The sequence below is a fragment of the Cydia splendana genome, chromosome 11, assembly GCF_910591565.1.
Source record: "Cydia splendana chromosome 11, ilCydSple1.2, whole genome shotgun sequence".
In the NCBI taxonomy this organism is placed as follows: domain Eukaryota; kingdom Metazoa; phylum Arthropoda; class Insecta; order Lepidoptera; family Tortricidae; genus Cydia; species Cydia splendana.
The window spans coordinates 9,315,818-9,387,906 of NC_085970.1; the positions used below are offsets into that span (position 1 = coordinate 9,315,818).

The 72,089-nt window shown below is 37.9% G+C and overlaps 4 protein-coding genes and 2 long non-coding RNA genes across 9 annotated transcripts; 4 read left to right on the top strand and 2 right to left on the bottom strand.

Moving 5' to 3' along the window:
• The first annotated feature begins 4,966 nt into the window (after positions 1–4,966).
• LOC134795035 (uncharacterized) lies at positions 4,967–7,937 on the top strand. The gene is made up of 2 exons (XR_010144766.1): positions 4,967–5,037; positions 7,671–7,937. It is a non-coding gene; the product is annotated as an uncharacterized LOC134795035 (long non-coding RNA).
• A 5,956-nt stretch (positions 7,938–13,893) lies between these two features.
• LOC134794969 (putative nuclease HARBI1) lies at positions 13,894–17,931 on the bottom strand. Its single transcript, XM_063766842.1, has 3 exons — positions 17,481–17,931; positions 16,472–16,925; positions 13,894–14,355 (listed from the first exon to the last, which is right to left on the bottom strand). The coding sequence occupies exons 1-3, from the start codon at positions 17,699–17,701 to the stop codon at positions 13,918–13,920; spliced, it is 1,113 nt and encodes a 370-aa protein (XP_063622912.1). The 5' UTR covers positions 17,702–17,931; the 3' UTR covers positions 13,894–13,917.
• A 931-nt stretch (positions 17,932–18,862) lies between these two features.
• On the bottom strand, positions 18,863–24,075 carry LOC134794780 (uncharacterized). Its single transcript, XM_063766566.1, has 2 exons — positions 23,634–24,075; positions 18,863–23,545 (listed from the first exon to the last, which is right to left on the bottom strand). Exons 1-2 carry the CDS (start codon positions 23,723–23,725, stop codon positions 22,126–22,128), a joined length of 1,512 nt encoding a protein of 503 aa, XP_063622636.1. The 5' UTR covers positions 23,726–24,075; the 3' UTR covers positions 18,863–22,125.
• A 53-nt stretch (positions 24,076–24,128) lies between these two features.
• LOC134794782 (uncharacterized) lies at positions 24,129–48,841 on the top strand. Of its 2 annotated transcripts, XM_063766567.1 has the most exons (6): positions 24,134–24,220; positions 25,041–25,159; positions 25,976–26,116; positions 26,586–27,299; positions 27,784–27,949; positions 47,972–48,841. In XM_063766567.1, the coding sequence occupies exons 1-5, from the start codon at positions 24,157–24,159 to the stop codon at positions 27,904–27,906; spliced, it is 1,161 nt and encodes a 386-aa protein (XP_063622637.1). In that variant the 5' UTR covers positions 24,134–24,156; the 3' UTR covers positions 27,907–27,949; positions 47,972–48,841. The 2 variants fall into 2 exon arrangements, with proteins under 2 accessions (XP_063622638.1, XP_063622637.1); XM_063766568.1 differs by lacking the exon at positions 25,041–25,159 and having other exon boundaries at positions 24,129–24,220.
• Positions 28,856–30,951, top strand: LOC134795036 (uncharacterized). Of its 3 annotated transcripts, XR_010144767.1 has the most exons (4): positions 29,814–30,335; positions 30,417–30,596; positions 30,674–30,751; positions 30,868–30,951. It is a non-coding gene; the product is annotated as an uncharacterized LOC134795036 (long non-coding RNA). The 3 variants fall into 3 exon arrangements; XR_010144768.1 differs by adding an exon at positions 28,856–29,086 and having other exon boundaries at positions 30,123–30,335; positions 30,417–30,943; XR_010144769.1 differs by having other exon boundaries at positions 29,814–30,188; positions 30,261–30,335; positions 30,417–30,943.
• LOC134794779 (piggyBac transposable element-derived protein 4-like) lies at positions 33,375–35,728 on the top strand. Its single transcript, XM_063766565.1, has 2 exons — positions 33,375–34,569; positions 34,601–35,728. Exon 1 carries the CDS (start codon positions 33,403–33,405, stop codon positions 34,525–34,527), a length of 1,125 nt encoding a protein of 374 aa, XP_063622635.1. The 5' UTR covers positions 33,375–33,402; the 3' UTR covers positions 34,528–34,569; positions 34,601–35,728.
• Positions 48,842–72,089: the final 23,248 nt, after the last annotated feature.

Genomic DNA, 72,089 nt, shown 5'->3' on the forward strand with positions numbered 1-72,089 from the left:
TGCATTTATCTGGTATTAACACAAGTTTGTCTCCTGAGTCACCGGTCCCCTAGCTGACTTTTTCGGTGACCCAAGAGACAATCTTGGTAAGCCATGAGACATTTACTTGTTTTGCAAGGTTTGAGTGAATAAAGGTACAATAAGCTATTTAATTGTTACTATTTATAGTACGTAAATGGATCGGCATATGTGCAATATGAAAAAAAACTTAATTTTTGTTTTTCTATTGTGTTTATTACGATACAACTATCATTTAATTTTTCACTGCCTATTTTGAATATATTTTTATGTTAACGTGCTTATTCGTCATAATTAGTTATCTTATCTCTCATGGCTAGGAGGGAATGGACTCTAATTAACACGCTGGCTGGAAATAACGCTTGGTTGGAAACTTATTTTCACGATATTTCTCTTCACCAAAATGTTATCGGTGATTGTTGAATCATTCCGAGAACATGTTTGTACTGAAAAACTAAATGGCACGTTTCACAATCCTCTATTTAAAAGTTGTATGCTCAAATCACCCTGTTACTAATCGCTTTTTATTGCTTGTTTGCTCATACTAATCATCCATTGCAGCGAAAATGCCATTGTCAGCCGCCGAAAAACAGAGACGCTATCAAGAAAAGTTAAAGAAGGACCCGGAGAAATATGAGGAATATAAAAAGAAAAAAAGAGAATGTTATCACACAAAGAAGAAGTTAGTGAAGGACCTGACTCCGAAAGAACACTATAATGCTAAAATAATATGGAAACTAAGAAAAAAGAATTTAAGGCAAAACAAGAAAAATCTAAGTCGTGTTCTCGAAGTCACACCTCCAAGTTCACCAGTAACTGCACAGGATATTTTGGAAAACAACCCTCAAGAAATGGGTCATATGGAAGAAACTAATAGAGAAGAATTGAGGGAAAGTGAAGAGCTTCATAATAAAACCGTAGACAAAAAGAGGGAAAGAGGCCGAAAGAAAATCCGAAGAGATCGCACAAAATTATACTAAGAAAATTTAAAATTAAAGCAAGAAAACCAAAAACTAAAAATGGCGTCTGAAAAGTATAAACAACGTTATTTTAGACAAAAACGCAAATATCGTAAAATAACATCACATGAAAGTGATGAGGCGAAATACAATATCTTAACAAACGCCATAAAAGATAGATATCAGAAAATTAAGAAAGCCAAAGAAAAGAGACTATTGAGAAGTATTTTTGAAAATGTCGCAAAGCCCAAAAGAAAAGAAATAATGAAGGAAACTCTTGGGTTGACTGGTGGTTTAAGGGAAAACGAAAACATCAAAAGCTTAATACGTGGAGAGAAGCTGTTGAAAAATATTGTTCAAGATTTTTTCCTTCGAGATGACGTATCACGAGCGACTGCGGGGAAAAAAGAAACAATAACAAAGGCAACGATAAAAGCCCAAAAGAGGTTTCTATTAGATAATATGAAAAGATTATTCAATGTCTTTAAAAAAGAGAACCCAAACACAAAATGTTCATATTACACTTTTACGAAATACAGGCCATTCTTCACCGTGAAACCCTCTGCAGATGGACGAGAAATGTGCTTATGTAAAGTACACGTCAACCCCGTTTACAAGGCAAGAGTTCTTAAACGGAAACGAATAATACCCTCAGATGATTTAAACGTCCTCATTACGTCTACAGTTTGTAACACGGAGAGTCAAGCTTGCATGTATGGAACATGCGACACGTGTTGTCTTAAAGATATCCCGCATGATCTACAAAATGAGACAGAAAATGTAAAGTGGCAAGAATGGGTTCGACAGGAAATAGCGTATGAAAAAAATGGGAAACAAATGAAAGCTATGAAGAATATTAAAATACAGAAAGAAGATCAAGCTAAAGAATTGCTGAGAAACTTTAATGACGAATTGAAAACACTAAAAAAGCATGTGTACAATATTAAAGTACAATATCGCAGTTTTCGACAGGCTGTTGATAAATTGGAGGAATCAGAGATGGTCTTGGTCGCAGATTTTAGCGAAAATTATAATTGTAAGTGTTTTGAAGAAATACAGGCACATCATTTTGGTGGCTCAAGAGAGCAAGTGTCACTACACACGGTTGTAGTTTACACTACCAATAAATTAGATCCCAAACCTAATGTGAATTCCTACTGTACCGTATCGTCAAACTTGTGTCATCAGCCTGCAGCAATTTGGGCTCACCTCCGACCCATTCTTTTAGAAATTCGCCAAAATTATCCGGGAATAAAAACCGTGCATTTTTTTTTAAGACGGGCCCTTCAGTCAATACAGGCAAAAGCAAAATTTTTATTTGAGTTCGACAAAATTTTTTGACTATGGGTTCCAGTCAATGACGTGGTCCTTTTTTGAAGCTGGCCACGGCAAAGGTCCAGCCGATGGTATAGGGGGCTATCTAAAAAGAACCGCAGATAATATGGTAGCTACAGGTATGGACATTGTCAATGCAGAAGATTTTTACAATGCTCTGAAAGAACAAAGCAAAATCAAGCTATTTCTCATTACCGGACAAGAAATAAACAGTTTCCAGATACAACTGCCACAAAATATAAAGCCCTTGAAAGGAACCATCAGTATGCATCAACTATTCGCAACTGAAGCAGGTCGACTGCAATATCGTGACTTACGTTGTTTTTGTGAAAGAGGATTTTGCCAGTGTCGAAATCCGAAACATTATCAGCCAATTAATGTTGAAGACAACCCTGCACTCAATAACGATGATCCTGACTATGCTGAGGTAGTTAAGACAAGTGGTATTAATGAAGAGCTCAGTTCTGATGATGACGATGACATTCCTCTATATCAACTTAAGGATGCGAACGAGAGGGTTTTAAAAGAAATAACTGTGTCTGATTTGTGTAAACCTCGCGAAGGAACTTTGTATGATGCAGTGTACACCAATCCGGAACCATGTACTTCGGGGATTCCAGACAAAGAAAACCGATCAGTAAAGTGTGGGGATTTTTTATTAGTAAATGTTAGCGGATCCAAAGGTAAACTTTTCAGATACGTCTGCAAAGTTAACGGTTTAGACGATGATGGCGAAATGCTCGTCATGTTTTTGCGTAAAGTCAAAGGAAAACAAATATTTCGACTGGATCCAAACGATTTTTCATACATTGACCCTAGAGACGTAATAAAAATACTTCAAAAACCGGTAATAACAATTAAAAGACAGCAGGAATATTTTGACTTCAAAAATATTATTGATGTTTTAGAAAAATAAAATAAAATTGTTAATTGTCTTTCTATTGTAATAGATCTGAAAAATCTCGTGGTATTGGGTGTTAAGTTGTGGAGATCACATTCTTATGTTAATTAAAAGTCTGATTAAAGGATATTATTGTTCCGTTTATTATAATTAAGGATCCAAAGATTTGAGGTGATTGACCCTTAAGCATTACGGTTAGAGTCGCACCAAGAAAAGTCTGCAGCAGATTTGATAGCCCACGCAGTGTAAGTGTTATAGCTGGTCAAGCAAATCTTGTCAGTAAAAAAAGGCGCGAAATTCAAATTTTCTATGGGCCAATATCCCGTCGCGCCTACATTTTTCAAATTTGCCGCCTTTTTCTACTGACAAGATCTGCTTGACCAAGTATATTTATACGTCATAATTTCATAGAAGTTTGACGTTTAAAATGACACTTGCACTGCATGGGCCATCAAAATCGCTGCAGACTTTTCACGGTCTGACTCTATCACCATCTTTCTAGCGTTTTCGGGGGTTTTGCCACGAGAATCTTATTCAAAGATAAGGCGCAGGCACTAATTCTTATTTTGCAATAAGATTAACACATTACAATATGAATATTTCGTTTATTATCTCCAGATTTCCACGACATGCAGCCACGCGTAATAAATGGATATCAGCTACCGCAAGGAGAAAGTGGAGAAACTAGGTTTCTTTTTTGCACCGAAACGGGAACTGAAACTTCCGTCGGGTACTACTTTTTAGTGTAGTGAAGTGTAGTGTGTGTTTTTAAGTATCCTTTGTTGATTGTGATTTATTGATATTAAAACTCAGAACACATTTTATTCTACGTTTTTTTATTACTAAAAATGGTTAGTTTTGTACCACCTGCGCGAATTATAGATATTTCATTGTTCATACGCCTGAAAAGAACGGCCCATTGACATTTTATTCAACAATTTTAATACCGTCAAACTAGAAAACTGCAGACTTTTCACGGTCTGACTCTAGGGAATGCAATAACCGGGCGTTTTTCATTACCGGTAATTTACCGACGCGAGGTCCCACTAACCGGTTAACCGGTAAATTACCGGTTTTACGTTTATGAAATAAAAAACATTGATTTTGCATTATTATTTATTGTGATTTGTGTCCTTATTTTCGTTAGTAACCTTTAAAAGTAATCAACAGTACGTTATAGAAACATCGACAAAACAAAATAATGAAAATCAACTATAAACATTAAACAAGATATATTTTTTAATCATATTAAAAACTTTTTTAATTCTTTAAAAATCACAGTAATCAATAACAAAAATTATAACTAAAGAGTGACACAAAATAATGAAAATCAACTATAAACATTAAACAAGATATATTTACTAATCATATTAAATAAAAAATCAAACATGTATCATTTTAAAGCGAAATTAACTTGTACAATATTAAATAAGCAACATAAAAAATCTCAGTAATCAAAGGGTAACATCTATCAATATAATATTGTTATTATAGTAATTAAAACCGTAATCAACATTCATTAAAATCTAGTAAATATAAAAAAAATAACATAAAGATCATTTTCATATTATTTTAACACTAGTAACTAGAAAAAATTGCACTTTAAGATAGGAGTTGTAATCAGAAACATGTCATCATATATAATAATCATCATAGAATAATTGCGTTTGTTAAATATAGGCGATTAATTAGAACGTTGCTTAGATATTAAGTAATGTCTTAAAACAACTAAAGAGTTTAATGTTTCGTCCTTCATTCGTGAACGATATCTTGAACACAAGTAACCAGCGGTAGAAAATGTTCTTTCGCATTCCACACTTGTCGGTTTAATGGAAACAAGCATTTTGTGTGCCATTTCGAGGAACCGACCTCTGGTACCGCCGCCGTCGTAAAGTGCCATTTCAAAGCGAATGGCGTTTGGGCAAAGAGCTTCCTGAAGAGATGCCGGGCTACTTTGTTGATTCACAGTGCTCATAATCTTCTTTTTCATTTCGTCTCTCATTGTCTTTTTAATTTGTTGCGACGTCGACTGAATGGGAATCGTATCTGATGCTTCAACTAGATCAACTCCGATTGCTGCGGAACTTTGCGTAGGCTCGTCATCAGCTGTTAGTGGTGCTGGTGCATCTAAGGCCTCGGCCGAGTCGGCCGTTACATCTTGACTATTAGCACTCTCATTTCGTTTCAATAATGCCATTATAATCGAAACTATGTCGTCTGGGGACGGTTTGAGAAATATCACGTCTAATTCTGATTCAGTGTAAAAATCGTTCGGATTATCTAGGTATCTTAAAACTCCTTGTATAGGTTGATACCTCTCTTCTATCCTTTTCTTCAGAGCCATTTGAAATGATTTGCTAAGTGTTCCAGGAATTTCTTTTAATTTTGATAAACAATACTTGAGCACGAAATCGGCTGTAAGCAGATTTGCATCATTTTCACAGATTAACTCCAGTGCTCCTTTAAAAATCTCAAGCATCTTGTGCACGTTTGTGAGCAAATCAATTTCAACGGTGTCAAATTTAATTTCGGATTTTATGTCAATCAATGCCTTTTGGATGCAAGAATGTAATAAAATAAATCTCTCCAACATTGACGCTAGAGAGCTCCAGCGAGTCTTACAGTCTAATATGAGGTGAAGTTCTTTATCGAAGGTCTCTTTCACGTATTTTTGCAACGCTTGGTCGTTTTTCGTTGGCGAATTGCGGAAGATCTTGCATACTCTCCTCACTTTCTCAACCAGGACCTTGATGTCTGCATTTGATATCGGCACCCTCCTTCGTGGTTCTTCTAAATTAAAACTTTCGTCATCTTCGCCATCGGTATCTAAATCCGAAATTTCTGATTCTGAATTGTGTTCGTCTTCCGAGTCGTTTTCAGGAACGTTTGGCTGGTTTTTATACATAACGTCAAGTATAGCCAGCTGAAGACCATGTGCGTAGCAGAGTTGATGGTAGAGGGGCAAGTTACGTCCCATTTTTACCATCACGCTTGCCCCGTCCGTGGAAAGTCCAACAATGTCATCCAAGTTCAATTTGTATTCTTGTAATCGATCATTTAAAAGTTGCGAACATGTGGACGCTGTTGCCGATCCCCTTATTCTTATTAGACCAATGTTATAGAAGTGTTTGGTTGTGCTAATGGCTTCACTGTGTATATTCACATTAATATAGCGTCTTTTAGCCGTGGATGTCCATTCATCCATGGTAATTGAACATTTCAGCCCAGATTTTTTCAGTTTAGTGAAGTCTTCAGTGATTTCTCGCTTTGCTGCGTCATATCTTTGGATAACTAATTTCCTGATGGTATTTGGCGACGATGGTAACTGGTGACCTGCCTGCTTGAATAGACGACGAAGGTCCACGGAGTTCACAAAAACTCGAAATGGGATTCCGTCTAAACACACCATCCTCGCAACTTTCCAGTCCATTGATTGGTCGTTTTGAAAGTAATCGTCAATTTTGAGCTTTTTCTTTGTTCCTTGATCCTGACGGCCTGTATTTTCATTAGACTGGCTCGATGACGGCCTTAGTTCCGTTATTTCGCCAGTAATACCGTGCAACTTGAGGTGGTTTTTCAATCCTGAGGTACTACCTCCTTCTGCTTTTAATATTCTATTACATTTTTTACATTTTGCAGTCTTATGGTCAACGGACCGCAAAAAATGCAGCCATACTACTGACTGTTCTTGCCCCCGCTTTCGAAATTCTGTATATTCCATGACGATTATTCTAAAACAAAGATAATAAAAAGTGAGTATAAGGAAGTTAGGAAATTATAATAAAAGCGACAGTGAGCGAGTGATAATTACGTATTATCTTATGTTATTTTTTATTCTAAAAGAAAAATGCTAGGTTACTAACTAATGCTTGCTTTGTTACAAAACGTTTGTTACTTGCTTTGTCGCAAAAATCACAAAATGTATAATGTAAAATATTGTATTAGATAAGTGCAAATATATTGTACATTGATTTATTTACGGGTAGCGACAAGTTACTGGATTGCTCCGAAAGTTAATACATAGTTACATTACATTATTCTTAAGCATAACGTATTGTTTATTATTCACAGCGGTTATTTATTAAAACATAAATGTTGTCAGATGTTAACCTTACAGGTATTGGTATTGCTAATGTACTTTAAAAAAACTGATACATAGAAAGAAGGTAAAACATGATAAGTAAAGTTTGTTTGGCATAGGGACATCTTGCAAATTTTTGATCTATAATAATCGCATGCATTATTAAGATAGATATAATTGCGAAAAATTACAAGAAGTATTTATGAAAAATAAAGCTACTTACTTTAAGTAAATACACCATCCAGTTCATTTAGCGCAGCATACACAGTGCACAATTGTCACGTGTTATTTAAAATCTTTTTATTTGTTTCACTTACTCGCAAAAGTCGCACGCGCACGGCTTAACTCAATAGATAAGAAGTGTATTTTGGGAGAGCAGGTAATAGACTAAAATAAAGGACACTGCACATAGTAAGGCGGGTCGGGGCCTCGGGGGTAGGGGTGGCGAGAAGGGAAAGGGCGATAAAGGGATTAGCGACCACTCATTTGTCACAAAACATTGCTTCCTAGCTCCTACTCTGACGAGCAGATGAGACCATAAGATGCAGAAAAGTAAGTATTTTAAGTGTCTCTACGTAATCTTAAACCGTAGTAATTGTTTTTTTTGTAAGTACGAAGATATAGATGTGCTAATTCAACAGGTTGTTACATTTTTATTTGCCTATACAACGTTCGGTAAATTCCCGGTTACGGCTGGAAATTACCGGTATTTTACCGACTGTAATATTGGTCAAATTACCGGGTAACCGGTTAACCGGTTAGCATTCCCTATCTGACTCTAATTGCCTCCAGGGTAATCGCACCAGCGTGATATCAAATATTGGGGTAATTTTTACCAATATGGTATCCCCGCGTTTATGACGTCATCTATGTCTATCCCTAGGCCCCATTCGCACGGCAGCTTTTTCAAATTTGAAAAATGTAAGCGCGAAGGGATATCGTCTCATAGAAAATTTGAATTTCGTGCCTTTTTCTACTGACAAAATCTGCTTGACCATCTATAATTGTTTTTATTGGTACTTGTACCTACTTACTAATGCCTTTACCCTAAAAACGGAATTCTAAGGCCCGAGTTCACCAACTACAATATAAACATTGATTACGTAATCGCTCCTTTAAAATTTAACAGTTGGTTAAACAATACACGTTCTTTTTATGTTCACCACCCATTTTTAACAAACGGTTAACCAACCAAACGTTTTTGAATGAATGAGTCTTAAATGAATGAATGGTATAGTATTACTATGTAAAGATGTCAGTGTATCTCCATACATTTGCTTTTCCCCAGTAACATTGCGAAATGGTAGGGTAACATTATTGTTTGACGAAATATTATTACCTGTTTTGTCAATGCCATGTCCATAGCGGGAACGCCTTTGTTATTTAGCATCCTTTTCAAATGTCTTGTCAATGCCAATGTCACTTTTTCGCTGTTTTTCGTCAAGTGTTGTGGCGGTTTGAATTGAATTTTGAATACAAAATTACCATTATAGTGCTAGATAATAGATAATGGAAGATAAACGCAAGCGTACGTTAAATTTTACAAGTGACGAGAAATCGTTGTTAACCGAACTCGTTTCAAAATATAAAGCTGTAGTAGAAAATAAAAAATCAGATGCGACAGCAAACGCCGATAAAGCAAGGGGTTGGAAGCATATATCCCAAGAATTTAATGCTCTTAGCACATACTGCTCCCGCCCTCCCGAAAGTTTAAAGACTTGCTGGGAGAACATTAAACGCCAGACAAAAAAACTATCAGCAAATCCGAAACGGGAAGTATTTAAAACTGGTAAGCAGACCTGATTGTGCAATTTTCTCTGGTTTAAGATGTTTTAGATTGAAATTCGAAATATTTATAATATATTCTATTTAGGTGGTGGCAGACCCCCTCCACCATCTCCTGGTACTGGAGCAGGCCGTATTGTGGAAGAAATATTGGGGCCTGCTTTGGAAGGTATTGAAAATCAATATGATAGTGATGCTTTGCTATATGATGATGTAAGTACAGAGAAACTTATACCTATACTCTAATTTACTTGTACATACATTCTGTTATCTTATCATTGCATGTAAAATAACTAATATCGTCTTTCAATGTATTTTCAGTGTAACAAAGATACGGCAAAAATGTGCTCTGACGCTGAGGAGATAGGTACGGATGAAGTTATTAATGCAGTTGTGGAGACCGAGGATGAACCTTCATGTTCACTTACTTTTCCCATCGCTGAGGTAAATTCTGACAATAAGGTATTGCATATATCATATAAAATATAAATGTATAAATATTATAGGACCATCTTACACAAATCAACCTAGTCCCACGGTAAGCACATAGAGGCTTGTGCTGTGGTTACTAGACGACGATAAATATAATAGATATCATATAGATAAATACTTATATACATAGAAACATCCATAACTCGGGAACAAATATTTGTGATGCCCAAACCGGGATTCGAACTCAGGTCTTCCAGCTTAGTAGACAGAGTCACTACCAACTAAGCTAAAGAGGTTGTCGATATATCATATGTTAAATCTATTTATTAATTTATATAATAACCATACAGCTAACCTTGAAATATAATAACCTTTTTAGGGTTCCGTAGTCAACTAGGAACCCTTATAGTTTCGCCATGTCTGTCCGTCCGTCCGTCCGTCCGTCCGTCCGTCCGTCCGTCCGTCCGTCCGTCCGTCCGTCCGTCCGTCCGTCCGTCCGTCCGTCCGTCCGTCCGCGGATAATCTCAGTGACCATTAGCACTAGAAAGCTGAAATTTGGTACTAATATGTATCTCAATCACGCCGACAAAGTGCTAAAATAAAAAGTGGAAAAAAATGTTTTATTAGGGTACCTCCCCTATACGTAAAGTGGGGGGTGTTTTTTTTTTTCGTTTCAACTCTAACGTGTGATATATTGTTGATAGGTATTTAAAAATGAATAGGGGTTTACTACAATCATTTTTTGATAATGTAAATATTTTCGGAAATAATCGCTCCAGAAGTAAAAAAAAAATGTGTCGTAGATATGAGCGCCGATAGGCATTTAGCCGGCGGCGGCGCGCCGGTCAAAATCGGTCGGCGGCGGCGGCGAATCGGCGGCGTGGCCTTGAAACACCTTTGATTAATGAAAAACTAATTCAAACTAAAATTTTACCGAAAAAACATGGTTTTGCTGTAAGAAAGCTATAAAATAAGTGAATTTTTCAATTACAAGCAAAATTGATTGAATAAAGGTACGAAAAAAGTTTTATATAGCATAAACGGTATCGCGCCGATCGCGCGGCAACAGTGGCGGTCTTAATCTTGGCAAGGCCCTGGCCGGAAGATCTTTGCGAAGCCCTTATCTTTTGTGCTAAGTAAAAAGTAGCGGATTGACTGTATCAGGGGAACGTCTGGTCGACATTCCAAAGAGCCGAAGTGAGGAAAATTCAAGCTCCGTCATTAGCCAATATCGACCCGACAAACCGATTTATGTCAAAAAGTGAGGCCCAAGTCCGAGCTCCAACTAAAACCGTAGACCTGATTCCGACGCCTTCCCATGCGAGGCCAGAGGCTGAGCTTAGAATCGAACGCCAAATATGAGCTTGGCTGACGGCCGAATGCCCGGAGCGCCTTTTACGGCGCGCTTCTATGTGAGGCCGAAGGCCAAGCTGCAAGAGAGCAGAGCTTGGAATTGAACTATTGGTCCAGTGTAAGCAATTCCGAAGGCCGATAAAGACCGAGGCCATAGTGTTAAAGACCTGGAGCTTTTCTGCAGGTGCATTCGTGTGAGACCAAAGGCCGTGCTGCAGTAAAGCTAAGATCGGAGAAGAACCAATGACCAGGCATTTTAAAAGCGAGCCCGAAAGTTAAGCTCCAAACAGGGCCGAAAACTTACGAGGTTCCGATAGCGTCTTCTATGCGAGCGATGCGAGGCCAAAGATTGGGCTGTAAGAGAGCAAATTTTGAAATTTGAACAATGGCCAAGTTTAAATGAGTAATTTCCGATGCCCTTCCGTGCGAAGCCAATGGCCGAACCTTTGGGCGTGAAAAGGCTTAATATCTGAAATTAACCCTTTTACACCTTTTAAAGACATTCAAACCATGCTTGCAATGATTAAATTCGCGGTGAATGACGGATGAGCTAGCCAGCTGGCAAAATTAGTAATTTCGTTGCCCTAACACTAGCAGCGCGGTTACCAAACAGAAAAGTTTGAATTTACCATCAATATTTTTGAATTATATGGACCTAAAATACCTTTTGAATGTCTATAAGCTATTCAGAGTAGCGCCGTTAAACATCTAAACTAGATAAAATATATATTATCTGATTCTGAAAGTAGTAGTATCTAACAAGGTCACGCCGATGCCACGCCGATAGGGCAGCGTCGGCGGCGGCGGCGCGAAAATTTTGTCGGCGGCGGCGGCGCGCCGGCGCGGCGCTCATATCTACCCCCCCCCCCTCTAACTTTTGAACCATAACTTTTAAAAATATGAAAAAAATCTCAAGTGTAGAACTTTATAAAAACTTTCTAGGAAAATTATTTTGAACTTGATAGGTTGAATAGTTTTTGAAAAAAATGACAAAACTACGGAACCCTACACTGGGCGTGGCCCGACATGCTCTTGGCCGGTTTTTTATTTAGGTTATACATATAATCATAGCTCGGACAACTCATGGCAAAAACACCAGCATTTTTGCAATGAACAGTCCGAGCTATGCATATGTATAATAATGAAATGTAAAACTAACTCTTGTCTGTGGAACATATGTGGCTACAATGATGAAAAATACATATCCAATTGATTATGTTGCTTTTTGTTATTTGTTTATAGGACAATAATCCGAAATGGGAGGGCTGGACACCAAACTCTTTAAAAAGACCTATTTCCGATGTTTTAAAATCTTCTAAGGACTCCAAAGTCAACAATAGTTGGTTGAAAAGAAGGAGACCCAACCAGCAAAATTTAGGTGACCAGCTTGTACAAGAAAAAATTGATTTGGTAAAAACATTAAAAGAAAATGCACGGGAGGAGTCCAGAAGAAGAATTTTAATTTTAGATGAACAGCTAAAGCAGGAGAAAATTAAAACACAAAAAATATTACAAACAAATGTATAACCATTTTTATATTTGAATTTTTTTTGTTAGCCGGATAAATATTACTTTAATTTAATGTTTCAAAGTTTTTGTCATTTTGTTAATTCTTTAACTCAATAAGTAAAAAATAAATGTGTTTATTTTTGTAACTAGGTATGACTGTAACTAGAAGTTAAATTTAATACTTAACTAGGTAGGTATGTATGTAGGTACCAAAAGTTATGTAAAGTATTCATGTTTTTGTGATATAGTTTGATGGAACTTGTATTTTAAGTGTAATCCTAAGGTTACCTACGAAATATATTGATTTGATTTGATTTATTCCTAAATAAGATAAATAAATAAAATAAGACAGGAGCTAAAATACTTAACTGCTTTTATTTTGTAATAGTAATAGTAATATTAATATCTCCACAACCGCGAGGTGTACAATCTCAGGAATTATTTCCTTAACAACGAGTGTGGGATGCATCGTGATGTGGTGGCAGTAGACAGGAACCTCACGCCGCTCTCCTTGGCAAACGAGAACTGGCGCAAACCTGTGGTACTAAGTACTGCGGATCGCAAGGCGGCATGGGAGAGTAAGGTGCTACACGGGCGGTTCTACAAGGCCCTCACGGGACCCGATGTGGACCTGCTCGCGTCGGTGAACTGGTTACGATTCGGGGACCTCTTCGGAGAAACCGAGGGTTTTGCCTGTGCAATTGCGGACGAAGTGATGATGACGAACAACTATCGGAAATATATCCTGAAGGACGGTACGGTCGACATTTGTCGGGCATGCCGCCGTCCCGGAGAGTCACTCAGGCATATCATTTCCGGTTGTTCTCATCTTGCTAACGGCGAGTACTTGCACAGACATAATCTCGTAGCCAGAATTATTCACCAGCAACTTGCTCTTCTATATGGCCTTGTGGACCGCGAAGTACCGTACTACAAGTACTTACCTGCGCCTGTTCTCGAGAATGGTCATGCCACGCTCTATTGGGATCGATCTATCATCACAGACAGGACTATTGTAGCCAATAAGCCTGACATTGTGATAATAGATCGATCGCAACGTCGGGCCGTGCTCGTTGACATCACCATCCCCCATGATGAGAATCTCGTGAAGGCCGAGAAAGACAAGTCCAGTAAGTACCTAGACTTGGCTCACGAGATAACCGCCATGTGGGATGTTGATTCGACGATCATTGTCCCGATAGTCGTTTCAGTGAACGGTCTAATAGCGAAGAGTCTCGACCAACATCTTGAGAGACTCTCGCTAGGTGGTTGGATCAAGGGTCAGATGCAGAAGGCGGTGATCTTGGACACGGCGCGGATAGTCCGCCGGTTCCTCTCTCTGCAGCCCTGACCACCGGTAGCTTGGGCCTTGCCCCGCTGCTGGCGGTACCCTAGGTTAGGTTTTTTATAATGTGTTTATATGTTTTTTTTTTATCGTTTTGTAAGTGTTTTTATATTTTACTTTTATATGCATATTATAAAAACCCTAACTTAAGACGAAAAATAAATAAAGAGATAATAATATAACGTTACTATACAGGCTTCTACAAATAGTGTAAAGTTTTAAAATAATTATTAATTAACCTTCTCCTCACTGGGTTAATGTCTCTTGCATTACCAAGAGACCGCTGCTCTCTTATCCTGCCTTGTTCTATAATAGCATCCCATGGAGTAGGTAGTTCCAACTCAGGGTCGTCTGGAGGGCATTCTTCTCCTTTGGATTGTAGGATATTGTGAAGAACAGCGGTGGCAACAATTATAGGTAGGCAGTTTTTTAAATGCACATGCATTCCTAGTGCAAGTACTGGAAAACGTCTCTTCCATATCCCAAACAACCTTTCTATTGGATTCCTAGTCCTTATCTGCGATTCATTGTATGATGCCTCTTCATTTGTCTGAGTTCTATCAAGAGGCATCATCAAATAGCTGCGATTCATGTAACCGCTATCTGCCACAAGAAGAGAGTCGTTATATGTACCCGGGTGGATTTCATCACCAAAAATTTCACCATACAAAAAAATATTTTTTTTAAATGTTTAATTTAACACGATTCTAGCTGGGTAAAGTAATAGGGGGCTGTATATTGAGGATATTTATGGTATTTATACAATCATTTGTGGCTTATATTTGAAGTTATCGCTTTCGGAAAATAAAAACGCAAGATGGTGATGACAATCATGGTATGGTAATGACTCTTTTATAAACGGTGATGACACTGTATGTACGGTAATGACGATTTGGGAACTAATTTATATATGTATTAAAAACGTATTAAAAAAACAAAAACTTTTTTTAATTGTAAGGCTTTAGAACTTTAATAAACATTACAAATAACATGTTTTTGAACATAAGACTAGCTACATAAAATATTTTTAGAAAATTATAAAAAATATATTTTATTCATATAAATAAATATATAACAAGTATTTTTATTGTATAATTTTAAATAATTTATATTCCGAAATAGGCAATTTATGTATTCATTAATTTTTTTGGGTTTTTTCAATGTTAAATCATATTAACAATATTGTACTCTTATTATCAGTTTAAACCCGCATCATCTTTTATCTACTGCATAATTTGGTATTTATATCATATTATAAAATTGCTGGCTTACCAGTGAGCTTAATTTTTATGATATATTACTTTTTTTTTGATAATTTGATTCATTGCATAAGTTTGTATTTTTGTTGTTTTATAAATTAACTTTAAAAATTGCTATAATGATTTAAATCCATATATATATTGTTTAATAGCTAAACATTAATATATAATCAGTGTTTTATAAGTTGCAAGACCCCTACTTGTAATGCATGTCATAAGTTACAAAATGTTAGGTATTGGGTCCGGTGACTACCCAATGGTATAATTATTAATTGCTGTAATTATATACATCAATTAATATAATATTATCAAAAAACATAAGGCCATTACGATAGTGAGCCAGTACCGTAGCCTATGGTCGCTTAAAACTTAATATATGTTGCTTGTTTAAATACTTTGTTTTAACACGACTAACATGCAATTAATTACAGACTCTAAGTTGCACGATTTACATTATTAGATAATAAAAAATAAACATTTGTATGTTCTAAGTTCTAAGTGACCTAAATTTTGCCTACTTCAGTCAAAATGTTATTTAAAACTAACCATCCTCTTGTGTGAAAAAAATAGTCATATCTTCTTCTACATTTATAAGGTAGACATTATATAGTGTTAGAAGACATAGAGAACGTTTTTCAAACATACAGCTTAATTTCATAATGAATTATAGCAAAATAACAAGAAAAGTTTCTGAGAACCGTCATCACCATACACATGAAATCATCACCGGTCGTCATTTTTTCCCGGTGATGATGGGTATGGTGTTGACGATTTGAGAGTTTCTTGTTTTTATTTCTAGAATACGAATAATAGTAGTTAATGTCTATGCTACACAATAAACTTCATGTAGTTTGCCATTCATTTCAATAATTATTTCTAATATATCATTTGTAACTTTTTTAAACCAAAGCATAACGGTGATGATGCTCTGTTGTGACAAACTACGTTTTACAAATTTGTTCGTAATATTTCTCACGATTCAATGATGCGACTTTATAGTGAAATCATTTTTGGCATTCTATATTAAAGTGAAAAATAGGGCAAGGACCTTTAGCGGTATTTCGTTGTTCATACACGGAGATAAGCTCACATTGACATTACCATGACGGTGTTGACGAATATTCGTGACAAAATTTTAAATATTTTTAAATGTACTTTCTCGGTGAAGGAATTATTGCATATTTTCCCATGTGTTAAACAACAACATGGAAAAGATATAAGTAAAAGAAAAATCGCAATCGTACGATAGGTATGCTATAATTTTCACTGCAAACAATAAGGTTCAGATTTTTCCGGTAGACGGTGATGATTTTAGACACATAAAACATTTTATATAAAAAAAACTATTAAGTTATTGGAGATGGTAATTGAAGGAACATGAAGATAATAGTTCTTAAAAACATATAAAAAAGTTGCAACTCGCACAACCTACTAGTTTTTTTTATAAAGACCGAACCATAAGTTTTCGCAGGATTTTGAAATCCACCCACCCATCTCGAATATTGCGTTTCTACGGGATGCACTGAAAATGCGCTCATCGTGAGCACTACCTGGCCATCTAGCAACAAGATCAGTGATTATGAGTCTGGCATTGCATACAGCCTGAACATTTATCGACATATATCCCTTTCGATTTCTAAAGGTTTCTGCATGATTACCTCCAGGTGAAATAATTTTAATATGGGTACAGTCCAATGCCCCTATCACTTTGGGAAATTTGGCAATGTTATAGAACTCCATTTGAGTTTCTCTGATATCTTCAGGAGTTTCTGGAAACCGTATGAAGTCCTTACTTAAAGAGGCCAGTGCAGCAGTCACTCGATGGATTACTCTGTTCGCTGTAGGTCTGCTAACACCAGCAAAATCTCCCATAGTTAACTGGTGACTCGCTGTGGCATAGTATCTCAAAGTGAGCAGCAGCTGATTTATAGGTGACAGAGAATTGTTCCTGAAAATAAACAAACATAATTATTTACTTACTAGCTGTGCCCGCAGCTTCGCCTGCGTGGAATTGTGTGTCAGTAAGCACCCCTAATTTAAGTATAATATATCCCTATCTACCCACCTCACCAAGCCCCCCCTTTTCCTCGGCTTCGGGTGACACATTCTAACAAAACTACTGACCCCCTTAGCTGGCCTCAGTCTAAAGGCTATCTAATTTGGTTGATTTCTTGGGAAACGTATGGTACTCTTCTAAAATAAAATTGTCGAATCGTGTTCTGTTATAGTTTCTAAGAGCTACCAGCCAATTTTTTTGTTAATATTTCGATTGTATAGATTTTCGACCCTTACGCGTTTATTATATGTATAGATAGATAGATAGAAGAAGATAGAAGATAGATAGGTAGGTGCTTACAACCACAAAATCATCCCTACATAAATGAAACATTTCATTATTTATGCTAGGAAGTAGGAGTTATACAGGTAGGTACTCACCTAACCTCAAATTATTGAATTGATAAATACCTAGTATAATTAATAATTATGTAGTCGAAAAACTTACCGATCGCTTGGATATTCCAACTTTCTTTCAACTAAAGTAAGCAATTCCAAGGCACTACGCTTACATAGACGAAATCTGGTAGAAAAAGCTCTCTCGTCATATTCTTCGAAATAACTGCGCCGTATTTGGAATACACGAGGTGCGCGTAATATTCGCTCAATATCTTCATAATCGTCGAGCACATTATTTTCGTCAAATATATAATTCAACGCGTCTTCCATTTTTTATTGTAAATTGTTTTTAAATAAACCTAAATAAATGTCGCGGGCACAGCTTTATGTCACACTAACCTATGTTTAAACTATGTCTGTTACTTCGTTTAAGTAAAACAGTCGATTACAGCACATAAACTACGGTTAGTGCGTGGTGGACAGTAAAATATTGTTAATCAGTCGTTAATTGTTTAAACAACCGATTAAAATTTAAACATCTGTTGGTGAACTCGACCCTAAGAAAGGTATGTTATGTTAGAATTAGGAGAAAAACTGCCGTTTTATCCCGCCAGGTATCGCACAATCGACACTGCTTAACCTCAACTTGTCATCTGTCAAATCCTATACATTTTTTGTTAATTACATCGTGAGATTACAATTATTGGGTAATATCTTATTAAAATGGCCCTGTGTAGTGCTTTAGACTGCAAAAATAAAGGCGTTCACGCTTTCCCTAAAGACCCAAAGCGTAGAAAGGCTTGGGAGAAAGCGTTAAGAATCAAAAACTTTAAAGCAAAAGACTCATCGCGATTATGTTCCATGCATTTTACATCAGATGACTATTACGGACAAAGTATATACACAAGTAAGTTACTTAATTTATTTTCGATTTTCGTGATCTATAGCCAAGCAACGAAACTTTAAAGCAATGGTAACTTTCTTTCAGATTACGAGCCGAAAGCGAGATTCTTGAAGAAAACTGCTGTACCTTCAATATTTTCATTCAACATTTCAAGATTAGATACAGCAAGTGCAACAGCCCGTCAGCAGCGACTTGAGATGAGGTCTCAGAAAAAGTTACGGTTTGAAGAGACTGTGACCCCATCAACAAGCCACCAACCATCAATTAATGAAGAAAGAATGGTGCCCCACTCCATGGACGTAGAAGAAACTGTAACTCCAACATCAATAAATCAAGAAAGTACAGTGCCAATCTTCATGGACGTTGCTAGTGAAATAGAAATCAGTGCGAATATAAATGATTTTACAGTACCTATTTTAAATAATCCTAAATTCTCATCTAAAGAGACGCAAATTGACATGGAACATGTATTTGGAACAATACATAGATTCAAAAAAACCGGGCAAGTGCGAGTCGGACTCGCGCACGAAGGGTTCCGTACCATAATGCAAAAAAAAAAAAACAAAAAAAAAAGCAAAAAAAACGGTCACCCATCCAAGTACTGACCACTCCCGACGTTGCTTAACTTTGGTCAAAAATCACGTTTGTTGTATGGGAGCCCCATTTAAATCTTTATTTTATTCTGTTTTTAGTATTTGTTGTTATAGCGGCAACAGAAATACATCATCTGTGAAAATTTCAACTGTCTAGCGTTCACGGTTCGTGAGATACAGCCTGGTGACAGACGGACGGACGGACGGACGGACGGACGGACGGACAGCGAAGTCTTAGTAATAGGGTCCCGTTTTACCCTTTGGGTACGGAACCCTAAAAATGATGATAAAGCAATTCAATTTTATACAGGCTTCGAGTCTTACCGGAAGTTCTTTTTTGTTTACTCAACTTTGAGTCCTATGGCCCATAAAATACAGTATTATGGTAGTTCTGTTATTTTGCTCAGTACTGAAGATCAGTTCTTTTTAACAATAATGAAATTAAGACAAAATAAATGTATTTTTGAACTAAGCAGATTTTTTAATGTAAGTACTACAACAGTGTCAAATATATTTATTACCTGGATAAATTTCATGTATCAACTATGGATAAAACTCGACACATGGCCAAGCAAAGACTTGGTACATTATTATATGCCGGAACATTTTAAAAATTATAATGCGAATATAAGGGTGATTTTAGATGGGACCGAATTTCATGTACAGAAACCTAAAAACCCAACGTCTCAACAAGCGTCATGGAGTAGCTACAAGCATGCAAATACTCTTAAAGTTCTTGTTGGAGGAACACCGGGGGGATTGTTATCATACTGCTCTCCTGCATATGCTGGGTCGGTCAGTGACAGGCAAACAGTGGAGAGAAGTAATTTAATTAGTAAATGTGAAAGTGGTGACTGCATTTTAGCAGATCGGGGATTTAATATTCAGGACATGTTTGCACACAAAAATGTTGCTGTAAATATACCTACTTTTTTAAAGGGCAAAACACAGTTACCAGGTTTAACAGTGTTAAAAGATAGGAATCTAGCTAGTAAAAGAGTGCACATTGAACGCTTAATTGGCCTCACTAAAACATATAAGATTTTAAAAAGTGATCTGGATCACAGTTACATTCCAATTTCAGGTAAAATATTTTTTATATGTACTATGTGTTGTAATTTTAGAGAAAGCATAATGAAATAAGCATAATCGAATAGAACACAACGAGTGGTTATTAATGGAACTCAATCTGCCGGCTCCCCAGTAGCACTTGGAGTGCCTCAAGGCTCAATACTTGGCCCGTTTCTGTTCTTGGTTTACATTAATGATCTACCGAAACTTGTGCAAGATAAACATGATATAGTCTTGTTTGCTGATGACACATCTCTGTTGTTCAAGGTAGACAGAAAAGCAATTAACTACGACAGTATTAACAATGCACTATCCACCGTAGTTAACTGGTTTACGACAAATAACCTTTACATCTCTATGTGACAGTAATGTATAGTTATTAATTAGGTTGTGACGACATGTATGTAATCATACAAAATAAGCACAAAATGTGAAGTCTCGCCAGCCTAAACGTGTTTAGCTTTTATTATAAATAGAGCCCGCCAGCTTGAACATGTCATGCTCGCTGAAAAGTCTTTGCTTATGGTGGCGACGTTGATCGGGTCGCCACTTTCCCAAAGAAAGGTTGAGGGAGGCGATGGCTGAGATACGCGTCATACTCGTGAACGGGTGCTGTTTGTGAAGACTGGTCTGTTTTAGCTTACTGTGGTTCCATATTTATGTAGTAACACATTATGAATATATTGAGATTAATTTGGCGTGGAGAGACATTTCATTCGGTGCTAGTTATACATAATTTTATCTTTAGTTTTTATCTAGAATATAGGACACTTGGAGACCTTTTACATCTCTAAGGGTTTTTTTTTTAATACAATTCTGTAAGTTTGATTTCATTCTAAAAGAGAATAATCCCTTTTTAACCTCGTAAGGCCCAACGTCCTAGTTTTAGGACTGAGAAATGTAGTCCTTCCGGCCCAAGCAACTATATTAATTTATCAATTAGCGGCCCAGAGTCCTAAAATTAGGTCATTCACTTCTGACACGTACCGATCCTAAATCTTTGCGTGTAAAGAAACCTTTATTTCTTAAATATGGCGGAACTGAACGCAGCTATTATGATTACCTGTCAGTTTGACGTTTGACAATCAAATGACAGTCTTTTGGCACGCGGATGTTGGGAAGATGGCGTCCTCGCGAAAACGTTGTAAGTAAATCTGTTTTTTTCACCAGAATCTTAAATTATTTTAACCTAAATTTAATTAAAAATACTTATTTAAGCTTTGTATTATGACGATCACTAAAAATTTTTTTCCGCTATGATTTATTTCGAGCAGGAGATGCGAGCAAATTTCGATGTCCTAAAATTAGGTCGATGGAATGTTATTGCATTAGTACAATATAATTGTTTTGTCATAAATTTGGTACTTCGGGCGTTTATTCCGAGTGTTGCATTGTTACAGGCTTGAGGGATGCAGAATTAGAAAATTATTTAAATCTAAACGAATCCGACTTAGAAATAAGTGATTACGATGATGACATTGATGACATATTTGATGCGGATTTTCAACCCCCGAGACGTGATCAGCCTTCTTACTCCTCAACATCTTCGTCATCTGAAGATGAAAATGAACTAGTTCCTCCAGAGACCCAGATGGTTACTGCTTCGGTTGGAAATAAAAATGTCAGGCCTGCAGAATCTCACATTTCACGCCGTTCTCGTGGAAATTCAAGGACTCGAATTTCTTTTTTATGATGTTTAATTGTTTATATAAGTAATGTGAGAAACTTGATCTCATCCTTAATAAAGACTAAAGTGCAATTGTTAAACAAAGTTGAGGCTGATTTGATAATATTTTAGAAGAATGTGCTTTTTGTTGATGTTTAGAATACATAAGTTTAGATTTTTTGTACAACTGTAATGTACCTACTACCTATATAAATAAAAATAATTATGTTTTCTCACAGAACAGTGAAAGTATCTTAATATAGTCTTTAAGTATCATTGTACTGTTTTGAAAAAATAAGTCCCGCCGAGTTTCTTGGCCGGTTCTTCTCGGGTCAGAGGTGTAGGGTGGAATCGGTGGTAGATTTAGGTTCATTTTCTTTTTTTTCTGTTTAGTACGACGTGTAAAAGTGCCCTTGTGGCCTACTTACTGAATAAATTTTATTTTATTTTTATTTTTATTTTATAAATAATTGTGTTAAGTTTAGTTGACACGGAAAATAAATAAAACAAAAATATTATTTTATGGTTTTATTAAATCATAATTTCTGTAATAATATTTATTTATTATTTCTGGTTTTAAATGATTTTCAAAAAAAATTACTAGTTTTGTAACCATTTCATTAATGAAGCAATCATCTCGCTGCAAAAAGATGACTTGAATTTCTTTAAAAGTATATATTATTAAATTACAATACTTTCTTTTGGAGCAATATAGCTGTCCCTGTATCTGATAAAAATATGGATGGTTTCTTTTCAAATGCAGTTTGCCTACAATACTTTCAAGGTATGGAACTGTGACAGCAGTTATAGGCATATATCTTGCAGCATAGGGACATTTAACTTCAATGACTGTCTCATCGCCTAAGAGACCATCTGGTGAAGCTGCCAGGAACGGAAACTCCTCAGATATGTGCAGTCCACTTTTCTCTACTTTTAATCCAAAGTATTCTTCATATTTAGCTATAGCGGTGCTTTCATGGATTTTACCATGAGTGATAGCTCTAGTGTGAATAGCCCTTGGATTCATTATTCTCTTAATCAAATGATCCTTGCCTGTTGTAGCATGGCAAGCTACATGAAAGTTGCTGGCAGTTACCCTGCAACAACGAAGGTTGTGCCATTCTTTTGACTTATCCTGCACCTTAGTAGCTTTTTCTGTATTCACTATTTGCTCCGGCGTCACATTTTTTAAAAGTAACCGTTCTAGCAACAATTCTTTTTCATTACGGTTGGTGTAGTTGCTATGATCCCACTCGATAGCATAAGGATTCGCTGGTTTAATTGTTTGGAGTATGGGCATTGTTGACTTCCCAAAGTTGATGGCCAAATTGTGGACATAATCTTGATAATTCTCCATCATATCCTCTCTCTTGAGTGGGTTAAAATTTACAGCTTGTTTTCTTGGCCTGCTCATTGGTAAATTTTGTGCCTGAATAGGCGACCTATAAAATACCTTATGAGGTCTTTTGAACGTCATCAGCTTTTGTGTTGTCACTTGATGTACCATAATGGTCTTAGTTCGGCACATATCTTCCACTGCACATAATAAAACAGACACATGCTTGCAATGAGCTTCAATACCACTGCCAGCAGCACACTCGCAGTTGGCCTGTTCGATATTACCTTCTTTAGACACTTTTACATTCACTATGTAAGTAACTTTCTTCATTTGGGCTTTACACTGCCCTTGAAAGTAAGTACTCGCCCCGACCGAAGCATATCTAGCGGTTAGCAGGCAACGAGACTCGTACATATCTTTGCCTTTATTCTGGGCATTAAATTTTTCAAAATATGCCTGAATTTCGTGCCTATCTAAAGGTGGAATGGGCGAATCGGCATTAATATCCTTAAAGCACGACACAGGCGGGCACTCGTACCTAGGATCTTCACTAGGACCAGGGTCTGCACCAAAATTAAAGTTTCGGTCATACGCTTCCAATCTAGAACAAAAGGCGTAGCATTAATAAAGCAAATAACCATATAAAAGCTAATTTATTATTCATAACCTCAAATATTGTTTTTGCGTACCTTTCGATCAAATCAGCTTTTTTACCAGTTACAGATGCATTTCTCTGTCGCAATTCATTTTTTAACTGCACCACAGTCATAAATGAATACATTTTTGCTATAAATATCGAGAATTTCCGAAATTACTTCTGACAGCCAGAGCTAACAAACGCAATAGAGCAGGGTCGCTTGTGTCGCCATCTACGTAAATTTTTTAGTTCCGCTCCTAATTGCGGAATTCACAAGGAAAACAATTCTCAACTTGATAATTTCACAACTTTTACATTGCGAAATAATAATAAGCATAGCTGGAGACACAATGTAAACTTTGTTAAAATAGTGATGTTGACTTAGTCCTTTGCAAAATTGACGAAAGACTCGTTCATTTCGCTGGCAACATTCGTACGGATAGGATGCGTGACAAATCGCAAACCACAAACCCCGTTCACGTTTCACATTGTGTTAAAAATATAAATTGTTTATTTAAAGTTAAAGACAGTTAAAGATCGATAGTGAAAAACATTTTTAATTATAAATATAAAGGATGGACGACTTAAGTGTGTTTCTGCTCAACTGTGATTTGATACACCTTTATGGATCGCTAAATGGTAAGTTATAATTTCTATTTAGTTCTAACTAGTTACTAGTTAATGCAATAAGTGACTTTGTCGTTCGTAATCGTAGATATTTGTTTCATCCAAATAAACTATTAGAAGTCGTAAGAAAATGTTGATAAAAATCGGGCAAGTGCGAGTCGGACTCGCGCACGAAGGGTTCCGTACCATATTAAAAAAAAAAACAAAAAAAAAAGCAAAAAAAAAAAAACGGTCACCCATCCAAGTACTGACCACTCCCGACGTTGCTTAACTTTGGTCAAAACTCACGTTTGTTGTATGGGAGCCCCATTTAAATCTTTATTTTATTCTGTTTTTAGTATTTGTTGTTATAGCGGCAACAGAAATACATCATCTGTGAAAATTTCAACTGTCTAGCTATCACGGTTCGTGAGATACAGCCTGGTGACAGACGGACGGACGGACGGACGGACGGACGGACGGACGGACGGACGGACGGACGGACGGACGGACGGACGGACGGACAGACAGCGAAGTCTTAGTAATAGGGTCCCGTTTTACCCTTTGGGTACGGAACCCTAAAAAGGATTGTCTTCGGCGGTCAATACTTATGGCGTCGTCTGTATAAAATGGCGTCGGTGTTGTTTTGGTTTTGGTTAAAAATGTATTATTGTACTAAGCAAGCAGTGAATAGTGGTTTAATTTTATTAAAAATAATTATTTTTAGGTATTTTGGATTGCAATTTTTCATTTTTTTTTACACGACTGCAGAATTTAAATGAGTGTATTGAGTAGTGCAGTTGGTTGAATGTGTACATTTATGTAGTACTTATTATTATTTCTATGCTTATAGATCAGGGCGCGGATCTTGATTTTTTGTTAAAAGCAAATGACCATGAACTGTCGACATTGATCCCAGCAATAGCTCAGAAAGGAAAACTGCGCATGGCGTTAGATCGTGAGAGAGAACGCGTGAGCAGCTATATTTTTTTCGTATACCTACTTGATTCAAAATTTAGATGTTTTCATTACTTTCAGTCAATTTTATTGATTATACTTAACATGACCTTAGTTTTAAGGCCGAGCTACACCGGAAGCGTATGATGTGATATTGACACAAGTGTTTTAATACATAATCATATGCAAAGTTGCATATATAGTTTGAATAATCTCAGGTGAATTTTTCGGGCTCGGACCCTAATCTGTTAAACAAAAGATATTGTTTCCTTTATGCAGTGGTTACAATGGTTACTGCTAATAGCCCCGACGTAAGTAACGGGAACAAACCCATTTAAAAAGCAAATTTACCATTCTAATTATAGTTCAAATTCTTGAATCAGCTCATTCGGAGATAACACGTTTTTGCTTTCTCTAAAAACAAGACCAGGGTTAATTGTTCTCTGAACAAGCTGTGCATATGAATTTGAACCTTAATACTATCACGATAGTTGCTTTTTAAACGACATGGTTGCTTTGGCACGTGGCTGTAGACCGCTCTTAAAAGAAACAAAGGCTTTTGTTTAACGGATTAGCACCCGAACTCGAAAAATTCACCTGAGATTATTCAAACTATACTACTTTATCTTTGCTCGTCCATGTGTCAACATAATATTATCTTGTTTTTCTTTGTCTCCTAGTATTTTCTGTTATTTTTTATTTAGTTTCACAGTGCCTTGGTTTTACTGTAATGCTGTGTTACTTATTTGATAAATAAAATAAATAAATAAAATTATGCTAATGGGTATTATGGTTAAATTAATCACTCCTAACTTTATTTTTTCTTTATAGAGAGGAGTTGAAAATGATCAGAGGAATGTAGATGTACAGCAAGTTATAGCTCCAATCAAAAAGCAAGACTCCTTTGTGATTCCATCAAGTAGCCAAAAGTCTAGTTCATCCTCTGTTGCTACAACATCAACTGAATTAGTGGTAATTATAATAATATTTATCTATACTCTGTATTTAAGGATGATCATGTTTTTGTTATGCAGAGGGGGTCAACTCTCTGTTCAATCCCCGGTCAGGGCAAATATTTGTGTGATAAACACAAGTATTAGTTCCCGAGTCTTGGGTGTTTTCTATGTATTTAAGTATATATTTAACTATGTATGTATTTATATCTTCATCTAGTACCAATATTACAAGCTTTGCTTATCAATCAATCAATCAAATAAACATTTATTGATAAAATATGAGTATTCTACATGTCAACTAGAGATGGGCCGAATTGAATAAGATTGTCCCCAAATATTTATTTATTTAAATAAATATATACATTATTTATTTAAATAAATATATACATTATTTATTTAAATAAATATTATGATTGTGCCCAAAAAGTCTAACTATATGACCTGACTTCGAGTTCTTTAGTAACTCATGCTTACTTGATTTTCAGGAATGGGACATCAATTGTGACGATTGTATTGAGTTTATAGATGCAAGCAAACTTATAGGCAATATAACTGCTGGCGTATCTCTAAAACACATTTTAGAAACATCCAGTATAGGGAAACCTCTCCTCAACAAAAAAATATTATCGTTTAGTGAGCGAAAAATATTGACAGCCCTTATTGTTGAGGCAGAGGTAAGGAAACTTAAAAAAAACACTGATCCCATACGAAAAGAAGTCTGGGATACTTGGACATCACAGATTATACAATTTTTCCCAGGGGAAACAAAGGGGGTTTACTATAACCCTTTTCGCCTTGTGGACGGAAGAGTCATACAGGCCAGTGGCTTAATAGTAAACCGGTTAATCACAGTAAGAAGGAAATTGAATGCAGAGAACCGCTGCCGCAGTAGAAGCCGCAACAGCAGTAGTGACAAGAGCAGTGACAGCAGCGGAGACCAAAAGAAGAGGAAAAAATCTGCCGTCAAATCTCCTGCACGGGTTAGACCTTTTCCTGACTCTTTTCAAATAATAAGTACCAGTCAAGAATCTGAAAAAGATACCATGCAGTGGTTGAAGCACTCTTCTTCACCAAGAGAATTGGTAGAAACAAAATGGAACAGCTGTCTACATGAACGCATGGCTGCACTGCAAGAAGGTGACCATGTTAGTTATTTGAGCATCTTCCCAGCACTGCAATGTCCTTGGGGCTATAAATTGGTGAGTCAAAGATAATACTAATCAATCGAGTGTCTTCATGCCAGACTTCATGATATCACCAGGCAGAAGTCATCTCTTTGTGTTAAGTTATTTTTATACCCAACTGCCGAAAGGGGGTTAAGTTTTATAAGCGTATGTATGTATTGTATGTATGTATGTGCCTAAACCATTTAGCGGATTTTAACATATGAAGTGTCATTTGTCTCAGTTTTGCGAGTGATATTCACACCAATATTATAAATGCGAAAGTGTGTCTACCTGTGGCTTGTGGCGGGTGTAGTAGCGGGTACAGCTATTAGGGTATATTATTATGCAGTCGGGTTAATGATTTTCATTTTAAATAGGTACTCATATATACATTAGCAACATTTCTCGTTGTATGATTATGAATGATGATTGATGACTAGCAACATTCTTGGTTTTGTGAAAGAGCTGTTATAAGCTCTACTTAAAGAACAAATGTTTGATTTTTGTTTACTTTCAGCTGGCCAGTGACTTTGACAAAATATACCCTGAAATTGAAGGAAAGTTCGAAGAAAATTTCCCGGTAGTGAAAGGTCGCCTGCTATCACTACTAGATGAGAAGGCTCAACAGCTAACGCGCTGACACTTCCATTCAAACTGTTTTGGATCTTGCATGTAAGTCATAGGTATTATCGTTTTATTCTAAATTAAGCAAATATCCGTAATCAGTGTCTTTATTGCCTCTATATGTAAATACAGTATGGTACATACTAGGGTACTAAAATAAATATTGGTAACCAGGAGGTTAAATAAAGACTCGAGTTTGTAATATTCTTATACTCCCGGAGTTACACAGAATGATTTTCATCGAAGAGAAACGAAATTTTATGCGAAATAGTTCTTAAATACGGTGACATTTCAAACATTCGTCTGCCATATTGTGATTTTTTGACAGGTTAGGCATCTAAGGCCACGATTGAAAACTGTGTAAGGGCCCGGCCACATGTCCACGGTGCGGCGCCGGCCACTGTGCAACGGCGTGGTGCCGGCACCGTGAGACGGCAGACGGTGCCGTGTACGGTGCCGTGCACGGGGCCGTGTACGGCGGTGCCGTTGCACGGTGGCCGGCGCCGCACCGTGGACATGTGGCCGGGCCCTAAGAATGTTATTTTTAACGGCTATTAAATTAATCATATTAAATATTTTTGAACATGACCAAAAAAAATATCTAATTATAAACGTCAGTATTTTAAAAGTAAAACTCATGTATACCTCCTTGGTTCGTATTAAGTATGTATATATAATAGTAGTAGTAGCGACATAATAAAAAAAAAAGCTGTAACTCCCTAGGGAGTTATAACTTTTTTTTTCATAATCCATAACTCCCGCGGGAACAATATACGAGCCCCGATGCATGTTTTCGTCTAGTCAGACCATCCTTTGAGGTTCTCGCGTTTGTACAAAAATGTTTTAGTTTAAAAATCACTAATATCCCCTCGTCAGTGACTAGGCCCGATTTTAACATTTTGCCCACCGCCAGCTTCTGTGGTGAAGCCCGATGTTAACTTCGTTGGCGACGTTACGAATTATGTAATAAAGCAGACAAACGTGCATCTAACTCTTTTACACTCATTGACGTGTATTGCCAGTGAAATAGGACAGACAGTAAGCTTGACCTTGACCAGTGTCCCCAAGTAAAAAACCCGCGAAATCGCCAGTGTTCTTACAAGCGTTGCAACAGGTGGATGTTTTGGCGTTTTAACTGTATTTTTAATAGTACAAGGAAGTTGTGTATTTATTTGGAGCCTTCTGCATATTAAAATGTAAGTACTCATACATATTTCATCCATAGTATATGTGTAGGTTATGTTTATCCAACAGAAACACTAATCAAAATAGCAGCCTAACCTATGCCGTATCATTCATTCAAAATTGTTTTGTCTGTTCCAAATCTTTTTGTCTATTAAATGCGTTGCGTAAACTTCTGTATCGGTTGACAATGTTATTAAGATTTATAACAGCTTGCTACATAGATGAATCTTTAGTGAAATCCTCATTTATCTAAAGAAAACTAGCAACAGGTATATTTGCGGCCCGATTGTGGCCGCCGCACAGATACTGGGCGGCCCGGATCGGACCGCAGAACAGACAGCAACTAGAGTTAGTAAAATGGCCGACCATGCAGTTTGCATAGTATGGATACGCTGAGAGCAGCATATTCAATACATTATTAATTATATTTTTTTGATCCGATTTATTTAACACTTAATAACAAATGTTTCTAAGTCGCTTTTTTATAATTTTACATAATTGTTTAAAAACAGCGGTTCTTAAATTGAATAACTATATTAAAAATCTTAATAGACATATTATGATTTTTAACGGACACTCATTGTTTTTTCATTGGTTTGGTTGTCACCCGCATGGAAATTTTTTGGCACTTTTATGCTTATGTGCACTAAACTAACTGCATGCTATATTTTTGTGTGTTTTTTTAATTTAAGGCCACGAGTCTCAAAAACTCGCGGCAGCAGAGGTGGTGGTCGTGGCCGTGGTCGCCATACTAATAATGATCGTGGCCCTCAAGAAGGTTTGGGCACTCGAGAAGAAGTAGAGACTCGGGGGATTGTGCACGCTAGGGGCAGTACACGTACTAGGGGTGGTGTGCGCACTAGAGGCGGTGTACAGAGAAGGGGCGGTGTACGTACTAGGGGTGGCGCAAATACATCGCACCCGATTTGTCTAGAAAGGTAAATATAATATTACTTAACACAAATAGAGGTAAATAACTATTGCGTAGGTACTATTACAGTCAAAATTTAAATCAGTATTTATTAATTTATGTTTCTCTATTTTTAGCATTTATTGTGGCCCTCTTAAAGACTGGCCAAGTGGCTTGGCCATCGAAGTTCCTTTACGGAAAAAGTAAGTAACTATCTACATTATATTTAATTTAGATGTTTTTTTTTCGTATTTTAAATATTCTTTGTATTTCAGATTTTTTAGGAGGACGACACCGAGTCCCGAACCCGCACGTTCAAGAACTCCCATACTAGTACAGCATGATGAAATGTAAGCTTGTTTTAAATCTACAATAAATGACTAGCAACAGGTAGATCCTATAATCCATATATTGTATTATTTATCCCATAGACTATCTGCAGCTGAAACATTAGCAGCGCTGAGTTCAGCCCCGCCATCGCCTGGTTTAGACCAAGGAGCCATATCCCATATATTATCGGCAGCTGAAACATTAGCAGCTCTGAGTTCAAATCCGCCGTCGCCTCTTTTAGACAAAGAAGCCAGCTGGCCCTCGTTGCCCCGTGATTTTGAGTTAGTATAACAACTAGTACAATTTTCTCGTGCCTACGCAGATAATTATTTCTTGACTAATTTTTGCACTTTTGCAGATTGTTTGATACTGCAGTTGCATCACGAGTCGTTTCACCTGCACTTTCATTAGTTTCAAACGCACCTTCTCCAATAGTGTGAGTATTTTTATTACTTATATAAATTATTTACTTCTATTTTCTTTATTACTTATTATTTTTACAATATTGTGTCCCAGAAAGATTACGTGGTTATATTTTGTTTTTATTTACAGAAATATTGAAGTCGACACGGTTCAGACATCTGCCCTTAGAACAGTGCGCCTTCCCAAACGCAGAGAGGAATCTCCTTCCTATCAGTTAGTATCACTTCATAATTAAAGAATAATATACCCGTGATTCTTTTATGTTAATAATAATAAAAACTATCTTTTCGGATCTCCTGCAGTTTGTCGTGGCCCTCCTCGTCCATTAAAGGACTCAGAAATAGAAAATGTCCTTTTCTATGGCAAGTACCTACTTTAATAATCGCTCATTTCACGTTTAGATAAATAGCTTTGAGTTTGTTATAATGAGCTGACATTATATCCTTTGTCTGGCAGGAAGCGAGGAAGATGATAGTGATGACGAAGAGACTGAGGAGCTGGCGCCTGTTATTGTGCCAAGGGTGGCTCGAATTTACCTTCCGGACGAAGAAGACGAAAGTCCCAGTCAGGCTCAAGCAGATTTGCGTTGGCCACCAATCCGGCCCGTCCAACCAGCCCAGCAAGAAGCTGCGATTCCAATTGAAGCTCCTACTGAAACTCCGACTGAAATCTCACTTTTTATGCCTTCAACAGATGCGATACAAATGGAGCCTATTAATAAATTTGATTTTAAATAGAGACAGATGCCAAACCCTCAGATTCCACCACAATTGAGGAGGGAGCATTTTATACAAAATAAAGGGCCAACTCGGGCATATGTCGATCCATATGATGCATTTGTTGCTATTTGGGATCGCCCAATTATGGAGCATATTGTTAGAGAAACAAATAAATATGCAGAACAGCTTTGCGAGGCAATGATCGTCCAAGGCATTGCCCCGAATAGCCGGATTACAAAGTGGGTGGATACCTCGGTAGATGAGTTATACACCTACTTTGCGATAATACAAGCCACCGGTATTGTAATAAAATCCCGCTTGGAAGAGTATTGGTCAACATCAGCCAATACAGTGCCAGCCACTTGAATAGCCTCACTCACCAAAATTAATATTTCTCATAGTAATATAAAAAGGAGATATATATTAAACATTAAATATGAAATAAAACAAGAAGCCTTGTAATAGTAAATAATATATTTATTGTTATCTAATCAAAGTTTTAAGAAATAACGTCATACAAATAATTGGCCCTTCCACTTGAATAGCCTCACATGCTAAAAGATACTGTTTAGTTATGAAAACTCTTTCGTTTAATATTTTGTATACCTTCCATTATACCTTATTAATTCGAAAATACGATTAGGTAGTGATTCATATAAAGAATGTATGTAATTAACGTCCACAGAATCCCAAACAGTGTAAATAGCTTGAATCAGTTCTTCTTTATTACTAAACTGTCTTCCGTTGTAATAAACTTGCCGAGACAGCCAACCCCAGGCATTTTCCATGATGTTCAGATCAGGGGACAAGGATGGGCAATCTAGAACTTCAATCTGGTTTTCTTCAAACCACTTTGTAACTATGGCTGACGTGTGTATGGGAGCATTATCATGCTGAAAAATTTTTTTTTTCTACCTATTACTTTTCTGATCTTACTTTTTGTTTCTTTTAATAAATTTAAATACTTTTCAGCATTTAGTCTTCCGTCTACCACAATTAAATCAACAGTACCATAGTAAGAAATTGCTCCCCAAACCATCACCGATCCGAGAGTTGAGTGATGACGTGATAGTACTTTCGGTTCTTTCCTTAGGTCATGAAAATAATATTTAAATCCATCTGGACCATCTAGATTAAAGTTTTTCTCATCACTAAAAATCACATTTCGCCACTCGGTTTTCCGGCACATGTACTTTTTAGCAAAAGACAGTCGACCCGCCACATGTTGAACGCGCAAAGGAGGTTTACTCATGTTTTTTTTTCGTTTGAGGTGGGATGATGTTCTAATAATCCGTCGAACTGTAGGGAGAGATGCTCTAGTATTTATATCACTAATAGCTATTTGCCTGGCGGTCTTGGTGGAATTTGAAGCAGAGCGTAAAATAAGTCGACGTTCACGATCCGTAGTGGCAAATTTTGTGCGTCCTTTATACTGGTGGCCGTAATTTTCCTTATTTTTAACATAATTATTAATAACTTTAGGGCTGCGACCTATTTTTTTAGCTATCTCACGATGGGATAATTTTTGAGTTAAATAAAATATAACCTTTTCAATTTCTAAACTTGTAAGTTTTTTACCACGTCCCATAGTCACAAAAACACTGTGTTTATCGCGTTACTGCAGGTACTTAATAGAATGCCTTCTGTATTATCTAATCATAATAAAATAAATTTGAAAGCGAAACTTAAATGCACGGTTTGGACGATTATGTTACACTGAGGCTATTCATGTGGACGACCCGTATTAGCTCTTGCGTCCACGACGTTTCGCGCGCAGACAAGTTCGGACTTGTTAATGTGTCGTTCGATAAACGTCAGAGCGTACAATTCAAATTTAAGATATATTGATAAAAATTATCACGTATAATTATAATACTCACAATATATAGGTGAGGCTATTTAAGTGGTTGGCACTATTTTTATCACCCCTGAATTTTCGGCCGCAATGTCTTATGACCGTTTTTGTCTTCTGAACAAATGCCTACATTTTAATGACAATGCTTTATGTTCGACGGAAAGATTAAACAACAGTGAGGCGAAATTACATAAGTTGCAGCCAATATTGCAGCATCTTAATGACAAATTCACTTCACTGTACATGCTAGGGCAAAACATTGCACTTGATGAAAGTTTGACGATGTGGAAGGGTCGCTTAAATATTAGGCAGCACATCCCAAACAAAGCAGCGACAGTAGGCATCAAGACGTACGAAATATGTGAATCTCAGACGGGATTCCTGTGGCGTTTTGAGGTAGAAGCACGCCAAGCCTCCACGAGCGAAGAAAAAACAAATCCGCTGTCAGGGAAGATACCGACTTTGGTGCTTAGGCTTTTACGAGGATTAGAGCACAAAGGACACACTGTCTGGATGGACAACTTCTACAATTCCCCTACTCTTGCAAGAGAGCTCAAAGTACAGGGGTTCGACTGCGTCGGAACTCTGAGGACTAACCGCCAATATGTACCTGCTGAGTTGACAAATTTACAACTAAAAGACATGGCCGTTGGTCAAGTTTGTGGATGCACCTCTGGGGACGTCGATCTAATTGTGTGGAGGGATAAAAAGCGAATAGCTCTTATATCTACTTACCATGGCTTAACTACAGTGGAGGATGCAGACACAATTAAGCCTGCTTTAATAGCTGACTACAACATTTGCATGGGGGGAGTCGATAAAAAGGACCAAATGCTTGCCATGTACCCCATAGAGAGAAACCGAAATAGAATCTGGTACAAAAAATTTTTTAGAAGACTTTTAAACGCTAGCACATTAAATGCATTCATTTTGCTTAAGGCATTCAAACAATTTACTCATAGGCAATTTAGGCAAACATTGGTGTTACAGTTATTAGAACGCCATAACACTAACAGAAGTCGCAATCGACCTGCTTTACTATCCCAACGGCATGTGCCGCAACACTTTGAGCGACCCGCCGCAGGGTCTAATGACACTAAGCGTCATCTTCGACGCAAATGTGTTGTTTGCTCGAAAAGAACGACAACTTTCTGTGAAGGCTGTAGTGGCAAGGCTCTTTGCGTACCTAAATGCTTTTCTCAGTATCATGAATAACTTGTGCTTATTTATGACATTGTGAGAATTTGGTAGATAATTGTCTGTGGTAATACAAACACAAAAAATGGAGTGTATGTCTCTATAAAATAAATATACTTACTTACTTTATTGCGTAAGAGAACGGTAGACCTATAGAGCATTGTCATTAGTTTTAATTAAGTTAGACGTAAATCGACCTATTGTTGTTCTGTTAATGTTCTCATATTTTTATACTTCGTCGGTGGCTAACAAGCGTACTACCCGCCTGGTGTTATCCAGATTTAGCAAGCTATGTACTACTACAACCTCCCAAAGACTCTCAAGGCTTGTTGCTGTGAAGATTGGCCGTGTTGAAAGCGAGATGAACAAAATGTAACACATAATATTATTATCATTTTTTAGCCATTTTTAATTATAATAATATTTTTAAATTTTTAATAAAAAAAAATTGGGATACTTGTTTGTTGCTTTGCCTGTTTACAAAACTTAATAACAACCAGCCCCTGCTTCTTCTTGTTAGCTCAAGTATTAGCCCCTCGCCAGTACGTTTGTCTGCTTTATTACACAAATTCGTAATGTCGCCAACGAAGTTAACATCGGGCTTCACCACAGAAGCTGGCGGTGGGCAAAATGTTAAAATCGGGCCTCGTCACTGACGAGGGTAAGTAGCTTTTTGACAATTAGTCGTATCCATATTATTCAACGCTGTTGGTTGCTTACAACAGTAGCGTTTTTGTTGGGTTTATAATTAAAATATTTCTATGCTTCTGTTAGAATGTAGTACTTTTATTAACTTTATCTTGTTGTAAGTATATCGAAATTATCGAAACATATCGTTTCTCTCACCAGAACATAATGATTAGTCTGCTATAATAAAATATGTAAAGGTGTTAATTTTGAAAGACTGAAATAGACTTTTTTAAACCATGTACTGGAAAAAATGTACTAAATCTAACAGCTTCGTTTGTCTGTGAAACTGAGCTACTGGATCATTTTTACTGTTTAAAAAAGAAATAATATACAAATAAGAGTCATTCTTTGAATTATAAGCATGTAAAGTACCATCTACTTAAGGTAGTTCTAAAGACATACCCATTATGGTATGTCACTTAAAACTGTTTTTTTGTATTTTTTTTCTATTGCAGGGTATTAAAAAGGCTAATGTTTAGCAATACTTAGTGGTAAAGGCATGTAAATAAAGCTAATTTGAATAATTATACTTGTCTATTTAATTTAAAACACTAAAAATACCCGTTAAGAATTTGATGTCTTTGGTTTGCTCGTCCTTGTGAACCACAAGGAATAGATTAACTGTATGATGATGATTATTATTAGATAGCAAAACTAATAAAGATACAGTTTTCTGCTAAACAGCCACCCGCAAAACAATAATCACGATAGAAATTACAGTTTAGTAGCAGTAGGTGACCTGACGTTCCTTATCTGTGACAAGGCCCGATTCGGGATCCACAGACAACGACTTTTCGCCATTTTTGTCGCCACTGACGAGGGGATATTTAATGTTTATACTAATGTAAGTAGTATAATTTTAAATGGTACCTAATATTCTCAAATAACTAAATCCAAATATAAGAAATACCGTTTGTACTGAAAGAAAAAAAAACGACTTTTATTTGACGGGTAGGAATATAACAGATGTGAAAAGGGCTATTACTAAGGAAAGCAACACGGCTCTGCCAATGTACTGACAATTTTATTTCGAGCCCATGCATGCGGTTGTGCTGTAGGAGAGGACAATATGATTTGGACAACGTTTATAAAAAGTAGAATTTTTCAGTAATAAAGGTGTCATGCAATTTTATCATACGATCAAAATAAACTAGATTAAACATTACTATTATGGTTCCCATTACTGTGTCATTTTATGTTCATCATGATATTTGAACTTTTTGAGCAAGTGTGATGAAATAGTTATTTACGATACAAGTGCGGAAAAGAGGAAATTAGAACCGAGGGGCGATAAATTAAAACACGACCGAAGGGAGTGTTTTAAATCGACACGAGTTGCGAATGGGGTTGGCAACTGTCAAAAGTTTGCGTAGATGGCGCCATCATAGCTTGCTCCTAGTTGAAGCGTTTTTGTATGAAGAAAAAGCGAATTAATTTATTTTAATTATGCCGAGGGCGTGTGAAGTGATGCATTGTAAAGAAATTGGTGCGCATAAATTTCCTGATGACGCTCGTTTAAGAAAGTTATGGCTAAAAGCTATTAGACGACCTAATTTCAAACCCGAAAAGGGTTTGAGGTTATGCTGCAATCATTTTTCAGACACAGACTACTCGAAATCATCGTTTTTCACAGGTAAAATCGATAAATTAGAATAGAATAGAATAATTGTGTTGTTTTGACTCAATTTATTGCTAATAGTTTGTATGGCCTGTTTCAGGAGTCGAACATCAAAAGCGATGTTTGAAAAAAAATGCAGTTCCATCAATATTTCCATGGACAAAACCACTTTCAAAATGTGCTCAAGCTCGAGAAGAGCTGTTAAAAGCTCGAAATATTAAAAAGGCGCTTTTTCAAACTTCCCAATCGCCTACACAAGATAACTATCATTCTCATATAGATGTTGAAAACACTCTTGATCATGACGCGAGTGTACCTGATATGGCTGTCGAAATATATACCAAAGAACAATTAGAAGCAGAAACTAAAGAATGTACAAAACATAAACAAACAATGAATGAAGTTTTAACCACTGCGACTCAGACCAGTTCCTTAATGAGGCTATTTTCAACTGAATTTCTATTAGATGATGATGATTCTGTAAAATTCTATACGGGTTTGGAGACAACTCAAAAATTTTACCTGGTGCTAAGCACTTTGTTGCCCATGGCACATAATCTAAAATATCGTTGGAGTCAGGTTCTTGGCTTGTCGGTCGAGGATCAATTTCTAATATTATTAATTAAGCTCCGACAAAACAAAACTGATTTTGAAATATCAAAATTATTTAATATAAGCAAAACTGAAGTCTCCAATATCATAGTCACATGGATTAATTTTGTCTATGATTTGTGGTCATTAATAGATATTTGGCCTGATCGTGACTTAGTAGATTTTTACATGGCAAAATTATTTAAAGAGCAAAATAGTAGAACAAGAGTGATTATAGATGCAACTGAAATACCAATCGATAAACCAATCCATGTAACAGCACAGAGAGCCACATACAGCTCATATAAAAACACCAATACCATTAAATTTGTAGTTGGTGCTACTCCAGGTGGGCGTTATGAGTTATTGCTCGCAAGGATATGCTGGAGCAACAAGCGATAGGCAAATGATTGAACGCAGCTCATTATTGAAAATATGTGATGAAGGAGACAGCATCATGGCAGACAGGGGGTTCAATGTTCAAGACCTGTTTGCCTCTAAAAATGTAGCAGTAAATATACTGTTTTTTTAAAAGGGAAATCACAGTTGCCTGGATTAATATTAAAAAGGGACCAAAAACTTGCAAGTCAGAGGGTCCATATAGAAAGACTAATTGGACTTACAAAAACATACAAAATTTTACAGGCCCCTATAATTTCGTTTTATGTTCCATTAGTTTCCAAAATATTTTTTATATGTTTAATGTTATGTAACTTCAGAGAAAGGATTGTAAATAAAATTAAATAGGTAGTTTTATTATATGGTTTATTTAATTTTCCCACTTAACTACTTTTACAACAAATGCTGAAAGATATGTGAATGTGAATAATACCAATACCCTAATGCCTATAGTATACATTAAATGACATTTGCTAAAGGTATGTATAGTCAGCCAAGAAAGCGGTCTACCACTTTTCGACTATCATCTGATTGATAGAGTCAAAAAGTGGTAGACCACTTTCTTGGCTGCCCGTACATAAGTTAATTACATGATATCTACTATTCGTAAGTCTGTGTGAAAGAGAAGTTGTGGCAAACAGCTATTCAGAACAATATTCCTCTTTTAATTTGATTTTTAATGTCAGCTGTGGGTTGTTTATGTAGTATATTCAGGATTAGGCCTACCTTGCTTTCTTTGTAATTAAATCATAATCATAATATAGACTCTGCTTTAAAATTTCTGGTTTGAAATAGTTATTGAAGAAATAATCTAATTTTTCCATCATATCTTTTATGAAATTCTCATCTCTTGAAATGAATATTACCTGCATATCCTTCTAAGTGTATACAATCAAGTTGCAATACTTTCTGTTTGTACAGTAGAGCTGCCCTTGTATTTGGAAATAATAAGGGCAAGTTTTTTTTAAGGTCAGTTTACCATTTTCATATTGCAAATATGGCACAGTTGCTGTTGTGATCAAGTATTCTCTACTTGAATATGGGCATTTCACTTCAATCACTGTCTCATCTCCCAGTAATAAGCCATCAGGTGTAGCAGCTAAATATGGCATTTCTATACTAATAAACAATCTACACGCTTGCACATTCAAATCATACAATGAAGAATATTGTTCAATGGCTATAGGTTCATTTAAAATCCCATGAGTAGTCGCTCGGGCAGAAAATTATTTTTGATTCAAAAGCTGCCGACTGAAACTTGCTTTGGATGAATCTTTTAAGTTGCAAATTGTGTGGAATTTACTGGCGGTAAGTCTGTATTTTCTCTCTTCATGCCACATAAAACATTTCTTTTGTTCTTTGGTTAATTCTTGAATTTTGGCAATCTCATTTTGAGTTATCTCTGTTAGTTTTAATTTTTTTAACATTTCTCTCTCCGGATCAAACGATGTGTATGCATGGTCAAACAATAAAGCGTACGGATTTGCTGGCGCATATAGTTGTTTTAATGGCATATTAGAATTTGGAAAATTTAATATCAGATTTCTTATTTTATTGTTGTAATTTTCTTTATTAATGCTTTGTGTGGGGTAAGGTGTAATTGGCTTACATGCTCTCTTTTTAGGCAGTTTCTGTGCAACTATAGGTGATGCTGTATACATTTTTTTTGGTACATGAAATTACTGTAGTTTTTGTGTACCTACACACTTGATGAAGTAATATTATATTTTTTGATACCATATGCCAAGAAGCAAAACAGCCACATGTTTGCATTTGGCCTCCGTGTCACTACCCGCAGGACATTCGCAATGGGACTCCTCTGGACTTCCATATTTGTGCAGCTTAATATCTACTTCATATTGTAATGATTTCATGGTCTTCTTACAATAACCTTTAACATAGGTGAAGTCTCCAATATTTGAGGCTCTGGCCAGGGTTAAGTAGCGGGACTCGTACATAGATTTAGCTTTGTCTAATTTTTTGTTGGCAAAAGCAAAATACTGTCTGATCTGTAAATTTGTCAGTGATGGTAACGGTGTACTGCTATTGATATCCCGGTAAGTTTCTGGGTTGGGTAGTACCATGGTAGAATCTTCATTATTTTGGTCTTCCAGGTAACCAAAATTTAAATTTCGGTCATAATATTCCAACCTAGAAATGTAAGAAAATGAGATTAAGTCACCTTTGATCATTTGTTATCATGTGAAAGTCTGAAAGTAACGCTACGATTTTGCCCCGAAATATAAATTCGTAGCCCAATTAAAACACAAATGATTATGACAATGATATTCATATTGTAATGATTTCATGGTCTTCTTACAATCACCTTTAACATAGGTGAAGTCTCCAATATTTGAGGCTCTGGCCAGGGTTAAGTAGCAGCACTTGTACATAGATTTAGCTTTGTCAAATTTTTTGTCGGCAAAAGCAAAATACTGTCCGATCTGTAAATTTGTCAGTGATGGTAACGGTGTACTGCTATTGATATCCCGATAAGTTTCTGGGTTGGGTAGGACCATGGTAGAATCTTCATTATTTTGGTCTTCCAGGTAACCAAAATTTAAATTTCGGTCATAATATTCCAACCTAGAAATGTAAGAAAATGAGATTAAGTCACCTTTGATCATTTGTTATCATGTGAAAGTCTGAAAGTAACGCTACGATTTTGCCCCGAAATATAAATTCGTAGCCCAATTAAAACACAAATGATTATGACAATGATATTCATATTGTAATGATTTCATGGTCTTCTTACAATCACCTTTAACATAGGTGAAGTCTCCAATATTTGAGGCTCTGGCCAGGGTTAAGTAGCAGCACTTGTACATAGATTTAGCTTTGTCAAATTTTTTGTCGGCAAAAGCAAAATACTGTCCGATCTGTAAATTTGTCAGTGATGGTAACGGTGTACTGCTATTGATATCCCGATAAGTTTCTGGGTTGGGTAGGACCATGGTAGAATCTTCATTATTTTGGTCTTCCAGGTAACCAAAATTTAAATTTCGGTCATAATATTCCAACCTAGAAATGTAAGAAAATGAAATTAAGTCACCTTTGATCATTTGCTATCATGTGAAAGTCTGAAAGTAACGCTACGATTTTGCCCCGAAATATAAATTCGTAGCCCAATTAAAACACAAAGGATTATGACAATGATACCGGGGAGTAATTTATAATGATAATATCCCATTGTAAGTGGTTTTGGATGAAAAAATACTTAAATTTTTAATTTGAGGTTATACCTTTCAATTAGCTCCGATTTTCTTCCTCGCAAAGAGGCACCTCTTCTTTTTAACTCTTCTTTTAATTCCACCACTCGCCAATTGGAATACATGATGACTAAACACATTATTAATTTGTTTCACTAAATAAATCAATGAAACAAATTAACAACAAACACGAACTACATCTGACGCGGGCAAGCTATGATGGCGCCATCTGTCCAATACTTCGACCGGCCAACCCCATTACCTACACCTGCATGATATTTGATCTTTTTGAGCAAGTGTGATGAAATAGTTATTTACGATACAAGTGCGGAATACAGGAAATTAGAACCGAGTGGCGATAAATTAAACACGAGTTGCGAATTACCTATTCGCACGTGTAACGTACAACGTTTTACAGTACATATGGTCCTTTAACACATTCAACACCAAGAACCCGACTGTCGGGTACACTGTTCGTAGCGACTACGCGCTACATACGACGAAACCGTGGCTACGCGCTACGAGCGTAACCCGTAGCACTTAGTGGTATTGAATGTGTTAAAATAGGACCATATGTACTGTAAATAGTTATTTACGATACACGTGCGGAAAAGAGGAAATTCAAAACGAGTGGCGGTAGTTAAGAGCGCTCTTACAAGAAAAGTCGAAATAATGCAAAATTGATGATACTAGTCGACGAAATTCAGGACTTTGCGCTCATTATTAGAAACAATGAGTACTTGTTCCAGTAAAAGCGTCTTCTTATCTTTATAAATGTCGTTGTAAATATTAGAAAAAGGACTTATTAAATTAGTAATGATTTTTTTTCTGATGGTCGTTTCCGAAAAACCCCGTGAAGCACTGAATGGCGAGCTCTTATTTGGAAATGTTGAGAATTTTACTCTGCTAAACCTGGCTATTTTGTATTACTAATACCCTGTACTTTAGGCATATCAAACTATATTTTTCCTACATACCTTTGAGAAAGAGAAAATCAAAGTAAAACGAACTCGATTTTCTCTCCGAAACAAGTGTCAATTCCTACGAAAATCTACTTAATATCGAAGTCATTTTCATACTCAAGCAATCTGCAACGTTTGCTTATACTGTTGGTATACATTAGTGTTTATGAAATTCTACTATAATTTTTTGGCAATTTTTTGAAAACTACTCTATATTACCGATGACGCGCGCTGCGCCAGCTCAGTGCCGCGGCAGAGCTTGTAGAGGCAGGACGTGTGTCGGTCGGCTCCGCACATTTTCAACGGCGACGACGAGGTTTTTTATCATTGTGTGCGGCGGGCGCCGTGTAAAACGCTATACTGTGTGCGTGTAAACCGCAACGAGAGACTTTGATCCTAGCACCGTTTTTATAGTATAATAATTTATAATGGTACAGTTTAATAAACTACCGGACAGGATTAAAAATATTTGAAACGACCTGACATTCTATATGTATTTATTTGACTCAAGATAGTACTCAGGGTCTGATGATGGAGCTGGAAGGTGGGCACCGGTACCAATCAACCATGCAACTAAACCACTTTGTGTTTAGGCTCGTTTTATTCATCTCAACAAGATCTTTGACACAAGATAGTACTCAGGGTCTGATGATGGAGCCGGAAGGTGGTCACCGGTACCAATCAACCATGCAACTAAACCACTTCGTGTTTGGGCTCGTTTGATTCGGCTCAACAAGATCTTTGACTTAAGATAGTACTCAGGGTCTGATGATGGAGCCGGAAGGTGGTCACCAGTACCAATCAACCATGCAACTAAACCACTTCGTGTTTGGGCTCGTATGATTCGTCTCAACAAGATCTTTGGCACAAGATAATACTCAGGGTCTGATGATGGAGCCGGAAGGTGGTCACCGGTACCAATCAACCATGCAACTAAACCACTTCGTGTTTAGGCTCGTTTGATTCGTCTCAACAAGATCTTTGACACAAGATAGTACTCAGGGTCTGATGATGGAGCCGGCAGGTGGTCACCGGTACCAATCAACCATGCCACTAAACCACTTCGTGTTTAGGCTCGTTTTATTCGTTTCTATAAGATCTTTGACACAAGATAGTACTCAGGGTCTGATGTTGGAGCCGGAAGGTGGTCACCGGTACCAATCAACCATGCAACTAAACCACTTCGTGTTTAGGCTCGTTTGATTCGTCTCAACAAGACCTTGGACACAAGATAGTACTCAGGATCTGATGATGGAGCTGGAAGGTGGCCACGGGTACCAGTCTACCATGTAACTGAACCACTTCGTGTTTGGGCTCGTTTGATTTGTCGCAACAAGATCTTTGACACAAGGTAGTACTGAGGGTCTGATGATGGATCCGGAAGGTGGTGACCGGTACCAATCAACCATGCAACTAAACCACTTCGTGTTTGGGCTCGTTTGATTCGGCTCAACAAGATCTTTGACTTAAGATAGTACTCAGGGTCTGATGATGGAGCCGGAAGGTGGTCACCAGTACCAATCAACAATGCAACTAAACCACTTCGTGTTTAGGCTCGTTTTATTCGTCTCAACAAGATCTTTGACTTAAGATAGTACTCAGGGTCTGATGATGGAGCCGGAAGGTGGTCACCGGTACCAATCAACCATGCAACTAAACCACTTCGTGTTTGGGCTCGTTTGATTCGTCGCAACAAGATCTTTGACACAAGTTAGTACTCAGGGTCTGATGATGGAGCTGGACTGTGGCCACGGGTACCAGTCTACCATGTAACTGAACCACTTCGTGTTTGGGCTCGTTTGATTTGTCGCAACAAGATCTTTGACACAAGGTAGTACTGAGGGTCTGATGATGGATCCGGAAGGTGGTCACCGGTACCAATCAACCATGCAACTAAACCACTTCGTGTTTGGCTTCGTTCGATTCGTCGCAACAAGATCTTTGACACAAGTTAGTACTCAGGGTCTGATGATGGAGCTGGACTGTGGCCACGGGTACCAGTCTACCATGTAACTGAACCACTTCGTGTTTGGGCTCATTTGATTCGTCGCAATAAGATGTTTGACACAAGATACTACTCAGGGTCTGATGATGGAGCTGATGATGATAGACAGGTACCCGTCGCCACCTTCGCGCTCCAACATCAGACCCTGAGTACTATCTTGTGTCAAAGATCTTGTTGAAACGAATAAAACGAGCCTAAACACGAAGTGGTTTAGTTGCATGGTTGATTGGTACCGGTGACCACCTTCCAGCTCCATCATCAGACTCTGAGTATCACTTAGTGTCAAAGATCTTGTTGAGACGAATCAAACGATCCTAAACACGATGTGGTTTAGTTGCATGGTTGATTGGTAATGGTACCTTCCAGCTCCATCATCAGAGCCTGAGTACTGTCTTGTGTCAAAGATCTTGTTGAGACGAATCAAACGAGCCCAAACACGAAGTTGTTTAGTTACATGATAGACTGGTACCCGTGGCCACCTTCCAGCTCCATCATCAGACCCTGTGTATCTTCAGTGTCAAAGATCTTGTTGAGACGAATCAAACGAGCCTAATCATGTTACTACATGGTTGATTGGTATCCGTGACCACCTTAATCATCATCAGATCCTCAGTACCAGTTCGTTTTTAAACCCTCGTTGATACAAACTTTACAACCTATAGGTACCAAATGCAATGACGAAACATGTAAATAAGCGAGTAGGTACCTATAATTTCTTTCGAGTAATATACCTTCATAAGTACAAGTATGGGGCTATTCATAAATTACGTCGTTTCAAATGGGAGGAGTGGGGGGGGGGTCTGGACATCGGATGATGGTAACATGACGTAGGAGGAAACAGATTCATCCGAAGCTTGATTTTTGGATGATTTGAGGGGTGGGGGGGGGGGTCAAAAATCGTCAAAAATAGATGACGTAATTTATGAACAGCCCCTATGTACATTTGCACTGCATTTAGTATTTTCGTACTTACCAAATAACAGTTTTAGAACTTTAAAAGTTAAGTACAGTTAGTGTTGTTATGGTTGATTTCAATATGCTTCGCGAAGGATCAAGAATGTTTAATCCATCATTGTAGTGCGAGCGTGGTAGAAGGGATCGGCGTACTGAGCTCGCACGGCCTGCCGCAGCGCGTAAAATACCTAAACTCGCTCAACGCCGAAATGTAATAGCGCTCTTAAAAACACGACCGAAGGGAGTATTTTAAATCGACACGAGTTGCAAATTACCTATTCGCACGTGTATCGTACAACGTTTTACAGTACATATGGCCCTTTAAACTTTTTGACATAGGCACGAAAAATGCTATTTTACGCACTAGTGCGGGAATATAGGACCATATGTACTGTAAATAGTTATTTACGATACTATACGCACGTGTATCGTACAACGTTTTACAGTACATATGGCCCTTTAAACTTTTGACATACGCACGAAAAGTGCTATTTTACGCACTAGTGCGGGAAAATAGGACCATATGTACTGTAAATAATTACCGTACATCCCACCCATCCCCATTTTACTGGGTCCTATTTTCCCGTAAAATAGCACTTTTCGTGCGTATGTCAAAAGTTTAAAGGGCCATATATGTACTGTAAAACGTTGTGCGATACACGTGCGAATAGGTAATTCGAAACGAGTGGCGATAAATTAAAACTCGACCGACCGGTAATCGACACAAGTTCCTCTTTTCCGCACTTGTATCGTAAATAACTATTATTATTCTTTATTATTATTCTTTATTCAAACACTATGTATAAGTTTACAGCTCAAGCCAAGGCACTTATACTGTTAATTAGGTACATATATGTTGTCAGTATCAGTCAGTATCATAAAATTAGTAGGTACACTTATTGTATTACACACTTATCTTTATAATTGAACATACATATTATGTATTACTAAGTTACATAGAGATAAAAAAAAGAATCTGATATTAAATAACATAGGTAGAGTTTAAAAAAATCCTGATACTACGTTGTAGGGACGGCCACTTGTCTGCGAATATGTCTGCGTTTTGGACTGTAGCTATGAAGTTATTTAGTAATTCTATTGCTCGGTACGTGGGTGCGTTTGAACCGTGATAGGTGCGAACATTTGGATATGCAAAAAGGTTTCTGGCTCTACGTGCGCTACGCCCTACTGCAGCTATGTAGTTGTCTGGGGTAAAAATACGCATACGCTCCAGAACGGATGGGTTGTCAATACGATTTCTTAAAAGCAGACAATAGTGTAAGGCAAGCGTTTGCTTACGCCTTAGCTCGAGAGACTCTAACCCTACCATTCCCAATACAAAGGATGACGGAAATAAGTATGGGTAGTATCCGTAATACCTTTTGTAAAGATGTCTAGCAAATTTACGTTGGACGCGCTCGACCATTATGGTATATTTTGCTTCCCGAGGGTCCCATGCGATAGAATTGTACTCAAGCTTGCTGCGAACATAGGCATTATAAATAATTATTGCGATTTTAGGGTCACGAAATTCAGAAGTCGTTCTAATAATGAACCCTAAAATTTTGTAGGCACTTTTGCAAATATTTATAATGTGTGAGTGCATGTTTAGCTTAGTGTCGAGTGTTAACCCTAGATCCTTTATTTCTGTTACTCGGTCAAGGGGAATGTTAGTAAGAGTATATGTCTGGAGGATATAATCTACAGACCGGCTAAAACTTATTACTTTGCACTTAGATTCATTTAGGTACAAGCGGTTTGTTTTACTCCAGCTGTCAACCATGTTGATTGTTTGTTGGAGTACCGTACAGTCGGATGGATTTACGACCGGTTGAATTATTTTAAGATCATCCGCATAAAATAGTGATTCCGCGCCAGATATATTACTTGGCAGATCATTGACCATGATTAAGAAAAGAGTAGGCCCCAGAGTGCTACCTTGACTAACCCCGGAACGAGTGTAATACCTTTCAGATTGGTAAGAATTTAATTGGACATATTGTGTGCGATTCCTGAGGTAGTCAGAGAAGAAAACAAGAAGTTGAGGGGTGAAACCTAAGGCTGACAGTTTGCATAGGAGAGTATCGTTGTCAACTAAGTCGAAAGCTTTCTTGAAGTCGAAATAAACAACATCAACTTGTCGTGCAGTATCCATTTGGCGCAAAACGCTATCAAAGAAGCAAATGTGGTTGGTAGTAGTGGATCGAGAAGCGCGGAATCCATGTTGACAATCTACTAATTTACGATTTATCTGATTAAGTAAGCAGTGGTTTAGAATGGTCTCAAACACTTTTCCAAACACGGACAATACAGCAATGGGCCTGAAGTTTGTGATATCGGAGGACTTACTTATCTTAGGAATTGGGGTCACTCTTGAGACCTTCCATTGGGATGGATATACGCCCAGCTTGAGTGATAGGTTGTATATGTGAAGTAACGAGTGTTCTAACAAGCATACACAGTCCTTGACTAGAAACGGGGGTATACCATCAGGCCCAGCTGACGACTTAGGTTTGAGTTTCCGAATAGCGGCTCTGATTTCTGAAATACTGATAGTTGGGATAGCAATCATAGATTCATTGTTGTTACCAGCCTCCAGTTCCGCTTTTTTGGGATCTAGTTGCGGAGCTTCAGGCTGGAATACGGAGCTGAAGAAGGACGCAAAAGCATCGACTGCTTCTTGATCAACGACTGTTTTACCTTTATATATGTATTCAGATATTATGTTTCTATTCTGTTGTTTACTTTTTACATATTTCCAAAATTCTTGAGGGTTTTTACTTATATTACATTCAATATCATGAAGATATTTTTTATAAGATTTGTTAATTAACTCCTTTACGAGAGACCTGTAGTATTTAAACATTTCGAGGTTAAATTGTAGGCCTAATGATTTAAATTTGCTGGATTTTTTAACGCCAGCTGGAAGTGCAGTACTGTAGATAGAGGAGATGACAAATTTTACTCAAAAGAAAGTTTAAGTAACTGTTAACTATTACTAAAGTAAGTATTAATTATTTTTGCAGCGGGAGAGGAACAGGCAAACATAGCTACTTTTCTATCCGTTCCTCTATTACTGAAGCAAATGCACACTGTTCGCGTAAAGGGAACCAGAAGACCGTGGAATCCTTCTAGATTGGAAGTGAGCAAGGCGTTTTTAAGCTTGGTGCCATCTACATCGGACATTCAAAGCCATCACTTCTGTGAACGGAAGGCCACATTGCAGGAAAAAAAATTGCCTGTTCTTCCATATTTGGTTGCTGTCGGGGCTTGCTAGCAGGATGTTACGCAGTACGATTTATTAATCTCTGAAGACATCAGGTACACATTTCCCAGCATTTGTGAAGCTGTTTCAAATACTTTTAAAATTCTATGGGCATTAGACTTACCATATTCAAAAGATTGTGCCCCAGTCTGGATGTTTATTCAAAGAAGTATATATGTAATGAAGAGCAAGTTTGACATTGACGGCACTCCTATGCTAGATTTGCTTGCTTCTGTTCCTAACAGGCACGATGGTGCTGTGTGCAATATGTAAAAGGTCTTTTGTCCAAATGAAGCAATTTCAAACCCATTTTACATTTTATCATCCAGGTAAATGTTATATTTGTCCAAACATGGGTTGTGGGAGAACTTATCAATTCTACAATTCATTTAGGCGTCATTATTTGAAAGAACATTCAGATTCTTCTATGTCAGAAGAGGCCTTAAGTGTACAGGACTTTGCCATTGAACAAGAGACCTCTCCCGTGAATAATGATCCATTACATAATGTATGTAGCGCAACCGAGTTGCAAATTAAAGAAAATAATAGTACCATACAGAGTAATAGCAAACAAAACACACCGCCACTAAGCAACGCTTTAGGTCAACTTTTCTCATCCCTAATAAATTCATAGGAATAGCCCTCATTATGTAAACAGTTTTGTTCATGTAGTGTTAATATACTGTTTGTTGTTGTTTCTATTTAAATGATATGTAACTACAGTTGAGGCCCTAAGCGCCACCTGCACCATTACACTAACCCGTCAGGATTAACTGGTTTAACCTGGAGTTACCATGGTTGTCAGTACAAATTGACACTGGGTTAACTGTTTAACCGCTTAACGTCGGGTTAGTGGGATGGTGCAAGTGGCCGTAGTGGTTGTCTTAGGAAACACCTTGCATGTAGTAGTGACCTGGGGCCCGTTTCTCAAAAGCTTGTAACTTGTAATACAAGCGGAAGTCACTTTTTGACAGCTTTTGTTAGAAAGGGACTTCCACTTGTATTACAAGTTACAAGCTTTTGAGAAATGGGCCCCTGATGTATGAATAGCATTTTCACAATTTACAGTAAGGTACAAAACTGCACGGGGTCACGTTATACTGTTGTTGATCAATAGCTGTACTTAGGTTAAGTTAGCAGCAGGATAATTATGCTAATTATTATTTTTCACATTTAGCGGATTCGATTCCCGGATCAGCCAGGCGATTTTTTTCAAATTCTTAGAATGCAGTTCGTATTGTTTTTAAATAAAAGTGAAGCTATTTTTACTTCTATTATTAGTATTTAGTGACAACTCGCCAAACATCGGAACTCAACCTTATTCCCATGGCAACAAAGGTGTGTTGCGACATATTTGGCGACTTTGGCTGTCTATTTGAAGTTGACTGTACCTACTTATTCAAAGTTGTTCAAAGTGAAAACTTAACAAAACAGCTTAATGCATGTAGGTTATGTAGTTAGGGCTTGCAATATCCGCCCATTTTTTGTATCCGGATATTTCGAATATTTATTATTTTACTATCCGGATACCCGAATAAAACGGATAATTCGAATACTTGCTTTTTATTTAACAAAACTCACATGCACTTTATAAAAAGTGTAATAGAATCAAATTTTACGTATAAAAGGTTGCGTAACAGCAAGTGTTAAAGTATTTTTAGGAGTTTTACCTTTTCGACGAAATTTAATGTCCGAATTTCACTTGGAGAAATTAAAATAATACGCAGAGTTGCTGGATGACGAACCCCCTCCACCGCCAACTGTCAAACCGAAGGAGCGTATCCGGTGCAATTACTGCCGAGTGAAAGGCCACACGGAGGACGTGTGCCGTAAGAAGGAGAGGGAGGCCGCAACACGTGCAGCAACCCGCGTAAAAGCTGAAGCGCTGCCACCAGCCACAGCTACAGCCTCTACTACGGCGACGACACAGGCACCGTCTCCGTCACAGCCCATCTTTGCGTGCTACGGTTGTGGCACGCCAGGCGTAGTTCGAAGCAGATGCCCGAAGTGTGCCGAAACTAAGAAAACGACCAAGACGGAACGCGTCGATTTCTGCGCCACTGGCATATTTGAAGATGACTCAATGGACATACGCAAGCGACCCATCATTTGCATCGGCATTGGACCAATTACGAGGACAGCGTTCCTTGATACGTATGCCAAGAGCAATGTGGCGTCATATGAACTTTACACTTGCCTGAAAATGCGTGGCTACCGTATCACTGTCGACCACGCACGAGTGACGCTTGCCGATGGAATAGGAAGGTTGCAAGAAGTCCTGAAGGTGAAATACGTCATGAGAATACGTGCAGTCTTACCGAAGAGGGGGAGGGTTCCCCAAAAGGCTACCCCTGAACCAGCAATCACGAGCAGACGTGGACGTCCGCCCAACGGCCTCAACGCAACGAAGACTTTCCTGTCACCGCGCCGGGTCGTCTGCAGTTCCAGAGGGGGAGACTGTAACGCGAACTTTCCCAAATATATCAATAAACTATGTTTAGTTCACATGGAGCCTACTAGATGGCGCTAGTAGTCCCCGATTTCGACGTAAACATTAGCGATATTTTATCTTTCCCGTAGTTTTAACAATCCAAAACCTTGCGTAACTTGTGTTATGTGTTGCCTAGATTTTTATGTAATCATAACGAATGTGCAAACTAAGATCAATGTAAATTTGATGGCTTCCAGTTCCTAGGCAACGTTTAGTTCCTTGCGCCTCACAAGATGGCTTTACTAGTACCCAATGTTTTGTTCTTAAACCCAATGTTCCTGGAGTCTTAATATTATGATTTCAAGCATTTCATAACACTTGTATTTTTAGTAAAACATAGCAAATGTATAGATTTGGATTAACGTAATCTTGAACACTCATACATGTATAGTTCTTCTATATGCACAGAGATGGTGTTAGTAGGCATATCATAACTCGTTTCTGAAACCTGTAAAAAATACAGAACATCATGTAACATGTTCCTAAAAATATATTTAATGTATCTAAATAGTTTAACATACATAAAAACAACGCGCATGTTCGTACAATTTAACTGTTTACCAATTTGTCACTAGATGTCACTGTACAGCGCGAATACTAATCCTACATGGCGGTATTAAGATTTTTCCTAGAATAAGCACCCGATGCACCGAATATTGTAAATGTTGAGAATTAGCTAGGCGATAGATTTGTACGGCCTGTGTACCCCCTGGGACCTTGACGGACTATCTTATCAGAAATTAGGAGTTTTCCCGGTTCCCCTTGCGCACGACAGCAGCTGTACGTCTTGGACGCTGCTCGGCCGTAGGAGATTCGTTAGATTAGTCAATTGTACATATATCTGTATAGTGTTAGCGCCGACTGTTGATAATTAATATACGGCTATCTGCCATCACTCCGTGTTTCTCTTCGCTCCTCATCGCACGCCCCACCTTTCGGAGAAAACTACTCCACAATATCTTATTGTCAACGTTATTTCACAATGTCGACATTGCTGAATATTCACAAAGTTAAAATTGCGAAATAGGAGCAGACAGAGTAAAATTGCGAAAAATTTGACTTTGTGTAATTAGCTATATGATTTTTCACAATGTTGAAATTGCGAAATAGGAGCCGACAGAGTAAAATTGTGAAAAACTTGACTTTGTGAAATTCGCTATGTGCTTTTTGACAAAGTTAACCCTTCCGCTTTGTCATTTACGCAATATTTTATCGCAAAATTAAGTTTGCTGCGCCCGCAAATTTACTCTGTCGGCTCCTATTTAGCAACGTTTTTTTGTTATTTTCACAATAGTTTTCTCTGAGTGTGGGCGTGGCCGCTTCTGAACTAGGGTGTGGCGTGGTGTTTAATTTTTTTTTCAAATGACTAACTGCATGGTGTGTGCAAACGTGGTCAGTGTAGTAACGTGCATGGCAACTTTTATACATTTCTGAATGCATCCGGCACGTCAACTATAAAGCTGTCAACTAACTCGGAGAATTTTCGCCCGTCGCACGCGGATCAACGTTCCGAGAATTTTAAATTAGAGACATTCGTTCAGTGTAGTTATAATTTATAATTATTTTAGTTAACAAGAGTGTAAAAGTAATCTGTAAACCCCAAATAGTCAAAGTTGTAGTTTATATGTAGCCGAAACGAGTGGTAATAATGATGTCTGACGAGAAAGAAAATAAAAGCATTAGAGGAAAAGCTCGAGGAGCTTCCTCGTCAAAACAGCGAGCTGAGGACACTGGCGGAGGCACCGGCGGAGGCGCCGGCGACCATATTGCATTCCGCACATGGCATCCGACCACACCTAGCGCCGTTTTGGTCAGACCGGCCGGCCGCGGCTCGAGGACTTGGTAATTAACCCTCCGCCAAACGGGGAAAGGTACGAATTTATTAAAAAACAAATGATTAACAGGTTTTCAACATCAGAGTCTCAAAAGGTACGCCAGTTGTTATCCGGGGAGGAGCTCGACGACAGGAAGCCGACTCAGTTCCTCCGTCACCTCCGCTCGTTAGCAGGGAACACACTGACTGATGAAAAAGTGCTGCGGTAGCTATGGTTCCAGCGGCTTCCACACCAGGTGCAAGGAAGCTCAAAGCGACCTCAATCTGGACAAGGTAGCCGAACTAGCGGACAAAATACTGGTGGTAAGCCCCGTTCATAACAATGTAGTGGCAGTAGCCAGCGCTGCAGCTTCCAACGCCTCAGTTGATTTGAGTCAGATTCACAGCAGACTCGAAGCGCCTACCTTACAGGTGGCTGCTTTAACACAAAGAGGAAGAGGACGAAGTGGCAGGGCTCGCTCCAGGTCTAGATCTAATGCCAGATTTAGGGATAACAGCACAGGCAGATTGTGCTGGTACCATTTTAACTTTAAAGCGAAGGCAACTAAGTGCACTACCCCATGTAGCTGGCAGGGAAACCCGCCGGACGGCCAGCAGTAGTGGCAGCGGCTGGCCGTTCTCCCAGTAACCGACTTTTTGTCACAGATGTAGTTACAGAGTATGCTTACCTGATCGACACTGGCTCTGATCTGTGCTGTTTTCCCATTAGGTTAGTACCAAAGCGTTTACCACCGGTTGAATATGCCTTATGCGCAGCTAATGGCACAAACATTAAAACTTATGGATGCCGAAGGCTTAGCTTAAATCTTAACCTTCGTCGGGATTTCATATGGAATTTCATTATCGCTGATGTAGAAAGTCCTATAATAGGCGCAGATCTGAATTACTGGATGGTGGTCCAACACAGAGCGTATGTATGGTATCGGATAGTGGTTATGTCAACACAAAACTGTTTGGCGAATGGTTTCGTCTTAAGGATTTCGTCCACCCAACGAAGGAAGACCCAGCCTTACTAATTATGGATAACCACTCTTCACATATCAGTTTGGAAGGAGCTAACTACGCCTGGGAAAATCACATTGTAATTCTGACTCTCCCTCCACATGGTAGTCACAAACTGCAACCGCTAGATGTGGCTCTTCATGGTCCCTTGAAAACCAAATATGCAATTGAATGTGAGAAGTGGATGAATCAACACCCCGGCAGAGGCATAACTCAGTTCCAGGTGGCCAGCCTCTTTAATAAATATGTTGCCTCAATCGGAAATGCTGAGTCTGGTTTCCGAGCAACGGGAATATTTCCATTTGCTGATGATCTGTTTGATGAAACTGACTTTGCTCCCTCGTCAGTAACGGACCAATATTTTAATCAGCTCCCCACATCAAATAATAATGAAGCTGTCGTGGAATATTATGAGGATGTTCCGATGATGAATGAACAGGCTATTGAACCTATGATTTGAAGAGAAATCTCATCACCTGCAAGTCCAAATATATTAACAGAGCAATTTGTGTTGAATGAATCTGATGTAGAAAATCATGAGGATGATCCGATGACACAGACTATAAAAGTTGTGAGGAACGATGAAGTTGCATCACCTGTAAGTCCAAATATATTTACCATCGTCTATAAAGAAGACTCAGATCAAGCAGTTGACTCGGATGCTACCACTTTAGGAAGTGACATTGAAGATGGAAAGGATAAGTCTGAGTCGAATAAGGAAAATATATTTGCTGTTTATGATTTTAAAGAAAAACTGACTTCAGAATAACAAGTTATTTCTTCAAATGATAATTTTAATTCCTTAATTCCTCAAATTGTACCATCCGATGACTCTGGATCTAATAAAAACAACACACATGTTTCTCAAGATTCTACAGCGGCACCGGTTGTAGAAAGACGAATGGATTCTTCAAATATTAAGACTAATCTTTCAAGTTCTAAAACTGTAACAGTAGCTCAGCTAAGCCCTCTTCCAAAAATGGTTGGTAAAAAAATTAGAACTAGAGCATGTTTGAGATCTGAAATTATTACTTCGAGCCCTTATAAAGCACAACTAGAAGAAAAGCAGAAATTAGAAGAAGAAAAGCGATTGATTAGCAAGAGAGTTACTAAACGAGTGGCATTTGAAAACAATAAAAGTAAAAAATAATTAACACATACACAGTTGAAAGAAAAACAGAAATTAGAAAAAGGAAAGCCATCGAATCCCAGCTGTAAAAATAATAAATAGGCCGTTTTTGAACCCCAGCCTGGATCATCGGAAACAAACAATAAACAAAAACAGAAATTAGAAAAAGGAAGGCTGGATCATCGAGAACAAATAATAAATACAATGCAAATAAACTAAAACAAAAAATTAATAATAAGCGAAATGTGTCTATTGCTTGTCCAATTTGTGATGAGAAATACGAAGACCCTCCGACAGAAGACTGGATACAATGTTTAATTTGTAATTGCTGGTATCATGAGAATTGTACTGCGTACGAAAGTGCAGTATTTCGATGCGACTTTTGTTCTAATTAGATAATATTGTATTGATTATGTGATGTAAACTTTGATTGTGATTTTGATTTCACTCTCTAGTTGATTTAAGACTGTAGTTCATTGCAATAATTAATGCTTAAAGTTCCTGTTTAAATAGTACTAAAAAGTGTAATACTATTTTTTTTTAAACTAAGGTTCACTGAAAGAGATAAAACAAACAACCCGATAGTGGACAGGAACAATTTAATTGTCGGGCTAGTTAAGATTACACTTTTAAGCTTAATCACTATTTAACGACTTAATGGTAGTAAATAAAATTCTAATTAAATTTATGTATATATAACCAGGTTTTAATTATCGTTGGTGATACTTGGTCGATTGCGCTATTTGATAGTTTATACTAAACGGTGAATAGTCCAAAATCGCAGTTTAGGGGAAAATAGTGAAAGGCTTAGCTGCACTGTAGCGACAGTCGACGGCTCTCTCGACCAGATGGCCGGAGGTTCCAATAGCTCCGACTCTGGCGGGGCCAGCTGCACAGGTCGACTGGCACAGGATCTGGCCTACCAAAGGCCGCGCCCCTAGTAGACACCTCCTGGAAAATTCCGGGTACGGGATTAGTTCCACTGACTCAGGTCACGCCAAGAATCCGTGGTCCGTGCCACGTGAGTCCGTTTCACATAGGAACACAGGGTTTCTATGCGTAACCCTTTGGGGTTATATTACAGCACAACATTCAGCGTTATGCGGGATAATTTTATGCGACCGCATGGCGCGCCATACAATTTCTGACGAAAGTATAGGAACGACGCCTTACCTGTCGGAGGAAAATCGTCTTGCCGGGGTTTATGAGTGAGCGAATGTCAACTCCGGAGAGCCCAGGACGCGCCTGGCTCGCCCTTTCGGGAAACGGGTTAACCGCAAGGCACGATCACACACTGAGGGCAGCTGAAATAAATGGTTCACGTCACTAATCGCATAATCCAACAACAGATGAGAGAGAACTGAATTTCACGATCTTCACAAACGAATGTAAGGTGACTTACCAAAGATGAGAACGTTGTCCCAAATATTTAATTTAAAGCTCGGCTGGGTCGGGGAAGAAAATCCAAGTGAAAAATGGCGGAATCACTGTCTCCTGAGGGCAGTGGCGTGCACTTCATAAAGGCACTGCCTACCCTACTATAATTCCGATGTCTATCCTCTTAAACTAATTAATTTAATGTATAGTTGATCGTACTATCAGTAATCGATATAACTTAAAACATTCTAAAAATTAATAAGCGCTCCATCTACCGGTTAAGCTTTGTCATCAAGTCATCATTATATAATTCTACGCGACGAAGTTTACACCACGCGGCACTAGCGCCGCTACGTGCCTTGCACGGCAAAGACAGAAAACATTTCCGTCTAAATCTTTCTATGTGTGCCTCTCCGTGAGTCGTCGTTACGCGGTTACAGTGTAGTGGGCCTTCCTATAAGTACGAGCACACAATTATACAAGTAACGCACACATTTAGACGCAATAGGCAGTGTCTTTCGTACCAAACCTAAACGAATGACGCCCGAAAGTTTCCGAATAGTTCCGATGTTTACGTGACTATTTTAAAAAGTAGCATTTGCTATGGTAATTTAGTGCAAATACGAGACTATTTTTTTATTCGTTTACAGTATTTGGTTAAGTTTATTTTCATTTTTTATTCGGTCGCCATTGTTTGTTTGTTTTGGTGAGTTTATGAGATAACAGTTAACAGTTGCCGGAAATTATAAAGTGCGATTAGTGAAAAAATGGATAATTTTAACTGTGAAAGTTGTACGGTGGGTGTGTGTGTGCAAACTATTAAAAATGATGCGTTTTCAAAGCGTTCGTTTAGCCAAAAAAAAGAAGTAATTGAAAAGACTTGACAACAAAATGAAAACCATCACGCAATTTTTTTGGTGAGTTAGTAGCTCTCATTTTTTAGGGTTCCGTACCCAAAGGGTAAAACGGGACTCTATTACTAAGACTCTGCTGTCCGTCCGTGCGTCCGTCCGTCCGTCTGTCATCAGGCTGTATCTCACGAACCGTGATAGCTAGACAGTTGAAATTTTCACAGATGTATTTCTGTTGCCGCTATAACAACAAACACTAAAAACAGAATAAAATAAAGATTTAAGTGGGGCTCCCATACAACAAACGTGATTTTTGACCGAAGTTAAGCAACGTCGGGCGGGGTCAGTACTTGGATGGGTGACCGTTTTTTTTTTTGCCTTTTTTTGCATTATGGTACGGAACCCTTCGTGCGCGAGTCCGACTCGCACTTGCCCGGTTTTCTGATATAATTTTGCCTACCTAGTCTCAAATCTCTGTGCACGCCACTGCCTGAGGGCCTCTTTTTCGATGTTGCCAGGGTTACAATCCCAAGGCATTTAACCAAACTGACGTGAAATTCTAAATACGGAAATTAAACCAGAGCGTGGTAAGCGCTGCTGGACAATCACGGTATGATATTTTTTAAGAAAAGGAAAGGAAGACTCGACAATCTATACATTTCTACCCGTTCATCGAGAATTATAATAATTATTTTGGTAAGAACTAGTTATCGACCGAACTGGTGTCGAAGGGATTCGGAATTATCTCAATCAATCAATCTTTGGGTGTTATGGCTCCATCGATATTGTCGATGATTCCGCCAACGTCAAGGTTTAGGAAGGCACGTGCTTTATGAAGACAATTGGCCGGTGAATATCCACGACGCAGTTCATTCAGATGAGAGGAATTATCTCCCTGGCAACGCGGAATCGCTGTCAACTTGACAGCCCATTGACACTATTCGAGACACAGATTTAATCGCCCGTCCGGCTTCATAGAAGTATTTTGTTATCTAAATATTTTTCCATTACAAAAGTTACCAATTATATTGATGTTAAAGTTAAATAAACGTTGATTATACCAATAATCTGATTTTTATTTATCGTATCCATCAATATTCCTTTGAATGCGTACGTTTACCCCGCACGCGTAATTTTACCAATAGCTTGCGTAATTTTACCCGCATAACGGGACAAGAGTACGCGTTCGCCAAATTTTGTTTAGTCACGAATAGAAACAAAATAAGTAGCCTTGGACGTAAACAGACCTAAATAATGGAAATACATAAGATAGGTACTCTACGGGAATGTTATCCAATAACTTAGGAAATCGCATTTTTGGTTATTTTTTAAGAGCAAGTAAAATAAAGTGCGTGCTTTTGAGCCGAATGACTCTAATGGTTGTTGTATCTTATTTATAGAAAAAACGATATAACAGCAGGGCCACTGAGAGTGGAACCACCAAATTTACAAATGTAGACGAAATGGTGTACAGTATCATTGGGAAGGAGTCACCAGTCCTGGGTCCAGATTGGTTTATAAACTTTCGAAAAAGACATCGACTCTCAATAAAAAAGCACAGCCTGTAGAATTTTTGCGAAAAAAAAATGAGTGATCCATTCATCATTGGCGAATATTTTGATTTACTAAAAGATACATTGAATGATTTAAATCTGTTTGAAGGTCCTCAGTTCATATGGAACTTAGATGAGACGTCACTGTGCCTCGACCCAACCAGAACTAAAGTGGTTGGTAAAATGAACAAACCATGTGCAAGGACCACCCAGGGTAGCGGGAAGGGAAATATCACAGTATCGGCAGGTGCAAGTGCCAGCGGCAAAAAGTTACCGCCATTAATCGTCTACAAAGATAAATATGTTTGGGATACATGGATGCCTGATTTGAACAGTGACGAATATGATTTTGAAGTCAAGTATGCAGCTAGTACAAAGGGATGGATGGAAACTCCCACCCCACACATCACACTTGCTGCAGCCTCTCGACATATCAGTGTTTAAGTCATTCAAAATGATACGGGATGCCAAATTAGTAGAGTGGCAGCGAAAAAATATCGGCACAAAAATGCCAAAAAAGACCTTTGCCCAAACGTTGGCAGATACTTGGCAACTTGGTTAGGGGGATCCCAACTTCTTGGACACCGGAATATATACAAAGTTTCGTCAAGGTCGCTATGGATTGTGGACCGATAATTAAATCTAGACGCCTAAATTTCAAGAAAAATAATTATCAGGACGGTACATATAAATGCGTCCCATCGGAAACAGTGGTGCTCACATTTGACGGGCAGGTCTTACCTAGCAAGATTTTTGCCTGTTTTAACTCCTTTCAGGTAGAAGTGTACACGTTTCCCACGACTCAATGTCACCAATGTTGTAGGTTTGGGCATACAAAAAATACATGCAGATCAGCCCCTCGCTGCTTCCGTTGCGGCCATACGGGTGACAAATGCGAATACGATAGCGATATTGCCAAATGTGTGAAGTGTAAGGGTGAGACGGGACACTTTGCTACTAGCAAGGCCTGCCCCGAAAACAACCCACAGTGCAACATCAAAAAGACCATGGCAGAAAGTAACGTTTCCTACGCAGAGGCTAATAAAATGCATCCTAGATTAGGAAAATCATTAGGGCGAGCGAAGCGAGCCCTATCACTAATCGACGAACTATGCATTCTTGTGGTACACTTTACGGAAAAACTACTGCACTGTTAGGTTTGAAATTTAACATAGTAATTTAAATTCATGTCTAGATGTGTTATCAAACATAGAAATATCATTTTATAGACCTAAAAAAATAAAATAAGGTAATAACACTTTGTATTACTACTAGCGACATCTGTTGGCAAAATGATGAATTAATATTCGTGCTAATGTTAATTATTAATTTAATTATTTCTTTCTATAACAGATGGCGTTAGTAATAAATAAATATTGGACATTCTTATACAAATTGACCACTTAAGAAGGCTTGTGTTGTGGGTATTCAGACAATACGATACCTATGTGGTGTTTTCAAGTTCAATAATGTCGATGGCGCTTACGCCATTAACAACGATGAATACCAAAGTGGGTACAATTTTGGATTCAACCCACCTCGCTTCACTTGGTTTGATTCCCATTTTAGCAATTAAGGTTTTGTGAATACCTACTAGAACAATCAATCTTGCTGTATATTTACTGCGGAGGTCAATTTACTCGTATGTTTTGTGACGCTGACGATGTGATGATCAGTCATGTTGTGTTAGCAAACTTAAATCGGGTATTTTCAGTTCGCGATACAGTTTTGGCGCCATTCATTTATTACGTAAGACGATTTTGGGGTGGAGGGGGGTCGAACATATCTTATTTTTTCCTACAAGGGGAGGGAGGGGGTTTTCATAGTTCTTAAGTAAGATCACAAAGATGCGATATTTTTTTTAATTTCTATGAAATTATGACGTTTAAAATAATACTTCCACACTCTATGCTATCAAACACGGTGCAGAGTTAGCTTAAACGAGCTCAAGTACCTTTGTACAGGTCCAAATAAACATACATAAAAATATTTTTTTGAAAATAAATTATATTGGTGGCTGGACGGGGTCAGCCTATTCTTATTATTTCTTACATAGGGGTGGGAGGGGGTCAAAAGCTCGCAAAAATTGTCTTACGTAATTAATGAATGGCGCCTTTAGTGTTACTATTGCTTGGAACTGCTAAAATTATAAATAAAGATAAGCATAATTAATACAAACTTCAGTCACAGGGCCGATACAGACGGACTACAACCCGACTGCAACTTGTATGGGAACTGCACGCCAATCGAAACGTCGGCGTGCAGTTCAGCAAAATGACCCAGTACCCTGGCAGTACCTAGTGGAACTCAGGTTTGGTGTAACAAAGGCACATTATGGTTTGGTCATCCGACTCATCTTGATGAGCACTTAGGAGAGTAGTACCCAAGATAGAGCCGATGCCGAACCCTGGCAGTACCTAGTGGAGCTCGGGTTTGATGCAACATACATACACACGCTGTTTTGGATATCCGACTCGTCATGATGATCACTGGGTAGATCAGTACTTTCAGTATCCAAGATGGCTGATGCTGAACCCTGACAGTGCCTAATGGAGCTCGGGTTTTATACAACATAGGCACACGCTGTTTTGGTCATGCAACTCGTCTTGATGAGAACTTAGGAAAGTAGTACCCAAGATAGAGCTGATGCTGAACCCTGGCTGAACCTAGTGGAACTCGATCAGGTTTGATGCAACATAGACACACGCTATTTTGGACATCCGACTCGTCATGATGAGCACTTGGGAGAACAGTACCCAAGATAGAACTCATGCTGAACCCTGGCAGTACCTACTGGAACTCAGGTTTGTTGCAACATAGGCACACGCTGTTTTGGTCATCTGAGACGTCTTAATGAGAACTTGGAAGAGCAGTACCCAAGATAGAGCTGATGCTGGACCCTGGCTGTACCTAGTGGAACTGTGGGTGTTAGTTTATGTGCGGAGCAGCGTGATTACCGCCAGTAGGTGTCCAGACGGGATAGTTTTTCGATCAATTGTGTGGAGTGGACGCAAAAATAAATTCAAGAACATTGGCTCGCTGACCCAACATTATGTAGGAAAGCCAGTTGGGTTCCTTACAAAAAGTACTGGGCGACCGTGTAGGATGTAATGCACTTATGAAATTGTATATTACGTGTGGATGATATTGGCAATTTGATTTTGTCGCCTGGACATGTTTTTAAAGGACAAAGTAAAAGCTGTAACAGACAGGCGTACCGGACAGCAACCGGTTCGGTACGTTAAGGTAGAAAACCTCCGCGAGCCCTTACAAAGCTCTGCTTTTTGCTAGTATTCCAACGCGGTCACGTCCTCGGCTTTTAGCAAAACCTCTTAAAAAAAAGTCTTTTTAAAACCCCGTACATCTCCATCTCCTCGCAAGGGGTATGGTAGAGCTGCCCATATGGCCCTATTTAATGACGAGGTAGAATCGTCACCCAATGGAACGGCATTGAATAACCCATATGCTTCTTCCGCTTTGGAAACTATTATTGCCCTGCTCACACCACTGAAGTTAATCTCTACCATTTCCAAATCGAATTGGTCCCCACCAAACAATTTGCAAATATAAGCGGTACGCAGAGTTTGTGTACAAGCAGCTTGGTACACAAACTCTGCATTTGGTGATAGTAACATGGTCGATCATCTATTCCGAGTGCTCGCGGCTGCCCAATACTTTGTTGCACACGAGGCTGTCTTTGGCTGTCTGACGTTCGACACCCAGGATTACTACAAGCTAACAAGAAATAAAAACTGTGTGTGCAGTTTCATACATGCACACAGGAGGATATTAGGAAATACATCGGGGAAAACATCGACATTTTCCCCCGATATTTCGTAGAAAAGGATGGTTACCAAACGGGCGAGTTCGTAACAGTAGTTAAAGATTTAAAAAGACTGGACCATAGTAAGCTCATTTCGCATGATATTGCGAAAACATTAAATTTAAAAGCTTCTTCGGCGGATGCATTACCCGCAGCAGTAATCGAGCACTCGTCGGTAATACCACTGTCCAAAAATATATTTTTAAAGCCGGCGAGTGTGCCAATTCCATTTAGCATCTTGGCAGCAAACTCAAACATCTGAATCGAACGCGCCCAAACGTATCGTGCAAAGCGACATAGGCAAAAACATATCGAATTGCCCTGCATCCCCATCCATCCTGGATCCATCCTTCTTAGCTGTACCAGGACCTTCGTCCTCCTCGACCGAATTGCTGACCGCTGCAGTTAAAAATAAAGAAATATTTTCGGTCGAGGAGGACAAACATCTTTTGGGCTTCCTGTCAGATTATGACATTTTGCGAAAAGCAAAAGGTATCAGTCTGGCAGGAAGCTCAAAAATACGACGCCGTTCTTCGTAGAAGGACGGTTGTCAGTTTGAGGAGCAGGGCGAAGAAACTCGCAAAAAAATCACAATGTGCAGTCTTTGCGCGATACGTTTGGGTTAAAATTGACTGCTGCCATAAACTTTAAAAAGCACTTCAAATAAAGGTATCATACTTATACTCATACTCGTTTATATTTACATATTACACGTCAACATTTAAATTAACTTACAATTATTATTGACCAAGAAAATTGTATAAGAAGGGCTACAAATATAATGACCACCAAAAAATACTTTGGTACCCTAAATAAAAAAATCATGCTTACCAAAAAAAATTACTGAACACCAAAAAAATAAGGCCTAAAAATACAAAAGTACCACCACTTTAATTACGACTGCACTTCAAATTGTATTCAAATACCAAATATATTGAATGATCACCAAAAATCATTAATGATCACCAAATCTTGAAGACCAAATTAATGCGATATTTTCACCTAAATAAACCACTATGATTACCAAAAAATGTATACATATTACCAAATAAAGTAAACTGATGCCAAAATTACTAGCCCCTCCCGCTCAACCCCCCGTAGCCCGCACCGCATACCTACCTAACCTAATCTACTTTTCTAGTAGCATTTCGTTATGCTACTAGAAAAGTAAGTTAAACTGCTATCAGTTAAGTGGGTTAGGTTAGGTTAGCACTGCGACCCTTACAGAAACGAAATGGTACTAGAAAAGTAGGTTAGGTTAAGTTTCAACTGCTACCCATACAGATACGAAACGCTACTAGAAAAGTGGGTTAGGTTAGGTTTGAACTGCGACCCTTACAGAAAAGAAATGCTACTAGAAAAGTGGGTTAGGTTAGGTTTGAACTGCGACCCATACAGAAATGAAATGCTACTAGAAAAGTGGGTTAGGTTAGGTTTGAACTGCGACCCTTGCAGAAAAGAAATGCTACTAGAAAAGTGGGTTAGGTTAGGTTTGAACTGCGACCCTTACAGAAACAAAATGCTACTAGAAAAGTGGGTTAGGTTAGGTTAGAACTGCGACTGTTACAGAAATAAAATGCTACTAGAAAAAGGTGACGAAGTGGATTAATGAATTTAATAGGATAACGATATATTAAATGTTTGCACATTTTTAATTAAAATGTGGTTACAATTTTTGTGATCATTTACTATTTTTGCGTTTACAATGATTATTTTGGAGCCATTTGCTTTAATAGGATAGCAAGATTTAAAAATTTGGTTATCATTTTACATTAAAATGGAGTTCTAATTTTGGTGGTCAATTACTATTTTTGGGTTTACAATGATTATTTTGGTGTCATTTTCTTTAATAGGATAGTAAGATGTAAACATTTGGTTATCATTTCACATTAAAATGGGGTTTGAAATTTGGTAATCATTGACTATTTTTGGGTTAATAATGATTAGTTTGGTGTCATTTCCTTTAAAAGGATAGTAAAATGTAATAAAATTGGTAATCATTTCACATTAAAATGGTGTTATAATTTTGGTGATCATTCATGATTTTAGGGTGGTAAAATAGATTTTTTTGGTATTAAATTTTACTAAATCTGGTGATCAGTTAAATAGCAGCCTATAAGAAGCCCAAGGCTGTGACTAGTGATGTGCCGGCGAGAAATTTCTGAGAAAGTACATATAATCAAAACAATATAAAATTTCATATTTAATTTATAACTGTTAGTGATTAATAACTATGCGTAAGGTATTCGAACCAATTAGACGATAATAAGGGCCAACTTCTCTTTGTTCTCGAGAAGTTTCCGAGAAATTTCTCGGGAACGTTCTCCATAGAAGCTTTCTAGGAGAAAATTTCCGGATTGAATATTTAAGAAAAAATACTGGTTATTTCGAGTATTATTGTTTAGAAGCTCAAATAGTCTGGATTTATGTTATATACAGCTGTTGCCTTGATAAGTTGGTTTCTGCCAAATTAAATGAACGCGCGAACGTTCTAAGCGATAATTTAATTTTGTTCCCGAGAAATTTCTTGAAATTGTTCTCGACTACATTTGGCGTTCATGTAAAACAGCGAATCCATACCGATATTATTATACATAAATGCGAAATTGTGTCTGTCTGTTACCTCTTCACGCTTAAACCGCTGGGCCGATTTGGACAAAATTTGGTATGGAGATGGATTGGGCCCCGAGAAAGGATAGTTTTTATCAATCATCATCGTCATCATCACGCAGACGAAGTCGCGAGCAGAAGCTAGTTGTGCAATAATAAAACAAAAAATGTTTCATATTAAAGAATTTGAAAACTGTTTTGACAAACTGTAATAAAATATAATATTATGGAGTTAATACAAAATGACTAATTTCTACTCAATAATTAAATAAACGGTAAATATTTAATGAAACAGATTTGAAATATTTGGCAGAGAATCATGGTCATGTCATGAACTATCTTGTCAGGATTCCCAGGTACCTAGTTTATAAAACAAAAGAAAGCCGCGAAACTTTCCTGTACCCTGTACATAACGCTCATCGCCAATAATACTCCATTGTTTTATTTGCCTGTGATTTTTTTTATTCTCTAGGTAATTTTTGAATAGGGAAGGGTACAAATGCTTTTTTCTCTCAGTGTCATCAATGCTAAGAAAGTGGACGGTTGTGACAAATCAAACGTGTTAATAAATTAAAATTAAAAAGGTAAACTGTTTGAGTAGGTACTTTAGAACTTTGTCGGACGATGGATGTATCAAAGACGTGTGTTCATTTTGTGATGCAGTGTATAGATGCAAAAATATCACAAGATTTGGTACGGCATATGATAAATTGCGAAAAAAGTCCGGCTGAAGTAAAACACGAATTAGGAAAGAAAGAACCTGAAGTGATTAATCAATCTGGAGTGTTTCGGATGTGCCCATATTACAGGGAATACATTTAATGAGGTAACCTTTAATGTGGTTTTCCAGTAGCTAATACATAATAGTATATTACGATACAAAAGTAGTACGAAGTGCAAAATTAGAAAATTCGCATTGAGTGGTGATAAATAATTAAAACACGACCGAAGGGAATCGACACGAGTTGCGAATTACCTGTTTAACAAAAATGTGTTTTATTTATTAACTATTTACCATTTAAACGGTACTGAATGAACCCAAGAAATTTCTCGAGATCGAAGAGAATTTTCCCTTTAAAGGTTTTAGAAGAACTAAAATGTATTGCGAATACCTATAAATTACTAATATCAACACATACAAAAAACAAATAATCTATTTTTTATTATACACGGTGTAACATGAGGAAACCGAATAATTTTAACCACGCATTTCTGAGGTCAAAAGAAGGAAAAAAATTAATATGAATTTAGGTCAATTACGCCGAAAAAAAAATTTTTTTTGTTTTGTTTTTTCAATTTTTTGAATGTACATATTATATTATTTGTACATAAAAAATAAATGTTATTGGTAAACTTGTTATTTTACATGTTTTTTTTTCGTAAAACCTACTTTTTGCAAAGTGTTACTTGTCACTTTTTGACATCTATCAATAAGGATATTTAGATCACGTCCCATAGCAGCAACATCACCATCCAAAAGGCCTTTTACACTATGTAACAATAAAAACTTGTATTTTTTTAAATTAATATTATCTCTGAAACTAGGCGAATTTCAAAAAAGTTTATAGGACATTTTTGTCTCTAAATATGATCAGGAATACGCTGTTAAAATTATTCGGTTTCCTCATGTTACACCGTGTATTTAAAGTACTTTCTCGGAAATTGCCTTTCGAGAGAAATTTCTCGAGAAGCTTCTCGCGATATTCTCTTGTTTCCGAAACTTCTCGAGAACTGCCCATCACTAGTTGTGACTAATTTGGACAGCTTTGATACCGATCTGTTACGGCGCCTCAGAGCATATAATACTAGAGAGCGGACAAGCCGCCGGCGGCCGTGCCGCAGTTGTTAGCTCATTGAGCATACAACGCCGCCAGTTCGCCGTCCGTTGTTACCGAGTGTGCATGCACGCTGTTCATCGGAAAAAGTCCTGTTTTTTCCAAAATGCCGAGTTGTGCAATAATTACTTGCAAACATCGCAGTGATTTGATTAATTTCCACACCAATGGGATCACTTTTCACAGGTAAATACTACTTATTTCAAATAAAACCACGAATTCAGAGAATTCAACTTAATATTCCGACTTGTATCCATGTAAGCTTACACTTGCTTGTCATTTAATATGTTTCATTATACATTGCTGCTGTACAAGTAACATGATTGCAAAGTAAAGTGTTTACGCCGCAATTAACGGGGTACAAAACGATTCACTCAATGATACATTTTCTCATAGTGCAGCAGCGATGTGCTCCGCTTGGATAGTGCTGTGCGGCACCTATAACACGTATCGATAAAACCGGGATTAGTTGATGCTAAAAATAATTAAAAAAATTTAAAGATGGTTACTGTAATATAATAATATTCTCTTTATTCAATTAGGGTCTTAGGTTAGGGTTTTACAATGTGAGTATAAAAGTAAAATATAAAAACACTTACAAAACATAACAAAAATATATAAACACATTATAAAAAACCTAACCTAGGGTGCCGCCGGCAGCGGGGCAGGGTCCAAGCTGCCGGTGGTCAGGGCCGCAGAGTGAGGAATCGACGTACTATACGCGCCGTGTCCAAGATCACCGCCTTCTGCATCTGACCCTTGATCCAACCACCTAGCGAGAGTCTCTCAAGATGTTGGTCGAGACTCTTCGCTATTAGACCGTTCACTGAAACGACTATCGGGACAATGATCGTCGAATCAACATCCCACATGGCGGTTATCTCGTGAGCCAAGTCTAGGTACTTACTGGACTTGTCCTTCTCGGCTTTCACGAGATTCTCATCATGGGGGATGGTGATGTCAACGAGCACGGCCCGACGTTGCGATCGATCTATTATCACGATGTCAGGCTTATTGGCTACAATAGTTCTGTCAGTGATGATAGATCGATCCCAATAGAGCGTGGCACGACCATTCTCGAGAACAGGCGCAGGTAAGTACTTGTAGTACGGTACTTCGCAGTCCACAAGGCCGTATAGAAGAGCAAGTTGCTGGTGAATAATCCTGGCTACGAGATTATGTCTGTGCAAGTACTCGCAATAGTCACTGTTGTGTACATATTCTAATATGACCAATAATACTAGGGATCAAGTTTGGGGTTGAAATTACCTGCATCCTGCCTGAAACCATCTATCCTGCACTACCCCGGGTTGCGCTATGCGCAAGCTCTGTATCCCGGAAGGTTTCCGTTCCGAGCTGAGGATCCAGAACCACAGCGGGGAGCCATCCTGGTCTACTCTGGAACAACTGAGACTTCTGCGCTGTACCGCGGAGCCATCTACAACTGCGACGGCCGCGATGTAGAGCCTCAGGAAAGTGCCTCCTTTTAAGGACTTGTTTCTATATTTCTATCTCTGTGTCAGCTCAGTTTTACGGACTCACGACCCTAGCTAACTTCCTGTAATTATAAATAATATTAAATACCTTTTCTAAATTAAACTTTCATTTCTAACCTATCTATCTCTACCTACATGTGACGCTAAACGTCACATTAAACGTCACATTATTATAATATTATTTAGTATAAATTTTGTGTAATTGTTTACCTAATGGTTTGTACAAATTGTACACATGTGCTAATAGTGATAAAAAACTTCGAGTGAATTTCGATATTTTAAAAAAATTTTTAGTGCGAAATAATCCCTTTTCTATAGCAACGTACTTTAATTTAGCATAATACCTATCTATTGTGACGACCGGTTTGGCGCAGTGGTACAGTGTCTGCCTACTGTGCACGAGGTCTCGGGTTCGAATCCTGGTAAGGTTGGGCATTTATTTGTGTGACGAGCAGGAATATTTGTTCCTGAGTCATGGATGTTTTACATCTATTTATTTATGTATTTATATGTGTCTAGGTATTAAGTATATCGTTGTTTAGTACCCATAACACAGGCCTTTCTGAGCTTACTGCGGGATTTATTTTTATTTATATCGTATGCCAAAGGTTACCAAGGGTATGTATATGTCGGACCCTGACATCAGAAAGACGTATTGCAGCGTTATAGTTCATTATTTTAGACGCCTGTATAAAATCGATTAGCAATGTTGAGCTACATGTTATTCGATTGTAACGAAATAAATAAAGTCGCGTAGAGAGTAACGCCATCTATTGGCGTGTTGTTGAACTAAAATGACAGGTAGAAGGCTTTGGAACGTCGAGAGGTTTCTCTCGAGTGAGCGTAGGCACGAGTTGGTATTTTTGTCGGTATGTTGGTAGACTGGTCGAGCAGGTTTACCAACTTGACTGAGGCGGGAGCGGAGAGGCTCCGCCGCTGGTATTTCTTCTTGATCGGACCGCGCTAGAGATCGAACGTACTCGTTAGCCAACCTCGTGCCTAACTCGCTACGTTCCTGAAGGCTTATACCTGAAGGATTATTCTGATAGCTTATAGAATCCCGCGTTCTTTAACCATTTAGCTAAGTGTTTTATTTCAAGTGTTATTTTGATTTCTTATGTTTCATTAGGAGCTTACTTTTGTGAAATAAAGAAATGATGTGTTATGTGTTGTTTTAACTTGTTTTGAAAAGATTTGTCCCTCTGAGTTTGTTGCCGGTCCCATATAGGGCTAAATCTTCTCATGTCAGAGGCGTAGGGTTGGAGCCGGCCTAGTTTGACTCGAATAAAGATTTAAACGGTTTCTTTTTAATTTCATATTGCTCCCTTGAGTTAAAAATAGCAATTAGTTCTTTTAAACATTTAGTACTGAAGTATAGTAGGCACTAGTATGGTTAACGAGTCCTAATGTTTATTTCATGCACTGGTAGCATGGTAGCATACTGGTTTAGCTGTGAAGTAATACATCGAGATACTACCCCACGCGCCCACCGCTTTTAGGACCATCGGTATTCGACATCAGCAAGTGGGATGAATGCGGAGTTTCATGTATTGCTTACACAGCCACCTGGGAGCGTGGTGTATTTCCGTGTGTTTTGGTGACCTACATTCCATAATCTGGACACGTGGTAATGGTAAGCTCACGTGTCTAACCTTGATTGAAAGGTGAGTGTAATTCATTGTTATTTGGTGAGAATTATTGTGAAAATGTGAATAAAATTGTGATTGAGGCAGTCGAGCATAGCGGTCGTTACGTGACGTCATCTCTGGGATCGTTACATTTCTTTGTGATTAATTTTTGTAATCCATTTAAATCGAAGCGATCTAGAGTTATTTTGATTTGAAATCCATACTGTTAATTAAAACCGAGTATTAGCTATTACAACGTGATATTATTTCATCGCTCACTTGTGAATGTACCCTCAATAATTGATTTTTTATAAAGATGCAATTAATTTTTATAATCCATTTAAATCTAAGTGATCTTGAATTATTTTGATGTGAAATCTATCTTGTTAATTACAATCAAATATCGGCTATCACGACGTGATATTATTTTATCGCTCACTTGTGAATCTACCCTCAATAATTGATTTTTTATAAAGATACAATTAATTTTTATAATCCATTTAAATCTAAGTGATCTTGAATTATTTTGATGTGAAATCCATCTTGTTAATTACAACCAAATATCGGCTATCACGACGTGATATTATTTCATCGCTCACTTGTGCTTCTACCCTCAAAAATTTTTTTTTTTTTTTAATACAATGCACTGTTAGAAATTGATCCTGTAATTCCTCCTGTAATCCTGTTTAGTAATTAGTAAAATTGCTACAAATTATTGCCCGTAATGCCGTGATAGATCACAAATCGTGCATACTATGAAAGCATGAGCTACGCATATGAAAATTAATGTTACAGTGTGCTGCAACCTGAGCAGGGACAACTTACAGACGCCATCACACCTGTAACACAGAAGCAGCTGTGCAGTATCGTCTGTTCTGGAGATTTGGAAATAAAAGGACAGGTTTCGTTCTAATTGTTTATTAGTGAATTTTATTTTGAGTGTAATGGCGAAGCATAACAGTCTAACGTAACTAATTAGCTGTCACTTTTCGTATTGGCCCATTTTACCGTGTTACTTATTTTTGGAACACATGTTTGTTTGTTCATAGAATGAAATAAAACGCACTCATTGAAGTTTAAATTTTATTCTGAGATTTTTGAAGTCCCGTATACATTGGAAACATGTTTTTTTTTGTCTGCTACATTGCATTTAATAAACCTTTGAGTTTATCCTGCTTACATGATAAACCTGATGCCGTGTTAATAATGATTGCAGTAACAGCCAGCTATGTTAAACTACATCGTGCATCTCGCCATCTGCCGCAGCAACGGCAACTGCAAGGCGGAAAGCATCAGCCTTCGTGCTTGGGTTGGACTTCACCACCACCTTTGACTGGGACGCGTGCATCATGCTTTATTAATCTGGTGAGCAGTTCCCATTTTGTTGGGATTATTTTGAGAGGATTTACTTCTGCATAGAAGTTTTGAGCGAGTTTCTGTTGTTAAAGCTAAAGTAGAAAGCTGAGTTTCTGTTGTTAAAGCTAAAGTAGAAAGCTGAGTTTCTGTTGTAAAAGCTAAAGTAGAAAGCTATCTTTAGTGATTTTGATCAGTGATGTTCAGTTTCAGTTGATCAGTTGACGCTGATAGTACCAATGGTTCTGAGTAACATGATTTAAAGAACCGTTTTTATTTTCTTTTTGGAATTCACTCTTAACATTGTTTTTGCTTTCGATGGACTGAAAGCTTGTACTTTCGAAGGACTGAAAGTACGCCCGATGGACTGGGCAATACTGTTTTGCTTTCGATGGACTGAAGGCACGCCCGATGGACTGGGCACTACTGTTTTGCTTTCGATGGACTGAAGGCAAGCCCGATGGACTGGGCACTACTGTTTTGCTTTCGATGGACTGAAGGCAAGCCCGATGGACTGGGCACTACTGTTTTGCTTTCAATGGACTGAAGGCAAGCCCGATGGACTGGGCACTACTGTTTTGCTTTCGATGGACTGAAGGCACGCCCGATGGACTGGGCACTACTGTTTTGCTTTCGATGGACTGAAGGCACGCCCGATGGACTGGGCACTAATGTTTTGCTTTAGATGGACTGGGTATTGTTTAGTGACCGCATCAGAAGTGCCGGAGCATGTAAGAGGTGCACGTGGTCTGCTTTTTATGTGCAGAATGCTCTTTGCGAAGAGTAGCACTTACGCGGCTGAGATGGTTACTACTGACGAGGGTCTGGTATCTGCCGAAGGACTGGCAATGCACCGAAGGACTGGTGTTGTTTTGTTAAAAATGAATTCCCGTTGATGTACTGTG

Coding starts and splice junctions, on each gene's coding strand:
- LOC134794969 (XM_063766842.1), bottom strand. CDS start 17,701: ATGGAAGACGCGTTGAATTATATATTTGACGAAAATAATGTGCTCGAC. Junction 16,926..17,480: donor TTGGAATATCCAAGCGATCG/GTAAGTTTTTCG, acceptor GTTTATTTTCAG/GAACAATTCTCTGTCACCTA. Junction 14,356..16,471: donor GTAGAAACGCAATATTCGAG/ATGGGTGGGTGG, acceptor GATGAAATCCAC/CCGGGTACATATAACGACTC.
- LOC134794780 (XM_063766566.1), bottom strand. CDS start 23,725: ATGTATTCATTTATGACTGTGGTGCAGTTAAAAAATGAATTGCGACAG. Junction 23,546..23,633: donor AAAGCTGATTTGATCGAAAG/GTACGCAAAAAC, acceptor CTTTTGTTCTAG/ATTGGAAGCGTATGACCGAA.
- LOC134794782 (XM_063766567.1), top strand. CDS start 24,157: ATGGACGACTTAAGTGTGTTTCTGCTCAACTGTGATTTGATACACCTT. Junction 24,221..25,040: donor CCTTTATGGATCGCTAAATG/GTAAGTTATAAT, acceptor CTATGCTTATAG/ATCAGGGCGCGGATCTTGAT. Junction 25,160..25,975: donor TAGATCGTGAGAGAGAACGC/GTGAGCAGCTAT, acceptor TTTTCTTTATAG/AGAGGAGTTGAAAATGATCA.
- LOC134794779 (XM_063766565.1), top strand. CDS start 33,403: ATGTCTTATGACCGTTTTTGTCTTCTGAACAAATGCCTACATTTTAAT.